Source organism: Scardinius erythrophthalmus (assembly GCF_964197995.2).
Source record: "Scardinius erythrophthalmus genome assembly, chromosome: 13".
NCBI classification, from domain to species: domain Eukaryota; kingdom Metazoa; phylum Chordata; class Actinopteri; order Cypriniformes; family Leuciscidae; genus Scardinius; species Scardinius erythrophthalmus.
The window spans coordinates 24246291-24318379 of NC_138233.1; the positions used below are offsets into that span (position 1 = coordinate 24246291).

General features: G+C 39.5%; 1 protein-coding gene and 1 long non-coding RNA gene across 2 annotated transcripts; both read right to left on the reverse strand.

Moving 5' to 3' along the window:
- Positions 1-28182: 28182 nt before the first annotated feature.
- Positions 28183-39230, reverse strand: LOC308700647. Its single transcript, XR_014031330.1, has 3 exons — positions 39147-39230; positions 38558-38623; positions 28183-28406 (listed from the first exon to the last, which is right to left on the reverse strand). It is a non-coding gene; the product is annotated as an uncharacterized lncRNA (long non-coding RNA).
- On the reverse strand, positions 29840-30984 carry LOC308701260 (uncharacterized protein; the record flags this gene model as incomplete). Its single annotated transcript, XM_081383458.1, has 3 exons — positions 29840-30142; positions 30639-30731; positions 30880-30984. The coding sequence occupies 3 exons, from the start codon at positions 30982-30984 to the stop codon at positions 29840-29842; spliced, it is 501 nt and encodes a 166-aa protein (XP_081239584.1).
- Positions 39231-72089: the final 32859 nt, after the last annotated feature.

Sequence of the window (72089 nt, forward strand, 5' to 3'; positions counted from 1 at the left end):
TATATATATATATATATATATATTCAGACTGTATTTTTGTCTTATTTTCTAGTAAAAATATCTCATCTCAAAATGTACTCAACAAGGTACTGTAAGTTTATTTGATAAGCAAAATTTCTTGTTTTCGAGAATATCACATTTATTTTCCCCCGCAAACACTACTAAATTTTATATGCAAAATTTTGTTCAAATTACACTTTCAAAAATAAAAAGACTTTTTAGCGGGATAATTCAGAATCATGCATAATGAATAAAGACATTCTTTGAAAATAAGTCTTATTAATATTAGCTGATGCTTATAGGCCTTTATATCATTATAAATAGCTATCATTTCTAAAAGTATCAAATAAAAAGTTTTCTTATTTCTTATTTTCCTTCAGTATCTTTTTTAATGACTATCTTTCCATCAATATTTTCCATTTGACCTCGAAAAAGACTGAAGCCTGAAACTGTGAACACCCTTTCAGTAATCAGTAACTATGACGGACACTAATTTACAGAATTTCACTTAAGGCTAATTGTATGGATGCTTCTGTCCTTCCAAAGTGTTGCATTTCACTAAGGAACTAACTCCTCATTAGATCAGGAGAGGGAGGCAGTGGCTTAAAAAAGCCACGACACTTAATAGACAAATGAAAGAGAGAAATACAATTTGATTTATTTAAAGCCGAGATGTGTCCCTCCCCACACTCCCTCTGAACACAAGCACACTAGGAACACATTTAAATGCAATGTAAATCCTGTACATTAGGCCAGAACGCTCTCATAACCCATTATGGAGCCATAAGCAAACCTAGATCAAAGCATGGATTTCACTCTCTGCATAATATCAGTGCTCAAAAATGCTGATTACGATCAGAATCTGAAGCATACGTCATTACAACTAAAGTTTACTTTAATGTCAATTATATGAAAAAAAGATATGGATATTCGCAGGACATTGATATTCAGAATTAGTAAATATGTGCATGCATCTCTGACTTTTTTAGACTAACTCAATATACTCAGCACAAAGACAATCCCAGAGGGAGATTATTATAAGTATCACAATCTTTCATAGCACTTTCATAGCAGACTTAATGGAGGTCTCAGTTATGGTCAAAGTATTAGGTTTCTCCCTAGGACAAGCAAGAGAGTTGAAAACGTTGACTTAAGGACAATGACCGTCGCTGTTCATGCATTTTAAGTTTTACCCAACATTATAATGTCTGAAAGGCAACAGCAACAACATCAAGCTGACAGAATAAAACACGAAACAGTAAGAGATTCGTTTTGTATGCTGTAAAGCACAGATCCTTTTGACTGCTTTAACATTGCGGGACCAGTGGTCACTTGTTCTCAGTTCCTGAGCCAAAACAGATGTACAGTAATTGGGCAGGAATTGTTTAAATGTCCAGTAATTAAATGTGAAGTGTGTAACCAGCTGGGACATTTGCTGACCTCTGTCGCTTTGACTCTGGCTAGTGTTCACCATCCTGAATGTGCTTTGAATTTAGGATTTGCACCTGCTCGGGTAGTAATGGAGCAGATAGAAATCCTTTTGTTGAACCCATGGTCAAGTTATACCAGAAAGTATCATTATGTAAATGAAAGGCCTTGTGAGTGCATAACTCGTCTCAATACATCTCAAATGCAAAGCATTTTTTGTTTTGTTTTATCCATGACATGTCAGCTTTATACAGAGGAAACACATAATGTGAAGTTAAATGCAGGTAGAAAACACCCAGCAGTGAGTAGTGGGATTCATTTGAGACAACCTATCTTTTCCCTTACCTGTCTAATCTGAAGTGAATATCCTGGACGGCAAGGAACCAGCATTTTTCCCCTGGGTTGCTGTCATAATCTTACACTATCCAGTGGCCAATGGTCATACAAGCACAAAATTACATCTCCAAGACTGCATAAAAAGGCTAGAGTCCCTTTTTTGATAGCAATGGCTTGCTGTAGGGGAAAATAACTCGATTACAAAGTGGAAGTCTTTGCTGTGAATCTCCACAGTGCATTCAACACTCTTTCTGATGAGATTATTGTGGTAATCTTGATGGGTGGAAGCCAGAAACTACTTGAGAGAATCTAAACATGGAGCGGTGTGAAGTATGTGCTCAACTGCTGAGAAGTGTGGGATGTTTCTTCTCTCCTGACTGTCTAATAACCCTAAAGCACATTTGTCAAATTCCACTCCTGGAGGGCCACTGTCCTGCAAAGAGAAGGCTGAATCCGAAATTGCCCCCTATACCCTCAAAAAGGGCGCTATTTGTGGTGACAGCCATTTGTAGTGGTGTCTGAACCCATACTGAACTTTATTGAGTGCGCTCATTCAATCCCACATTGCACTGCAATAACGAATGTACAGTCACTGTACGCTCAACGGCTGTCCGAATTTGCTGACTCGTTTTCATTCACTCCTTCAAGTGAACAGTATTAGTGGACTAAGGGAATAGTGAATGAGGGTTTAGGGGGGCGATTGCGGATTCAGCTAGTATCTCATACCAGCTCCAAAACACCAGCCTGGAAGTTTCTAGTAATCCTGAAGACCTTGATTAGCTGGTTAAGGTGTATTTAATTAGGGCTGGAGCTAAACTCTGCAGGACAGTGGTCCTCTAGGAATTGAGTTTGACACCCCTGCCCTAAAGAAAGAGACCTCTGCGATGTCTCCTGAACAAAAACTTGAGGAATGTCCCATCAGACTGAGATGCCATTGTACCTTTTGTCCTTGATGTAGGCCTACATCAATTGTAGACATCTCTACGGTTGCCAAGAGAGCTCAAAGTGCTGCAACTGAAGAAAACACATGCAAATAGAAAGAAAATTTAAAAAAAAACACACACACCAGCAAATTTCACACACATCAGTTTGACAACACAATGCTGCAAATACTCACAATGCAACCAAAAACAGAAATGCGTTTTTAGCACGTTTAGTCATGTAACACTGGACAGATAGTTATCTATGTTCAGACCGGTATGTGCCGGTATGTGCTATTCACTTTTACAGTGTTGCTAAAGATAAATGTTACTTTGTACAGTCTTCATATTACATCCCTGCAAAGATGACAGAATATTTGTTTTACGCACGCACAGTATGATGATTTTAGTATTTTCCGTCATTTCAGTGTGGACGAGTACTAGTGTATTGAAACTAAATTAATGTTGGATTGATGTTGATGCAGCCTTAGTTTTCTTTTTAATTGTAGGTGCCTATTTTTTATTTTAGTATTTATTTATGTTTAGTAGCTTTAGTACTTAATTTATCATTTTAAATTTAAGTTGGAAGTTTTTTCATAATATTTATATCTTATTTTATAACATTATGCTATATACTGTATATTACCAATTTTTTTTTTTTAATAGTTAGTTTAACAGTAACAACACTGTTAAATCTATCAGAGGTATCTTCATAACCAAACACTGTCTCTAGGTCATTGAATATCTAGACAGCGAGGCAGCTGTCTTTGGTATCGAACACAGTGCTGACAGGTGCACTGCTCTCGGTCAGTTTGAATTTATTTTTCATGTCATGGTTTAACACACAGACCTGTTATTCAGTTGATACACAGACACTCAGCGATCATTGTCTTCCACACACACACACACACACAAAACAATGTCACTATAATATGGTAAATGGCACAACCACAGAATCCTGGATCAACTCTATAGAGTTTTTGACTTGTTTATGAAATGTATTACAAGGCCATTGCCGCCAATGGCGTGCAACTATGTGTCAGAGTTAATGCATGACATTGTGATTGTTTTGGCATTGACTCACTAGGGAACATCCTGCAGCTCACCCTAGAGCCCACCTCATCACCGTCAGCCTTTTTAGTTGCCGTAACCACAGGGGAAGAACAATGCCTTATTATTTACAGTCACATCTAATCCACACTCCCTGCCACAGTAAATTTTGCCTGATTTTGCCCATGGGTGGTGGATTTTACTAAATTTTTTTGATTCAATCAGTTTTGACACTACATTTTGAATCCCTTTAAGCAGGCTTAATTTTTATCTATAATGGATGTGTGCATGCATGCATAATGTATGCCTGTTGAAAGGACAGCGTATGTCCCCTGCTCATTTCAATATATCTCACAGTTTGCTCTACATTATCTGCACAGCATCTGATGCTAGGTATAATGTCATGAATTTTACATCAATGCCATGTATACGTGATTGCCCCGATACTGTAGATCAAACAACGTGCTTGTTTTTCTGTTACTCTGTCAGTAAATTTGCAATGAAATTTCTGAATATTTGATAAAGTCTGCAGACAATTCAGTTCATCAGACATAGTCACAAATTATTCACAGTTCCCTTTGCGAGGGAACTCACGCTGCGTCAAAAACGACACTATAAGGAATGCCTCTAGGTGATAGTGTCTGAAGCACGTGGGAAACTAAACCAATCCTGATTACTATGTCGTGACGTAGCGTGTGACGGCATACACGGGAGCTTACAAAGGGACGCCGGAAGACAACAGCGGAGCTGATCTTCAGCAAGTGCTCTGGGTGTGAACTTTCTGTCTTATTTATTGTTGTCTGTCCTGGTACTTTATATTAAAGACAATGGCAAATGAAAGGCAATTCCAGCAGTGTTTGCCTCCCAGCCCAAGATACATCATGGGTGGGGACACACACAAGCTTTGTGTGGATTGCCTGGGCAATGATCATGTATGATCATGCATGGACAACTCTCGAGGGGGCTCCTTGTGGTTCAGGTCCTGCGTCTCAGACCGTGGGGGTTGCAGATGGAGCTGTCAGAGGAGCTGCTTTGGGTCTTTCTTGTCTCTCGCTTGCAGGCTCCAGCGCTTCCATTCAGGATATGGAAGCCCGCTCTGTGGCTTCTTCCACCCCGAGTGAGAGTCCGATGTTGTGATCGTCTTTCGTCTATTCCGAGGTTGATGTTCTCAGCATCGAAGCGGGGGATTTTGAGAATTCGCCAGATTCAAGATGTTAACAATCCCGCTCATCATGAGTCAGATGAAGTCCGAGGACTGGTTTGTCATGATAGATCTTAAGGACGCTTACTTCCATATTTCCATGCTTCAACACAAGAAGTTCCTGCGGTTTGTTTTTGGGGGCAAAGCGTTCCAATGTTGGGTTCTTCCATTGGGCCTAGCACTATCCCCGCAGTGGTGGCTCAGGACCAAGGGGTTCCCCCGAGGGGAAACCCATTACGAATGGTCAAGGTTACATCCAGATGCCTTCATACCCTTGTCATATGGAAGAAACCATGGTTCCTGTCTCAAGGCCTAGTGTCAGGGGCACCCTGTCACCGGAAGATAGTGACAACAGATGCGTCCATCACGGGCTGGGGAGCAATAATGGAGGGCTGCTTCACAAGGGGTCTGTGGAGAAAGCATCATCTCTCATGGCACATAAATTGCCTGGAGATGATGGCTGTATTTCTAGCACTGAGGTACTTCCTCCCAGACCATGTTCTAATACGAACATACAATATATTGGTGGTCTCTTATATCATCAGGGGGGCCTGAGATCACGCCCTCAGACTTGCATATCAGGTCCTCCTGTGGTCCCAGGGCAAATTGCTGTTGCTCATGGAAATTAATATCAGACGTGCTGTTGAAGCAGGAGCTGAGGCCCTGGCAATGGAGGCTTCACCCAGAGTGATGGAGTTAATCTGGAGGAAGTTTGGCCACACGGAAGTGGATCTGTTTGCGTCTCGAGAAACAACTCACTGTCCGCTATGGTTCTCCCTCATGGGATGCATGAAGAGGCTGGATGCTATGGTACAGGCTTGGCTGAGGCGGCACCTGTATGCATTTCCCCCAATCGCTCTGCTCCCGTGAGTTCTAGACAGGGTCAGATAGGACAGGATACAACTACGAATACATACGACTATACTTCAACAAAGAATTGTATAAACAGAATAACGAAAAGTAAAGAAAGAAAGAGAGAGCAGATCACAGAATGGCAAATATCACAAACAATTAACCTTTGAAAGCCAGCAAAGAAAAATCACCTTAAGGCAGGGGCAAACAATCGTAAACGCATCTAAATATCGATATAAATAATACTTGCACGGATCTTTGGTGCTAAGGAAGAATGCGTGTGTGTGTGTAGATCCTCGCTTAATCCGTGAGTTTGAAGCGTTCTTTCGGTTCTTCCGGAGAGCGCGTCGTTCGTGGGAAGTTTAAAAGGTTTACTTGAAAGCAAAGTTGCTAGAAAATCAGGGTAAAGACCATTGCACACTGAGTCCGAAATTCGCGTCCGAAATTTTCGCACGTAAAAAAAAAAATTCGACCTCACGTTAGGTCAATCACGGTTGCACACTGTCTACGAAACTTTCGTCCGTAATAAAAAAAATTCGGATCGGGTTCGATTTTCTGCGTTTTTCGCATCCACAGCCAGTATTTTGAGAGGTTTTTTTTTGACAATTCAGAGCCACCGTACAAGCGAACGACAAAATCCAGCTGTTCGGTTCTGTCTGCCCAGCACTTCCGCCGGCCGCGCGCGCGCGCCTTGGCTTAGACATACTGCCAGTCTCTGTTCAGGATGGATTGGTTCACGGAAATTGGTGGTCTTCTTTTTAATACGTGGCTCCAGTATCGCTAGCAAAGCATCAAACTGTTCCACTGACATTCTGAGGTAAATTTTTAATCACTCGGGATAATTTCGCAACTCCTAGATAAGCAGGTGAAACTCTCCTTCCTCTCAGCGCAATCTCAGGTTTGGATGGATCCAATTTCTTTTTTCTCTTTTTAAGAAGAAAGAGGGCAACAAAATCATCCTCACTGCTTGACGAATCCATTTAGTATTTTTTGCGTTTTTTTCCGCAAAGGTTTAAAAAACACGCATCGGACTCAGTGTGCAAGGTATCTGTGCGTGACGAATTTTAAGGCTGACTAACATGAAAAAACGCATACGAAAATTTCGGACTCAGTGTGCAATGGCCTTAAGTCCGTTTCACCCGGAGATAGAAATGAATGAGCACAAGACTAAAACAAGGCAAGAAGCCGGAGATAAGACAAGACACAAAGCGATGAGCCATCATCATCATCCTTTAAGGAAAACTTAGTCCACACCTATTTTGGGTGAACTGACCAATAGCGCTGAGAAAACTTTTAGCGGGAGAGAGTTTCTTTGTCTCTTACTGACAGCCTATGATGGTGTCAGAATTGGTAATTTTTACTCCAAAGGATGGCAAACATAGTATAATACATTTTATCGTAACCTATTATATACGTTTAGCTAAGGCAAGAAATATATGGCTGGAAGATACAAAAATAGAGAGATACAATCTTACACTTCAATATAAGCACTTAAGAGTTCAAATAACACAACTAGAAAGTAAATAGACTAATATGAGGGGGGAAGCATTCATACTCACAGGAATATATCATATACATTTTGGAATGACTTGTATTATGAGTTAAATGGAAAGAATGTTTGTGTGTGTAGATTGGTGCTTCTCTCAGATGTCCATCCATGCCACCTGGTCTTCGTTCCTACCGTGGGAGGGGAGTTGAGTTGATTAAGATCTTTTTGAAGCTCACTGAGGAGTTTGGAGGTGTTTCTGTTTAACCTCTGCCATGCCACTAAAGTGACATTGGGGAAATTTGATCCAGACTCATCCGCGCTAGGCCTGTGATTTACATGAACGAGTCCAATAGGTTAAAAGCTTTCTGAAGCTTAGAATGAATAAGTCATTGTGATTTCGTCCAGGTGCTACATTAGCTTCATACCAGGGCAGGCATTAGTCAGTGTGGCGCAGTGGGATTTCTTCCCCATAGTGTCATCTTCGACACCAAGTGAGTTCCCTCAAAAGGGAACGTTGTTCCCTGAGAAGGGAATGAGATGCTGCGTCACTTTGCCACACCTCCTGTGAGCGGCTTGCTTCAGACTACCAGAAGCTAACAGAAGCTATCAGTTGTGTTCCGGCATGATTTTGTAAGCTTCTGTGTACACCATCACACACTATGTCACGACGTAGCACCAATCAGGATTGGTATAATTTCACAAATGCTTCAGACGTTATCGCACAGATGCGTTCCCCATAGTGTCGTCTTCGATGCAGCATATCTAGTTCCCTTCTCAGGGAACAAAGGTTAGAGTCGTAACCAGGGACATTTTTGTTCGATGTTTGAAACATCAGGTTGTTGCTTCCTTGTTTGGTTCTTTATTTAACTAAGTTGACATTAGGTTTGCATTATTAGTTGCATTGTTTCTTAATTCCTTAATTTAATACACAGGAAAAGTGCCTTTGAAAAGTGAAGTTGTATTAATAAAACTATACTTATTGGGTTTCAGGCAGTCAAATATAATTATGTCATGAGAGATCATTAAAAATTTAATTTAGGAGACATTGGGAAAATTCTTATTATTTTATGACTTTCTTCTGTCTATTAGCTTATCACATGCAGAAATATCAGAGACAGTTCCATTTTTACCCCAAAGCATCACAAGAGAGCTCTAATCATGCTGTGACTGACTCTTGACATAAATGTATTATGAAGACTCTCAAATTGAGCTAGATTTGGCACAAACACGCTTTGGGCAACTGTCACTTAAAACATTTGCAAAGCATAATTTTTGTCCTTTTTGGATGTCTTTAAAATACCCCTATTATGCTGTTTTAAAGGTTCTTGATTTTGGTTTGGATGTGTCCTACCAGGGCCGGATCTAGACATTTGGAGGCCCTAGGCAAAATTCATGTTGGAGGCCCCCCACCCCCAATAAAACACACTTGAAACAAATATGATTCCTAACCTTTTTATTTATACAACATTTAATTTTAAATTTAGTATATTTTTACTTACACAGTACATAAGTTTGGACAAATTACTATTTGTAATGTTTTTGAAAGAAGTCTCTTATGCTCATCAAGCCTGGATTTATTTGATCAAAAATACAGAAAAATAATATAGTGAAATATTATTACAATTTAAAATAATGGTTTTCTATTTTACTAGGCTATACTTTAAAATATATTTCTGTGATGCAAAGCTGAATTTAGTGTCACGTGATCCTTCAGAAAACTTTATAATATTCTGATTTATTATCAAATGTTAGAAATGGTGCTTAATATTTATTTTATAACATGTGATACTTTTTTTCATGATTCTTTGATTATTAAAAAGTTGTTTTAAAAAAGTCTTCAATATCACTTTTATAAATTTAACACATCCTTGCTGAATATTCCTGTTTTTTTTCTGTATTTTTGATCAAATAAATGCAGGCTTGTAGCATAATAATAAACTTCTTTCAAAAACATTAAAAATAGTAATGGGTCCAGACTTTTTACTGGTAGCCTATCAAACTTTATCTAAGCTAATCTCTTTTTTTGTTTAATGAAGATGTTATTGTTATTGTTGTTATTTTGCTGTTTTATTCAGTTTATTCACAGTTCCAGAATACCTCTTCAGTAGATGAACATCATGAACGTGCTTTTATCATTTTTCTGCGTTATGGGCAGGATTTTTCCCTCCCATTTAATCAATATTGACTGCAGATATTGTCATATTATTAATATCAGTAATATGTTATTATGTATTGCATTGCTACCTTAAATATGCTATACACAAATCAAGTGGAAGAGAAAGACACGATCGCTACTGAGCAGGAAAAAAAATCTAAACTAATATTCCTATAGGCTATGATGTCAGGGTATTATCTAATCATCAGCATCAGAATATAGAAGATAGACCCATAGATATGAGATCCTTTATTTGAAACATTTAAAAATGTTGCAGTGTGTTGGTTTTTTAACTTTGAATACAAACGTCTTGTCTTTTACTTTTGTAGCTTTTTTACTAGTCAGCTCTGGACGCGATGTTATTCATTGATTGTACGCGCAAATTCAAAGCGTCGCGTCTGGGCACGTTAATGACGCTCGCGCGCTCTTTTAAACTCATAAAGCGGTGAATGGTTTTTCCAGAAATGACGCTGATCTACAGTAGCCCACAAGTTTATATTTAAAATACATTGCAATCACACCAAAATCGATGACCTGCATTACGAGCTGTGCTTCTTTGCGTGCCTATTTCTGCTTTTGCTTCGCACTCAGCACCTGATGGATGCGTTCGTTGACCGCCTCTGATCGCCTCTGACGTCCCCTCGGACTAAACGAGTAAACTGGCTGGCGCCTCTACAGTCATGGGCTGGCGTTAATGTGACGTAATGTAACAGTCTATGGTTAAGATAAACATCGTCACTATTTTTAGTTGATTAATAGGCTACATTTTGAAATAAATTGTAGATAGGACATTTAATTTTTTTTTTTTTTTTTTTTTTTTTGTCCCTCTGTCTGGGCCCCATCCCGCCAATCGGGCCCTAGGCACGTGCCTAGTTTGCCTTTGCGTTAATCCGGCTCTGATTAAGATACTCTATTTGCTGCACACTACATCTCTTCCACCTGCTTCAGACGGGCAGTCTTTATATAAACTGACAGCCATCCAAAAAGAACAGAATCAGGGCTTTAGCAAAGCAGGCTACATTATTAGCTTAGCACTTTGTTTGTTGGCTGAACTAAGCACAGTTAGGATACACTGATGATGTGAAACACCTCAGTCCAGCCTTGGCCGTAAGTAGAAAAATGCTGAACGCATGCATAATAGCACTGGCCTACAGGTTTTCTGGGTGACGCAATAGATAGGATAACATTACTGAATAACACAAGCTAAATGAGCCTAGAGGTGATTTGTTGAATGTTCACCTCTAAGGGTCTATGGCAATATAGATCTCAGTTTTATATTACGGGGCTTGATTTGCATTTTAATGGTCTGTGTCAGGGTTGCAGTTGGCCTCCAGCTATTCTGTTATGGCCTAAGAATCTAATAAAATATGCAAAATGGTACACATCATAAAGCACAGCGCACATCACAGCCGGACCGAACGTCATTGGATAGTACATCATTATTTGCATTGAATATTTACAATAGCAGAGAAAAAGGATTCATTTTATTCAGAGTTTAAGCTCAAGATTTCTGTGTGTTTTGTGAGGTGAGTCCTGTGAAAATAGTATTCAGTTATGCATCAGTACAGTGTCTCAATGCCTTTGTTAAGATAATTATTCAGTCATTGCTAATCTGGGAAAACCATGTGAGACTTGACTGAAGCTAAAGTCTGACACCTGAGGCTTGGGGAAAATCAAATCTTTTCCTCTCTGTATTAGATAACACTTCTCCCTGTGAACTAAACTCCAAACGTATGCGCCGTGCAGTATAATACATACATTATGTACACAGTACTTATGTGCACAGGCACACAGGACACCCCCGCAGCCAATAAGCAAGGGCCCCCTCACAGCCCTATGAGCCAATTATGATATGGTTAAATGAGCCTATCTACATAGTGGAATGATTTTACTCTGCAGAAGCAGTATCAAAATGAAAAATACCACGTGTTTTAATGCTGCACAGAGGTGCATTATAAAGACAGAAATTCTAGAAAGATGAAGAGAAAATATTTTAGTACATAATTAGAAAAATACAGACAGAGAAGTCCAAAATAACAACCGTTACACCACATGTTTGAAAGTTTGTTCATAATGGTTTTGAAAAATGTTTATACTGTTTTCAAGAAAAGTTTAAATTTCATGACAAAAGAAATTACAAATTTAATTTTACATTTTAGTTTTTAGGTAGTCACACATTACATTTTAAACATCAAATCTTATATTTAAAGTATATTTTAGAGACTTACTTTTTTATTTTTTTTTATGTTGGTTGCACCACATGACTTTGATTCGGTGGCCAAGTAAAGCGATTTTATTAATATTTTTTTACAAGAAAATGATTCTATACACATCATTCCTTTCAATTATGCTTTTTTTTTCTTGATTATAATATGGACAATTTTATGGCCCTGACATTTTTGACTTTATGCCTACCCAAATAAATATCAAAATGAGTTTTTATTGAGAAATAAAACATCTTTATCATAGAAGAGGTGTATTTATGTTATTGTATGTTTTGATGCATTTTTATTTTGTAATCAGATCATTTAATAGATCCGGTCATGTGACTGACCCTAGTCTAATTCATAATAAAGAGTAACACTTTAATTTAGGGTCCAATTCTCACTGTTAGAGGGATAGTTCACCCAAAAATGAAAATTCATTGTTCACCCAAAAATGAAAAATGACATTGTTACAGTGTAATTTTATATATTTAAGTACTGAGTAATATTAATTAACTACATGTACTTACTATAGGGTTAGGGTAGGATTATGATTTGGTTAAGGGTTAGTTGCATGTAATTATGCATAATTTACTGTTATTACTATGGAAAATACATGTAACATGTAACAAGGACACTGTAAAATAAAGTGTTGCCGAAAATTCTGTTATTAATAATTACTCACCCTGACAGTAGTTCCAAACCCGTAAGACTTTCATTCATATTGTTCGCTGATCAATGTTTAGGCTATATGTGAATAAAAGCCTAAATTCAACTAAACAGCTCAATTTCATTTGGATTAGTTTTACGATCCCTTTATGAAGTGGTAGTTGTGTAACTGTCAATGAAATCTGTCAGATTTCATCAAAAAATATCTTTATTTGTGTTCTAAAGATTAACAAAAGTCTTATGGGTTTGGAACAACACAAGGCTGAGTATATGATGATTTTTGGGTGAACCAACCATTTAACTAGTTGCTTATTAGCATGCATATTATAGGATATTGGCTGTTTATTAGTACTTATACAGCACATATCAATGCCTTATTCTGCATGACCGTATTCTACATCCCTAAACTTAACAACTACCTTACTAACTATTAATAAGAAGTAATTAGAAGTTTACTGAGTCAAAAGTCATAGTTAATAGTGGGAATTGGACACTAATCTAAAGTATGACCAAAAATGGCTTTTGGTCATTTATAGTTCAGTGTATTTATCATCACGGTTCATTAACACCTCTTTACATGACTGTTATTAGACTGAGCCCACGCTCAAAGTGAAGGATGGGATTTACGAAAAGGTCATATTGTTTACAAATCATTTTTCATAGGCACTGGTAAAGAGTGCAATTACCGTCATGAAGCACCGAAGAACTCGTGACTGTGGATCCACCATAATCTTTCTCTGAGTTTAATAATTCTGCACGGCGGAGGCCATTGCGTTGTCCTCAGCTTGGAGGTTGCTTTTTATTATCTTGGCGGGGTGGAGCGGCAGTGCGGCACAGAGGTGTTCAGCATTCAGCTCAGAGTTTCAGCCCGCAGAGGCTTCTGGAGAAATGTGAACCACTGTCACACTTGGCTGCGGTCCCGATATTCTTTTCTTTCCCTCTCTCTATCTCGCCATCTCTGGGCGGAATACAGAGGAATATCTGAAAAGTGGCCTCCATTTTCTGTCCATGTGCTCTGGAGTCAGATAGCATATGTAAGGAATTATTTAATATGTGTCTTCAGGAAAAACCTTCAAATGAGTATAAAATAATGGCACTAATATCAAATCTAACTTGTTTAATGTTGCCCAGTGTCCTATTACAAGCCAAATGTATAAATGTTTGCAGAGACACTTGCCAAGTGTAGGGACATTCTTACTTTTGTACTTAAGATGTTTTTTTTGTTCTTAATGAATTGTCAAACATCAGTTTCACCATTCTAGATTTGAATGTAAGTGGCCAATGCACAGATCAAGCTTATATAGTCAGAAAGAGGAGGCAGCTCTATAGGAAAGAAAACCAGTGAGAGCTCAGAACATACTTGGTTCTCTCTGGTTTTTGATGGATTGTAGCTCTTTGTGTTCGGAAATTACATTGTTTTGTTGAAAATAAGCTGCTGACTGAAAAAAAAAGAGCCTAAAATAGAACCCAAAAGTGGGATGAAAGACTCTCAACGTCATTTTGATAACAGAACGTGATATTTTGGTAATCTTTTAAGAAACAAGTGTTGAATAAATGAGGTCTGACTGTGATTTGCATTGATCTTAATCACCAGGCTGGAGATCACCAGTCTTAGTCTCTTAAGGCTAATTCACGTCGCAACCTTCCAATGCTGATAATCAGCAGATTGCAGTACATCATTTCTCAGACATTTTACGACCCGTCAAATGCTGATTGAGCATGTTCAGGCGGTAAAAACAAGCACAGGGGTAACAAACTGATCCGATAAACAGTCTGTTGACATTGGTATGCGTCTTTTTTTTTTTTACTCATTAAAAATGTTTTACATGTAAAGAAATAAAAACTTTTGATACATTTTCCAAGGAATGTACACTCATATGAGATAAAGAATCCAGTCATGTTAGTCGACTAATAAAAGCTGCTTTCTTTGACATGCTTGGTTCATGGGGCACGCCATGTTATGATCACATAGCAAACTGAATACTTCTCATTTTATCTCAAAAATAATAATTTTGATTCATAGAATAAGTTAATTATGACTTAATTATGACTACTAGAGTAAAAAAAGAACGTATCTATGTAATTTTACAGTAAAATAATGTTAAATTTGCATTAATCTTATAATGTACAGTTAAAACCGGTAATAAATCCCTGTGTGACCCTGCACAATAACTTTTGTATCAGTATCATATGGTTTTTATGTTAAATTTTATATTGTTAAATTAATATTTATTTGTTGAATTATTTTATCGTGTGTGTCACCATGATTGTGTTTTGTGTCTGTTTGCATGTCACTATATGTGAGTTTTGGTTCTACAGTTTTAACACCTTGTTTTTTTGTGGTTGTCTTGTGTGATACAAAGGCCATGGGATATTAACATTATATCAGCTTATAAAATATGAATTTTTACTGTAAGAATAAATTCAGTCTGTAAAACTTAAAATGTTGTAAATGAAATACTAAAATGAATAAAACTACTAAATGTAATTAAAAATAATAATAAAATAAAATAAAATTGAAAAAAAATATATTAACATTTAAAAAGAAAAACTGACAGGCATGTTACAAAACATTAAAATGGAAAATAGTGAAAATATAAAAATAAAAGCTAGTTAAAAAAATCAATAAAGACTAGATTTATAATATTTATAAGAATTAATAAGACTTGTATATAATGATACAAAAACAACACGCGTGTATTATAACGTAACATTGTTTTTGCAAGCAACATATCGCAAATGTTCATTATGTTAGTGGAAGTGAACAATTTTTCAAACTCTTTAAGTGTTAATAGGTGGTTTGCAGTCACGTGATTGTGATGACGCGCAACATTCAAATGGAGGGCAGGAAGTGAAGAGCGGAATGGACGAGATGGAGAAGTCTGTACTGTACTACTTTCGACGCTATTACAAGAGAAAGATATAGACAAAAAATCTAAACATATGTTGGATGTGATCCTTGCGTTATGAAGAGGAGTGATTTTTCAACTGAATTGAAAGATTTGCCTGTCATCGAGGCTGTCATTCTTTTTTGTCCTGTGGATTAATCCGTAACGATAACCCTAACAACCATTCAACGCTGCGGCGCTTCTCGACGTTACTTTTACGGCTGTTTACTTTACGTTATTAGGTTAACCACTCTCAAAGGTCCGCCGAAACACCACTAAACCACTGAAGGCTGCACCCTCAAAACACTTTGTAGGTAGCTTTGCTAACGTTACGCGTTTGTCTTCAGTTACAGGGGTAACGTTAACTTACAAACTCAAAGAAAAGAAGAAACAATTACTTTGACTTTACAAAGTTCGGAAACTGGTACGTTACACAAACATAGCCACATAAGTTGTATTAACTCACCTTTGATGAAGTGATCACTGCACACACGGGCATTTTCCAATTCAGCTCCTCCCGACCGCAGACGTAGGTTTGCAAGCCATTTTTCTGCGTTTTTCTGTCAATTTCTTGCATTTTTCCCCCTTATGAACAACAACTTTTGGTACACGATAAAAACTCCTCATGGTTTCTCGGTTTGATCGATTTGAGCAACCATAAACGACGCAAAACATAGGCATTTTGAGTTTGTTATAGTGCTTCCTAAATGTAGCAAATCACTTCCTGCCCTCCATCTGCATTTCGCGCCATGGCAACGCAGTAACGTGACGTCATATGCAAACAACCTATTGGACTTATATTTTCCGTTTGCTGCCTTTCGCAGCTTCAGATTGTCGGGTTGTGACATGAAATACCACATTTGTACATCATTTCTTGTGCATCATTTTAAATAGGCTATTTCAAATTAGCGCCATATAGTCTTTCAGCCATGCAGATGTACTGAATGACTGTACGCTCATTCATGAGGAAGGGAAGATGGAATACCTCAACTTGACCTTCAGTACCCTTGTACACAATCCTCTCTGTGGCACAGTCTCAACAGCAGACGTGCAGTTTTCTGAAGGCATCCAATGGCTTTGCTCGCTCCACATGGTGCTTTTAAATCCATGAATCCTGACCTGCCTCTGCCCATTCGGAGAGAGTGATGTGATACAGGTGCATTTGCAGTCTGTATCAGCGCCTCAGCTCCTGCGTAGAGAGCAGATTGCAGTCTCTTTGACACCATAGTATTGCTGCTGGCGGCATATGGCTGAAAAACAGCCCTAAACCAACCACCGGAACATAAGCTGTGTGCTGTGTTATAGCTGTGCATGCCTGTAATGTTTTGACATTGTGATCACCAGTGATTTGAGTCGTGCAGCTTGATGTACAGCGTGTTGAACACAGTGAATCGTGTAGCTGGGGAAGAGGGCATGATGAGAGCCATTGAAGCATATAGACAGAGGAAGAGTTTTTGTCAAAACAGTTTATTTGAATGTTTTTTTTCTTTTTCTAGATGGATTGACTATACACACATATAAATAGTTGTGATGAAGTCCACCATACTGTAAGTAGCAGAGTCTGTAAGATTTTTGAATGTTTTTTTAAAGAAGTCACTTATGCTCAGCAAGTATAATGATAAATTATTGCAATTTAAAATAATTATAGTTTAATGTATTTTAAAATGAATTTTCAGCATCATTGATCCAGTCTTTAGTCACATATTTCAGAAATCATTCTAACATGCTGATTTGCTGCTCAATAAATAATTCTTATCATTATCAATTTTGAAAAATAGTTGTGCTGCTTAATATTTTTGTGAATATCTTTTAATAAATAGAAAACTTTTGTTACATTATGTTACGTACATGATGTCTTTACTGTCGTGCGTCTTTGCTGAATAAAAGTATCAATTTCATAACATACGTATTAGCTTGAACTATGAATGCAGAAGTAGTGAAATGTATTGTAAAGATAAAAATGGAGAGAAAATCATTTTCATTCTTCCTTTTAATGAATAGATGATGAGTTAGTAATTAGCATTCTGTCAAAAATGATAAGTTATAAAACCACATATGCACCCCTAGACCTAATTAAAACTGAACAAACACATAAAACGAAATAAAAGACAAAAACTAGTAAACTTTTCAATACTGTAATAACCCTAATATGATTTACCAGTTAATCAGCTCATATACAGTAGAGAGAAAGTCTCGCTGTCCGAGAGACTAATGAGACCCCTGCTCTGTCTCACTGTATTCACTGATAACACTTCACTCAAGTGTGAATCTCTCGCACTGTTTCACGCTGAATGCACACTACCTATGGAACGTGTCCAAGAAGCGGCGGAGTGGAAATTGAAAGAGAAAAAGGTAAATGTCAATTACAGAGGCTTATAACTTAAAGGAGTTATGAAAGAGATTCATAATATTTCATATCAGAAAGGACACCATTTCTTTATACCACAGTCTTTAGACTTGTTCAATGTGTATTGAAAGAACATGCAATTATCTTATAATATTTTATTTTAGTCCTACAGTACATCTCCATCTTTAGATATAATAACTACACTCTTATCAATACAACCTACACTCTTAAAATGATTTTTGTTTCTTTTCTTTTTTTTAAATCTCACAGCGATGCCAAAGAAGAATCACTTTGGGTTCCCCAAATAACTTTTAGCCGCTTTTCCGCCGTCGACGGAACGGTTCCAAGAACGGTATGGAATGGTTCCAGATAAATTTCCACTTGATTACAAACCGTTCTCGGCCTGGAATTCTCAGCACGTTTGCTGAACTGTGCTGGTATTATGCATGTAGTGACATCACAACATATAAACGGTCACTTGTCTAATGCCTAGCTATCATTTTCTCTGTAGCTGCAGGGCACTTTTGAGTGATGTAAATACAAATTAATAATACAATTAAAACCCACAGTTGTATAAGTGAAACCTATCTGTATCTGTACCGGCTGGGCCGGATCGGCATGGAATGGAACTGTGAGCAAAGAGGCCCGACAGTGGAAAAGCAGCTTTTAACAGTTCTTAAAAAGGTTGTTTAAAAAAAAAAATAATAATAATACATTTAGTGTGAAGAACATTTTAATAATCTAACAACATCTTTCCTCTATAAAGAACATTTTGTGGAATGGAAAGGTTCCTAGTTTTTTCAAATTCTAAGACGGCTAAATGTACCCTGTAAAAGTCAAGATGATGGATATAGTGAGATAAATTTAAACTTTTGGTTTGCTTTGTACTATTATGCTTATCAAGGTTTAATTCAAACAGCGCCAACAGATGCTGATCAATGCCGACAATCACCACCAATCACATGCCGACAAGTCACTTTTCAGACATTCCATTCACAGATTCAACCTGTTCAGTCGGTAAAAACAAACACAAACAAATGGAAACAGATGCAGACAGGGGTGACATACTGATTCGACAATGGCCAAAAAACATGTCTGTTGGCTTTGGTAAGTGTCTTTCGATGCAGTGTGAATTAGCCTTCAGTGTATTACACTGTTAACTTAATGCCAAACTCCTTTATCTCATGGGCGTCTCCTCCGAGGAGGCAAGGGAGGCAGTGCTTCCTCCGAAAAATTGGATGAGAAAATAATCCATATTACAAAAATAAAACAACACAAATATTACAAAATTTGACATTAAAAAGTGTATGAATAATTTTTCTAGTAACACTGTTCAAAAGCGACACCAGTAAAGTTGCAGTGAAAGTCCACGTCTCTCTTGCCTCCCCTCAGCTCATTGAGTTTTAACAGACATCCTAAAGTCTGCAGTGGGTTTAGTGGGGCGTAATTGAGAATAAATGGGGGAAAGTCATGTGAGAGAAGCAAATGCTTCCATTGGATATGATTGGTTTGTGCGATAAATCCCGCCCCTGGTTTTCATACGAGTTTGCACATCGGTCTGAATGAACAACATTATGGCGTTAATGGGAATTCCGCTTTGTCACATCAAAATCAAACTTGAAATGGCCTGCAAACATGATGACTGTGGGGGAGGGGGAGGGGGAGGGGGTGGGGGAGGGGGTGGGGGAGGGGGTGGTGGTGTTGGTGTTGGGTAGTGAGCAATCAGCTTGGTGAAATTAAAGTTGAACTAAGTAACTTTTTTATCTTAACCGAACAGCTTCGGAGTCATTGGAATGGTTATATGACTGTTTTCGGGTTAAATGGTGGTCTTCTCGCACCCCTGGAGCGCCTGTGAGACGAAAAACCACCCTTGCAACTTTGGGCCGGCGGGCCGCCGGCGGCAGTATCAGGAAGTATCGCGTGATATCAGGTCTTGCGATGTAACAAACTGCTTTACGGCACTGCACACATATACTATCTAAACATTTATATGCTAGCCTTGTATTATACATACCTCAGTGGACATGGCTCCGTGCGTTCGCCGGGATCTTTGAAAACAAATGCACATGACCAGCGGGAGAAGATGGGATGAGCCAACGAGTTTTGACGACAGTGTTGTCAAATATCTATTCCGAAGCTGTAGGGGAGCTCTATAGAGAAACCCGCGAGCAAAAAGCGAGAAATCAGCGAAGAAATCGGCCAAGCTGCATAATGCAGCTTTAAAGGTATATGTGTGTGTGACTTAATTGTGTTTACCAAGCTTGATGACTGATGATACAAAAATAATTGTATTATTAAAAAGAACAGCTTATAAACTGTGAGGACTTTTCCTCCTCATTTCAGAACACCACTGCATGCCACTGCTATATCTCTGCAGTTTGTAGTAGATATTAAAGTGCTTTCACGTTGTGCTGGAATTACCATCATTCTGACTGCTGTAATGTCATGCGGAAACACTCAAAATGGAAGCGGCTTCAGCTCTAAATTGTTTTAAGTGATTGCCTCATAATATATCTGTTTAATAATTAATTTATTTAACTATTGTTTATGTCTTAATAATGCAAGATTATTCTGATAATAAACAGGAGTCACACAATACAATACCGTTTAAGGTAGCTAGCACAGAGTTGAATAAATAATGTATCGCTAAATAAACTATACATTAATAATGCATTTCTATAATGACTGTTAGCTACTTGTTGTATGTTGATTTTGTCTATTGATTATTCAAAGTACACATATTTTATAGTGTTGCCATAGAAAAGCATAATTCCGTATGGGGATGTAAACAGCTCCAATTAGAACATCCAGGTTGACGTCTAGTAATAATGGTAATTAGCTACAACATTAGGCTACTACCAGAGAATGTCTAATAAGGGGAGAACTTCCACTCTCAGTAAACTTCCGGCTTCTGAACTGGTTGCAGTTCCACTCTGGTTCCATATGAGGCCGCTCACAGGACGAGTGCATAATGAATGGAGGTCTATGGCGCTATACCCCTCAAAATCCACTTTTCTCAGGATATAATTGTTTGTCTAGTAATTTGAATGTTGTATTCGAAAGGAGATGCAAAGAAATTACACATTGCTGGGTGTTAGACTTTTTAGAGTCACTTGCTTTAAAAAGTCTTATAAAATGTCAATGACGTCATACACATCGTACGACCAAAGATACTGCTTTACGGCAATCCTTCAGTCACTTTGGTGCTTTCGCGCTCTGCACTTTCTTTTCTCTCGAGGCATCGACAACACAGCTGACACAGGTAAATACACGTGCTAGATGAGTTTTTGTTTTGTTTGTTTCTGGTCCCGCTTCGGATGCCACGATGCCATCAAGCGGGATCTCTGGTCGTAATCAGTCCTTCACTAACCAATCAGCGTTCATTAGCAGAATGCTATCGTGTTATGGGCAACAACAACTCAACCTGTAAGAAATCGAAAGGACATAAGTACTCGTTCATTCAACTTTCGACCTAAAACCCATGTTGAACTTGCAAAATCTACAATCAGATCTGAGATTTCTCAATGGCAATCGGGTGAAAGAGACAAATTTAGCAGTCTAGCGCCATAGACTCCCATTCATTTTGCACTCATGGGCGATCACCCCCAGTGGAACTCTGGTGGAACTACAACCAAAATTCGGTACAATAGGACTTAATAGGGAGTGGCCAGGCTCTCCGTAGACGGGCTCTGCTACTACTCAACTGCTGTATCAGGTGGTCAATCATGTGACCCAGCATCACTTCACATTTGCATAAAGTTGCACTCTGTTCAAACGCTGCTGCTCATGTTGCCAGAAAGCATTAAATGTCATTGAAACTGAATGACTTTTGCTCACTTTTTAGTGTGAACACCCAGCTGCTAGACAGCAAGGCAGCTCACAAGGTTTTGGCACAGAGCCAATATGAGTCTCTTCTATCAGTTCAAGTATCCACAAGATAAACAACACAATGCAACCATTTATAAATGCAGTCATTTACAGGTGGATCATATGCAATAAGATGCTGTCTGATAAGACATATATGCCAATGTAGTGCTCTCTTCTTCATTTTTCTTGTCTGCAGTACCACAAGGTTAAATTATTTATATCTGTTTTGTTTTTCTCCCACCATCTCACTCCCACATAACGTATATGCTTTCAAAGTGGGAGCTGTTTGAAAAGGATGAGTCGAGGTCTCAGTACAACTCCATCCATTCTTTAAAGCAGAGTATTTTTCATTCATGTGACAGGCCAATGCACAGCACAGTCTCACTCCATCCCCTGCTGTTTGCCCTGGTGAACTCTCACCACATCACTGATCACTACGCCGCGCATGATATCTTTTCATGACGCTGTCAATCTGACCGTTCCACTCCTTCCAAAAACTTATGAAGTTTCACTACAGTTTCTTTTGAATTATGTATGTAGAGCAACACAGGAAAATGGACTGGAAGGTGTATATATATATGTGTTAAGGACTAAAATAATTCACACTGGAGAACGATGTGATTACAGTAGGATTTTAGAAACTAATTTGGAAGATCTGCTTTAAAACAGATTTGGGTTAAACTAAACATTACATTATTCATCTTTAATTCCAAAGTACATCTCTATGCACTCTCCATCCATGAAAACCATAAGGTGTGAGAGGAGATGACCATGAACCATCTGTGAGGTTCTGGCTTTGAGCCACTAATGATCAAGCAGAGCAAAGTTCTCCAACCACTAAACGCTTGATCTGAACATGAATGTTGAAATAATAATGAATGTGAAATAATGCTAGAGCCAGATTTTGCATTTACATTCATGAAGTTATCCAAAGCGACTTTCATTCGAGGTATATTGAGGTAACGTTTTATCTTCCTTGGATGAATACATGTGGTTTTTACTCCTTAAAGCAAACTCACCTTTTTCTTCTTCTTCCCAGTAGAAGAAATCTTTCTCCCAAATTTTATTTATAATTTGCCATTTGAAGGGGAAAAAATTCAAGCCACACTGTTTAGGATTTATATTTAGGCCACATTTGAATTATATTTTGGCCAAAAAAAAAAAAAAAAAAAAACACTGGCCATATGGGACTTTTACTATATTTACTATAATATAATGAGATATTTGTCATTTAAATGTTTCTTGCAAATTTTATTTTGTCAGAACGCATGCATATTTTGAATGGCTGTCAATAGAGAGCCAGTCGCTTCAAATATTTTTGTTTGAGTCCAAGTTTATATGTGACTTGAGTTTGTTTAAAGGGGTGCTATAATGCCCTTTCCACAAGATGTAAAATAAATCACTGATGTCCCCAGAGTGTGTATGTGAAGTTTTAGCTCAAAATACCCCACAGATATTTTTATATAGCATGTTGAAATTGTCAAAAACGCACTGTTTTGTGTTTAAAATTTAATGCAAATGAGCTGCTGCTCCCAGCACAGAGGGCGGAGCTTCAACAGCTTGCACTCACACAGACATGTACTGAAAATTTCAAAAATGTTTAGCTTTTTATGTTCAAACCGGATTCAGAAAATTATGGAGAGACTCAAGAAGAGGTGACAACATGTAATGCAACAGGACATTTCTGAATGGTTAGTTGATGAATTTATGTAGCTTATGTGTAGTTATCTTCTAGTCATTGATTAGCATATTCTGTCTTGATAATCTATAAATCGTGTTCAGGGGGCGGGGTTTATGTAAATGTTAGGGTTAGTGATGTCACTAAGCCAGGAGGAATGTCTTGTAGTCTCTACCAGCCGTTTGTTGTAGTCCTTAAAAAACGATTTCTTTAAAAGCAAATATCTCCCTTTGCTTTGTAACTTTGCAGATGTTGTTTATGCACAAACAGCAACATTACACACTAACTAAAGTCAGAAAAGTAAAATCATAATCAGCCACCCCTTTAGTAAGAAAATTAAAACAAAATAGCCTGTTCCCATTTATCCAGACAGACTCCTTCTCTTTTCAAACACTCCCAATTACAGATAAATATCGACCGCCGTCCACCAATCTACACACACAGAGAAACACAGGCATGCTCCGAACACAATTTCTTTGATAGCATTCATTGGAAGTCCTCTAGGGACACTTTCCTCTATGGCCATGCCTAAATTAAAATCCTTCCATCCTTCCATCCTTCCGTCCTTCCATTCCCATACTGCCCATTCTCATTCATTTCAAGAGCAACTGATAAGTCAAGGGTAAACATGTTTATGCAGAGGGAGAATTAATTTAAAAGTGAGTTGACTGTAGTTACAGCTCAGTGAATTTAATGAGTGTTTATACCATCTAATGGAATGGAGAATGTGAATTGAATACTGAGCATTTTAGTAAATAAACAAAAACATCTGTGTCTAACCCTGGACAATAAGACTTTGAGTTCAGCTCCAGCGCTGAATGCTGTATAGCTTCAGATTTTCAATATACTGAATTTTGTGTGGGTCTTATCTATGATCGTCTCCATTTCTATTATCATTAATATGCCATTAGCTTATATTAGGCAAATGCATTATCTGTGGGGTACAGTTAAATGAACTATGAGTTTTACCTCCAGGACTTGCTCGTTTTAACTGGAAATGCTTCAATAACCCTTCATTTGCCTTATCATTTTAGGCCTCTCTTTTATTATTATTACACAAATATAGAAGATTACTCAGAGGTTACTCAGAGGAGGCTTTTTAATTTCACACACTACTTTTGATTGGAACAAGAATGAATCCCAGTAACTGGGTTTAACATGTTTCATAAATATTACCAAGCGTTTGAGACTGTTTGGCTGCTTACCAATAACACACACAACAATGGAGGAGCACAGACTGCATTTTAACCCTTTAAGGTACGCACCATGAAAAAAGCAAAGGAAAAATTATTTCTTTGCATTTTTTATTCAATTATGATAACAATAACAACAATCAATATTTTTTTTTAAATTAGATCCTACAGTATTTTAGATACAGTGCTCTACCAAACGGTTGAGATGTCTGTTCATAGTAAAAGAACAACATTCAGAACAAGTCATATTAAGTGCAATGTCTTGACCAATAAAAAATCTGATGGTTGCTATTGATGGCTCCAAACACATCAAGAGTGTGTGTGTGTGTGTGAGTGTGAGTGTGAGTGTGAGTGTGAGTGTGTGTGTGTGTGTGTGTGTGTGTGTGTGTGTGTGTGTGTGTGTGTGTGTGTGTGTGTGCTGGTGCAAAATTTCAACCAAGATTTGATTAGTACGGAGCCCCCCCAAGTCCCACTTTGTCAAAAAATTTTTATTATAACTATCTTGTGGCCTCAGGATAGTAACTCGTGGCCTCAAGATTTTGTTACTATCTTGAGACCACAAGTTACTATCTTGAGGCCACGAGTTGCTATCTTGTGGCCACAAGATAGTATCTTGAGGCCACAAGTTACTATCTTGAGGCCATGAGTTACTATCTTGAGGCCACGCCCACGAAATACTATCTTGAGGCCACGAGTTAGTATCTTGAGGCCGCGAGTTAGTATCTTGAGGCCACGAGATAGTATCTTGTGGCCACGAGTTAGTATCTTGTGGCCACGAGTTAGTATCTTGTGGCCACGAGTTAGTATCTTGAGGCCACGAGTTAGTATCTTGAAGCCACGAGTTAGTATCTTGAGGCCACGAGTTAGTATCTTGAGGCCACGAGTTACTATCTTGAGGCCACGAGTTACTATCTTGAGGCCACAAGACAGTATCTTGAGGCCACGAGTTACTACCTTGAGCCCACGAGTTAGTATCTAGAGGCCACAAGTTAGTATCTTGAGGCCACGAGTTAGTATCTTGAGGCCACGAGTTAGTATCTTGAGGCCACGAGTTAGTATCTTGAGGCCACCAGTTACTATCTTGAGGCCACGAGTTACTATCTTGAGGCCACAAGATAGTATCTTGAGGCCACGAGTTACTACCTTGAGCCCACGAGTTAGTATCTAGAGGCCACGAGTTAGTATCTTGAGGCCACGAGTTAGTATCTTGAAGCCACGAGTTACTATCTTGAGGCCACAAGATAGTATCTTGAGGCCACGAGTTACTACCTTGAGCCCACGAGTTAGTATCTTGAGGCCACGAGTTAGTATCTTGAGGCCACGAGTTAGTATCTTGAAGCCACGAGTTAGTATCTTGAGGCCACGAGTTAGTATCTTGAGGCCACGAGTTACTATCTTGAGGCCACGAGTTACTATCTTGAGGCCACAAGACATTATCTTGAGGCCACGAGTTACTACCTTGAGCCCACGAGTTAGTATCTAGAGGCCACAAGTTAGTATCTTGAGGCCACGAGTTAGTATCTTGAGGCCACGAGTTAGTATCTTGAGGCCACGAGTTAGTATCTTGAGGCCACGAGATAGTATCTTGTGGCCACGAGTTAGTATATTGTGGCCACGAGTTAGTATCTTGAGGCCACGAGTTAGTATCTTGAAGCCACGAGTTAGTATCTTGAGGCCACGAGTTAGTATCTTGAGGCCACGAGTTACTACCTTGAGCCCACGAGTTACTACCTTGAGCCCACGAGTTACTACCTTGAGGCCACGAGTTACTATCTTGAGGCCACGAGTTACTATCTTGAGCCCACGAGTTACTATCTTGAGCCCACGAGATACTATCTTGAGGCCACGAGTTGCTATCTTGAGGCCACGAGATACTATCTTGAGGCCACGAGATACTATCTTGAGGCCACTAGTTACTATCTTGAGGCCACGAGTTACTATCTTGAGGCCACAAGACAGTATCTTGAGGCCACGAGTTACTACCTTGAGCCCACGAGTTAGTATCTAGAGGCCACAAGTTAGTATCTTGAGCCCACGAGTTACTATCTTGAGGCCACGAGTTACTATCTTGAGCCCACGAGTTACTATCTTGAGCCCACGAGATACTATCTTGAGGCCACGAGTTACTACCTTGAGCCCACAAGTTACTATCTTGAGGCCACGAGTTACTTTCTTGAGCCCACGAGATAGTATCTTGAGCCCATGAGATACTATATTGATACTATATACTATATTGATCAAATATTTCTCATCAAATATGTAATTTAATAATATCAAATGTATCATTTTACCAACACTAACCCTTTTGTTCATTGTAAATAGCTAATTTTACCAACATTAGCTAATTTTACCAACATTGGCTAATTTTACCAACATTAGCTAACTTCTCTACCCTAAAAGGACTACTCAACCGTTTGGTAGAGCATTTTTTGAAAAAATTATTTGACCCTTATAAGACTTATTTTTGTTTAATTAAGTTACATAATTCTGTTTAACATCTCCTCTGAAACGATAATATGTCAACAAAATAGTTTTACCTTTAAAAGTCCCGCCGATATGCGTCATCAAAGGATGAGTAAATTTTTGCTGTGTCACATGCTGTTTGAAGGAACAATAAAAAGGCATGCTGCTCACAGACACAGCGCCATCTAGTGGATTTTTTTAGCATTGCACAACTACACCAAACAATAGAGATGACTCATTCAGGTTGAGTTAAGCTTGATGCATTTTTCAATTAAATATAGTGACTTAAAGTGGGGTCTACCAAACGGTTGAGTAGTACCTTAAAGGGTTAACAAGCTGTCTATAGCACTGGGCTGACTTCTCTTTCATTTTGAGGTCAGATTTTGTGACTTGTGAGTAAGGTGCCATTTTTATGCACTGCCTTCCTCTCTCTGTCTCCTCTGCTCTCTCTCTCTCTCTCTCTCTCTCTCTCTCTCTCTCTCTCTCTCTCTCTCTCTCTCTCTCTCTCTCTCTCTCTCTCTCTCTCCCACTCTTTCCTGGCTCTATCATTTACACAGTAATATCAGTGTGCAGTCATTAATCATAATTGTAAGTCCTCCCACACATAAAGAGATGAATGTCGTTATACAGAATACTAATAAAAATTTAATGTCGTTAGAATTGAAATGGCTCCAGAAACTTTTCATACTGTTATAAATGTATGCTGGTTATTTTTTTATTTGATGTGGTGTGTAGTCAAATATTTTTGTAAATTGACCTCTAAACTGCATTTGTATACAAAAACTTTGTTTGGAAAAATAACAAAATGGTCATTGACAGATACAAAGAGCTGGATAAGAGAGAACCCAGTAGAACAAAACAGAGACAATTTGCTTCAGCTACTTTGACGTATGTGGGAGTGGCATAGGTTAGGTGTCACAACAAGCACGAAAGGTTGACATTGTAGTACGCTAAATCTCGAATCTCCGGGAATCACCTGTTTAAAAATAAAATAAAAAACACACCGAACAGAGGAGCTTTTGCTTGCAAAAAGCTGGTAATAAAATTAATCGAATCAAATTGATACAATCACACTGTAAAAAGAATACTGTGAAATTTACAGCAACTTGCTGGCAGCAATTAGCAAGTAAGTTGCTGTAGTTCATTTCACAGTATGCTTACTGTAAACTTAATTACAGTAACTTTAAAAATACTGTAAATACTTTTTTACAGTAATAATCACAGTACTGTTTCATCACCTCACAAATTTTACTACTGTAATAGGGATTACTGCATTAATTTTGTGTACTGTAAAATGAAGACACTGTTTTTATCACAAAAATGCCATTTATTGACAACTTTTCACACTTTAAATTTCAAAATTCATAAAATAAATAGCAAAAAAAAAAACATTTTTTTTTCAATAGGTAAACATTTTTCTGTTAACATTTCATTTAGTTTTGTATGCAACAACACTTTTCGGAACATGCAAATCAATCCTGTTCAAATGTATTAAAATGTTTGGTTAAAATTAGAATGAATAAAAGACAAATTAAATTATTTTAAAACAGCAGGATTTCAAACAGTAGAATTTAGTCCCTGAATGTTGTTTTTCTCCCAGAACTGTATTTTCCTTCAAAACGGGGGGGCCTAAACTAGTCAACGTCCTGGGCTGGAGTCTTCTACCCTGCAGTGGAAGAAATTAATTATTAATGGAAAAGTTTATAAGCAAGACAGATGGGTTGATGACAATATATATAAAAGTTTGATTGGATCGTTTGATTTAGCCAATCAACATGTAATACAATGTCCACTTCTCTATAAACCACACTCTAAAAAATATTGTGTAGTTCAAACAAAAAAAATCAACGCAACAGTTTGCATCAATATATTTGCGTTATGACAACTTCTAATAACATTAAGTTCAGCCAACAAACTATATTGAATTAGACAAATGACCTTTTACTCTTTAGACAGAGGAATTTTTTAAGTAGCATAAACTCTATTTTTTTAAGTTGAGTACTTGAAAAAATTAAGTTTTTCCAACTATTTTTTTACATAAATTTTAAAATAAATTCAGTGTTATGTACTTAATTACCATAATTATAAATGCAAGTTTTCAAGTTCACAACCTATACAAAATTAAGTTACTTTAATTACTTTTTTTTCTTCATGTTTTTGTTCATTCATTTAGTTGCTTGTATGAAATTAATTCATTCAACAACAATTTTGTTAGTTAACTTTTTTTTATTATTTTGAACTGCAGTTTCAAAAATTGAGTTTTGAAAATGTTGCACTTTGCACAATTTACAAAATAAAAATGTGTGCTCCCCACAAATTATAAACAAACTGGCCCTACAGATTTACCTTTAAAACATTTGTATGCATACTCAGCTATGCCATCACAATGAATAAATTCCAACACAGCAAAGTTATTGGCATTTACATATTTTTCCACAGTGTCAAACAATCTGTAAAACTTTACATTTTAAAACTATTTCTTCACAGTAAACCCCATTTTTCAAACAGCTAAGATTGCTACTGTCACAAACAAGCATATATAAATGCTACTGACATTCATATATTAACCTCAGTTTTTCAAGCAGCATGAAATATAGGCTACACAAAGATCAGCCTACAGTAGACTTCAAATTACAAAAAAAAAAAAACAATTTCCTCTGGAACAAGTATAGATTTCAGAAAATACTGTTCATATATTAACCTCAGTTTTTCATGCAGTATGAAATTACCACAAAGATCAGCCTACAGTAGACTTCAAATAACAAAAATAAATAAATAAATAAAAGTTAACAAAATTTCCTCTGGAACAAGTATAGATTTCAGAAAATACTCTTCATATATTAACCTCAGTTTCTCAAGTAGTATGAAATATAACACAAAGATCAGCCTACAGTAGACTTCAAATAAAAAATTAAAAAAAAAAAAGTGACCAAAATTTCCTCTGGAACAAGTAGAGATTTCAGAAAATACTGTTCATATATAAACCTCAGTTTCTCAAGCAGTATGAAATATAACACAAAGATCAGCCTACAGTAGACTTCAAATTACAAAAAAAAAAAAAAAAAGTGATCAAATTTTCTTCTGGAACAAGTAGAGATTTCAGAAAATACTGTTCTTCAGACGCATTACTTTTGCACTGGGTTTCAGTCCATCAAGTTCAAGAAACAGCTTCTGAAACACTTCACAGGTATATTTCAGTTCCTTGGGGTAAATAAGATTCAGAGCATATATTATGCCCATCAGCAGAGCACAGCACCTTGAGATATCCATTCCATTCAGGATTTTGATGCCCTCAACCACAATGGTTGCCGTCTTGTGGTCAAATCCTGAAGTAGGTTGATCACCGATGATGGCAATTGTCATCACTTGCCTTTCAATGTCTTCCTCAAACTCTTGTGTGTTCTTGTAAAGCAAAATAAAATATAGATAGCATGTTAGAGCTAATGAATTGGATAATTATTGCTGATTTTTTAAGTTAATCTTACTTAATTCAGTTAATCACTGGAAACTTTGTTCTATTTTAACTTTAACTCTATTTTAACCTTTTTTTTAAATGACCATGCACCTAGTTAATCAAATGGCCAAAATAGGTTGCATCAATAAGTAACGATCAAAAATATTTTATTATAAAAATAATAGTAAGTTTCATGAAATAATTCAAATGGTTAAGTGAAAAGCAACAGCCATACACATTTTTACAATTCTTTTTCCATACATCTCTTTATTAAACTAAATAGCCCATTGTTATGCTATCACTGACCTAGACCCAGTGTGTTGCCAGTGTAATATACCTAAAATTTAAACTGAAAGAGAGCAGTGCAGGAGCACGTTGTTGTCCTGTGTGTTTACACTGCCAAGTGAAGATTTCATTGTATTTTCAAGATGTTGTAATACTCACAGCAAACTCCTTGAAAAGGTCCTCTTCTTTCTCTCCAAGGTAGACAACAAGGCAGCGGATAGCTACTTCTCTCCGTACTTCAATTGTATTGTGCTATTTAATAAAAATGAAAAAAGAATAAAGAGAAACTGCCAACAGTAAATAAATATACTTTAATCTGAACAGGTGAATGACAACAACTTGACATTTTAAACACAAATCTAAATTATTCTAGTGTGATGGTCTAAATAATTTACAATACCTCGAGAAGCATGTCCCTGATCTTTCTGATTCTTTCTGCTTTAGCTCCTCCCTTTGATGAGGCCAGGTCCATCAGTTTTGGGGTACACTTGTCAAGTTTGGCCATAAAGGTGGCTTCAAGACTTACAGTGGTTATTCTCTTGAATTCTTCATTTATCTGTATAAACCAGGAATGTTAGAACATTTCATATGTAACATCAAATTACATGTAATATGTTCTTATACATTAAATAATACTGTGTTCAGCCCTGTTCTCAGTACTTTTTCAATGCAACATCAATTAATACTATGTTTGCAATCTCTGTGTTGTTTATTTACAAATTTAAAATTAAATAGTGAACTTAATGTCAACGGTGATGAATTTTCTGCAGCCTGTTTAATTAATTTCAAGGTGATTTTCTGGTAAAGTTCTGAAACAATAGCTTTCTGAAGATGGGGAAAACAATCAAAACTCTAGTCAAAACTCTTTTCGCTTCCAAAGAGAGAACAAAACTTACATGTGCAGCATCTGATAACGCAGGCCAGCGCTCCATGACATCCCTGATTTCAGGGGTGTTGTAAATTATTTCTTGTCTGCGAAGAGAGAATGTCTTGCCCATTTTCTCAGCAACAACTTGGAAATTGTTCTTTTTTGTCACTTCATGCAAAAGGTTCACTCTCTCTTGCTCCAAACTCAGACTGCTTTCACCTTGAGGATGAGGTGGCAAGTAATTAACTTCAGCCTTTTTAGGCTTTTTAACATTTTTAGCAGGAGTCTGGTCATCTGCTGGTTTTCGCTTGAGTGAGTTCACCACAGTTTCTGGACAGCCAATTCCTCTAAGTTTTGATCTAAAATTGTTCATCTTGTATTTCAGTCGTTGAATCCAGCCGTAGTAACCATTGAATGACCCTGGTTCTATGAGGCAGGGATGTTTTTGGATCAGGGCCTCCGCTACCTGACTTAAGTGAGCACTTGATGGGTATGCAGTGTATTCAAAAATGACTTCAGCTAATTTTCCTAGAATGTCTGGAAGCATTGAAACAAGATCCTTTGTATCAAGACGAGTCCCAGAACACCTGTATTTTTCATTGCCTGACTGAAGCAGTATCTCTGTACTGGAAGAGAAACGGGGAATTGGAAATTCTGAGGGCCAACCCTTTGACCGATAGGTTAGGTTTTCTGAAGTCGATTCTGAAGAAACAGGCAATGTGTCATTGGAGGTCACAGATGAGGACGCATCATTGAAAGGCTGAGAGGGACAATCATTACTTGTGAAGGAGCCGTCTATATCTGTTAAAGTCAAAGTTACAGTCGGGGGTTCCAGGACATACACAACCTTGATTGTGTCTTTGTCTTTGATATCGGAAGTTGAAAGCAGGGTAAAAAAATCATTGCCAAAATCAACATCCTTGTAATGCAAACAGAAATTCACAGAAATCCCATAAGTATCTCGAACAACTGACTCAAGTTCTTCAACTGTTCTGGGGACTCCAGAAGGTAATGTCAGTTTTTGAACATCATGGTCTGAAAGAATCACTCGGAGATGAGCTGGTTGCGACATTATCTGTAATACACAAAATAACAACAAATGTCAGTAAGAATACAATGCAATGTTCCCCCAGAGTTGTAGAGGCTCTGCTCAATGCAAGGTCATTACACCACACTATTTTTTTCGTTAGTTTGTTCTTTTAAATGAAAATACAAAGTCTGCACAAGCAATAACTGGGGGACCATCCATATAACAGACTTTGCTGTTGGACTGTATTTGTTTCTTGCATGTTAATCGTATTGAAAAGTAAGTGGCTATGCTAACAGGCTTAATCCTTGTGAAAAAGTGATAAAGTGGCTTTTTGTTCCAACTATGACTTCTGAATTTGACAAGTCAAGGTTTTGTTGGCAATCTAAGTAACATAAATGTAGCGTTTCAGGGTTACAATGCTCTTTCCACTAAATACATAAGGTGATAAAGGGAACATATCAGACAGCTCTGCAGGCTCTAGCACTTTCACAGTGTCTGTTTTCTCAAGAACATAGCTCCTGAGATGCTCAACTGACCATGCAATCAAGGATTTCAGAATGAATACAAGAGTGCCCTTAACAACAACTATTTGGATCAACTCTCCAAAATCGGTCAGACCACCTGTCGAGCCATTAGCCAAAACCATTCCAATTACATACTTTGTGCCACTGTAACACACTGTATTGGCTATCTGAATATGTCTTTCATCAGGGAATTTAGCATGCAGTGCTTTCTGGATGTTTTCTCTTAGCACAGTAACATCTACAGTAGCCAGATTTGTGGAGTGTAAGATGGGTTTTACAACACTAGAATCATGATGGTTATATGCCATCATCAGCTGATGCTTCATGGAGAGTGAAAGCAGAATATTTCGAAAGGTTTGTGTGTGCCTGACAACACGCTTAAAAAAGCTGTGTTTGGCTTCAAACCGCATAGTCCACAGTAACACTAGTGGACCATAGGCTCTGATCAACTCTGGATAATGTTCCAGAAAATGGTGTTTGGGTATTAGTTTTTCCTCTGGGAAAACCTGGAGCAATCTGTGTTTGTGTTCAGAGATTTTACTGTCCAGGTAGCAAATCGTCTCTTCTGTGTGAACGTGGCTTACAACTAGCTCAACTATGTCTTTGAGCACTAGAAGTACTTCCCATGTTGGATCACCCTCAGGAATTTTTGATCCAATGAGGAGGGGCAGGAATCTCAACAAAGACCAATTCTCATGTGCATTCCCTCCAACACTTTTCTTTGTTGCAAAATTCAGAGGGACTTGCTGTGGAGCATCAGTCTTGTCTGACCATTTGTACGGAAACTTTTGAATGGCTTTGTTGAGCTCATCAAGAGTAAAGTATTTATTTTTGATAAATACTTGAAGACAGAGAGCCAGTTCTCGGGGGACTATACCCTCAAACAAATCATGCATCACATCAGGAGGGTATCCTGATAAAACGTTGAAATGCTTTAGATTCTTCGTAAGTGGACAGTGCCTCTTGACTCCATAGACATGAGTCAAGTCTGTATTCTCCTCCACAGCCTGGATATGCATTTCATGCTGTTCTTTAGTTCTGAGAGGAAATGCCCCTGTTCTGACTTCTTCTACCTGAAACTTTGACTTATCACCCTGACAAAATCTGCAAATGTAAGAACCGGAGAAATTTTCAACAAATCCCCCCAAGGAATGTGCCCCAAGATTATCTGCCACGACACAAAACACTGTTCCTTTGACTATTTTGCCTAATGCTGGAACATACAGGCCCTCCTCCTCCAAGCTCACAAGATCCTTGAGCAGTGGCTGAAGTACAGTACTATAACCAAATCTCTTAACATCATCAGCCTTGCAGAGAATTGCTAAGAAGATGGAGGTCAGTGAAGATCTGAGCAGTGCAGGAACATCAGCTAACACCCAGTACACAGCTGTCACTTTGTGTTTCTTTCTTGATGTTCCCAGAGGATTGCATATCTCAAAGTCATCAACATAGAGAATAATAGCAATCGTAGGATCTTCTGCAGAAAACAACTCATTTGTTTTGTAGTAAATGCCATCAGAAAACGCCCTGTACTTAGTTTCACTGTTACTTTGAGCTTCTCTGTTTATTAAGATTAAATCCCGGATCTCTTTCTGACTCAAAACCTGAAGCAATGACTTCAGAATGGGGACATACTGGAAGCTTCTATTTTCTTCCCTATCTAGTACATACTCCACTGGTTCCACCACATCAAACTGCTCTATATAATAAGACCTTCTCTTGTAGGCAGAAGAAAGGGGACCACTGCTACTCAGGGCAGAGGTAAAAGGATTTGCATCACACAGCTCTGTCACCATGTCTGACACAACAGATTCATCAATCTCACAATTATGTTTCCTCAAGCAGGACTGTAAAATGCGTTTGATGATGGGTCCTGATGCTGAATGAGATATGAAATTTAACTCTTCAACAACCTCGTCAATACACCTGTTAGATACATTAAAAGTGCTCTCAAGTTTTAGAAACAACAAAGCCAACATTTTTTCAATGTGGTTTGGCAGAACTCTCACATCATTATCATCATCTTGACCATCATCAGGCAGCTCCCTATCTTGAATTTCCACATCACTGTGTTGATCTGTGTTGGCTGAACTTACAAACCTTTTTATTATGTCTTCCTTGAAGTCCGTCAAAGAGTGAGGAGTATGTTTTCGGCTTCTGTGGGAAGCAAATGTACCATAAATATTAGTGCTGAAATTGCAGTTCTGAAATACACAGATGACAGTCTCATGTTTTTTCAAATGCCGACCCAGGTGTTCAAATAATTCTCTTTCTGTGGAGATTGTCTTGGCATTGCAACAAGGACAGGTAAAAGAGATACTTTCTGCAGATCTGAATCTTTCCTGAGTTCCCTTTGAGTGATGTCTTGATAAATGTGATCTAAGGCTACCCCATGTTCTGAAAGAACAAAAACAGTCTTGATAAAGGCATGGCAGTGGTTGCCCACCATGACCATGGTATAGCCTGTAATGTTTTAGCAACGCTATTTGTGTTTTGGTTTCAAATTTACAAATTTTACACCCCAAACCCATTTTTAGATAAGGGCCAACTTAAAAAAAAATACTGATCAGCCTAGAATGTCATAGTACATTTGCATTAACTGTTCATGCTATTCTCAGCAACCAGTAGATATTCGTAATTGATGCCAGAAGATTCACTAAATGATAATTTAACTGTAATTTACTGTATGCCTTTAAGTGTAGGAAAATAAAATACAAATTTTAGGTTACATAACAACAGTGACCAAAATCCAGAATATCTCTTTCTGCAGGTTGTACTAACACAAAAACACACTGTATTAAAAAAAGCAAAGAAAAAAAAAAAAAAAAAAAAAAAAAAAACACTGCCTCTACTATCTTTTTTACAGAGATGTGTGAATGACGACAGATTTTTAAAAATGTGGCTGTGCATTAAATTATTTTCCTACTTACAGCACAAATGAAATTCCCTCTCTGGCTGAGCATATTTTTCAATGAAACCGTTTTTTACATTCTTATCCACTGCCATCCTGGTCAAATTATACTGCTAACATCAACTATATTACCAGGTGTAGCTAAACCTCTAGTTAAATGGAGAGAATTTATTTGTAAATGAAATAAAACTCAGATTACTCACCTTGAAACGTTCTTTGTGTCATTCTGGTCAGCCTAAAACATGTCTGAACTTGCTCCTTGCTCGTTAAGTGGGGGAGGGGCTTTGAAATCCTGAACTCAAATGGTGTGGAAAAATTAAGTTATCAAGCCAATTTCATTGGGTTGCTACAAAGTAAATATTGTTTTAAACTAATTAACACATATATTTATTTTTAAATTACAAACATTTTTAAGTTGATGTAATTATCAACATTATTCTGTCATGACAACTCATTAAAATAATGCTGGCAACTTAAAAGGTTTAATCAAATTAACAATTTAGACTTTTTAATTTACAACAATGTATTAAATTATGTAGTGGTAACAGATCCCTTGAATTATTTTTTACAGTGCAAAATGCTTACTTAAAACACACATTTTATATATTAGGGCTTGGAGAGAAAAATCGATTAACCTAGCTATCGTGTAGATTCTAAAATCTTTTTTTTAATTTTTTTTATTCCAGAATCGATACCAATTCAAATTCAATTGCTTTATTTTTGTCCTTGCTTGTAGATGAGGTTGAAAGAAGTTAGCCACTTTCTTAAGAGACATGAGACTGAACGCACTGAAAAGCCTTTGCACTGCTCATATGCTGAGAGAGAGATTAGACAATAGAGCGGCACGATTCATCTTCAAAGAATGTGATCTCGGTCATCAAGACCTTTCAATTCGTCTGTCTATTAAACTAAATCATAAAACAACATTCAAATCTGTGTTGGCGCTACCGTTGACCCAGAGAGAGAAACGTTAGTCATGAAACAGCTTCACAAACAGTCTTTTAAATAAATATTTAAAATTGAATATATTTTTAAATAATTGTTAGACATAAAACTTTTATTTTAACTCACCATGCAAATGGTACAAAAGTTAATAATAAAAAATAAAAGTTTGATGTTTAACAATTACACAACAGTCCATATAAACCCAAATAAACACTTTGAGAATTATTTTACTAGTCGGGTAGGTAGTTAAAGAATGACTACTCAAATATTTGTTCCTATTCCTAGTCAAAAATATATCAATAACAAATAAGTGCTTACCTCTGGATAAATTCTAATGTATGATATTTATTTAAAAGACTGTTTGTGAAGCTGTTTCATGACTAACATTTCTCTCTCTGGGTCAACGGTAGCGCCAACACAGATTTGAATGTTGTGATATGATTTTGTCAAAGTTTAATAGACAGACGAATGGAAAGGTCTTGATGACCGAGATCACAGTCTTTGAAGATGAATCGTGCAGCTCTATTGTCTAATCTCTCTCTTAGCATATGAGCAGTGCAAAAGCTTTTCAGTGTGTTCAGTCTCATGTCTCTTATACCCATTCTGGATATTACGCCACTTTAACACTTTGGAATCTAAGTGCAAGATGACGTAAAACTTTGTTCACACACAGTGAATCGATAAAAAAAATATACTTAACACTTAATATACTTATACACTTAAAATTGGGATCTATTGTGTATAGGGATGTCAATTTTCACAAATTCCCATGATCGATCGTCGTTTAAATTAACGATCAATTAATCGATTAATCGTTAGCCTTAACACTGCGATATGCATCAACTGCAGTGGCATGTGGCCAACAGCATGACAGGGTCTGCAAATGCTAATGTTCCTCACCAAATCAATTAGAATGGCTTTAAATATAAATAAAGGGCTAGTAGGATTGTAAAATGTTTCGATGTGATTGATAATTAAATTAATTATTTAATAATCAAATATAACTACTAATACAACGCGTCACCAACGCCGCCTCATATGCGCTAGAATGTGTGACTGTTGTGGACGCGCTCTTCCTGGAACAACTGCACGCGCTGAATGAATCTGCAACCGTTAAACTGGAGCACTTTGCTAGCACGTTATTTATCTAAAAGAAACGCATCCTATATGAGATTAATCAGATATATTTAAAATAAACATAATATTACAAATTATATCTGCACAAAATGACGCAAATTCATGCACAAGTGAACTTGAACTAAGTTACGTGCCATTCATTCAGAACTACTCATGTTGTGGACGCGCTCTTCCTGGAGCAACGCGACACGGCAACTAAACCCAAATAATTCACAATGTTTTATTACAGTATTGTTCTCTTTATAATGTTATGTAATATTACAGTCCCAATAGTCATTATTAGTCGTGCACTGCCGTTTGAGCTGCGCGCGCTGAAGCTGACGCTTTACTACAGTGTTCTTAACCAAATGCATCCAATATGAGATAAATCAGATATAGATAGGCATACACAAAATAAACAGTATTACAACTTACATTTGAACAAAACAAAAGGCTGCGAATGCACACGCAAACTTACATGATGATGAAGGTGTAAAATGGTCCCAAACATAACTCCGGCGCGCTCGCTTTACATGTTTCGCGGTTGAGCAGCGCGCCGCGCACGAAGACCTGATTAATCGATGATCGATAAGTTCTATCGATTAAATGTATTATCGACAATTAATCGATCGTCGATTAATCGTTGACATCCCTAATTGTGTATGTTTAGTGCCGTGATCTTACCGAGCATGATGAGCCTTGGAGTGCTTGGCAGGGAAATCTGGTAACATCTGCTTGGGTGGAAGTTTCCTGTAACACAAAATAAACAGGAAAAAAAAAAAAACACTTTTAAAAATCACAAGTACAATAAATGGTAAATAAATGAACTAGTAAGATCTCGAAAAATCTTAATACAATGCGAGTATATTATTATGCTTCCACGAGTCATGAATAAAACTTTCGAATCGGCCCGCTTAAATGTCTGATTCTTCAGGCGGCAACGTTAGCATTAGCAAGCATGAAAAAAAAAAAAAAAACGAGTGAGATTATTCAAACGGCTACCGCGCCAACACATACATCAAATACACAATTACAAGTTAATTTTATTCAACAAGGCTACACGTTACTCTTTAATCAAATTGAAGACGTTATAAATCAAATGTAATGTTGCCAGATAAGACAAATCTTTACAGTATACGCCTATGCTCCCACATGTGAAGGACATTTGAAGGAATGGCACTTCAAATTAGGCTATCAACAATCTCGTTTCTGCAGTTTGACCTTCGATGAAGTTCAGAAAAATCATGATCCTATGAAAAATGTGTTATCTTACCTCTAGCTGCGTTTTCTGTCGAGTCAGCGACTCGGCTGGCTTCACTGCTCTGGACGCGGTGTCGTCGGCGCGGCGGTGACAGTTCAGTTGACGTTAGCAGGCAAGAGAAATATCCAAGCGTATGGGGATCAAATTTCAGTCTAGCGCGCCAACAAATACATCACATACACATACACAATTCCAATTTAATTTTTATTCATTATGACGTTATCGAATGTTGCCAGATTAGAAAATCTATCGAAATTATGTGCAAATATATATACATATAAAATGCACACAAACACGAGTTTAGGAAGTGTGACGCTCGTTTACTTGGTGCACTCTTAAAGTTGAACAAATAGGTAACTTTACAAGAGTAAACTGGAAATAAATCAGCAAAGTTACCTTTCTGAAGTTAAAATTCCAATAAAAGTGTGGAATCTCGTAGCTTTTCAGCTGCATGGCAAAGAAATTGCTGTATTGTGATTCACAGAAATAATATTTTTACTGTAGAATTTACCCGCCATTGAAAATTGACCATGATGCTTTGCAGATCTACAGTAACATGCTGTATACAGGTTTTACAGTAAGCATTTGCTCATTTTACAGTAATAATGCTGTGAAAACTACAGAAATTTGTTACAGTGCAAGATTGGCTTGGCTTTTCGGAGATGGCGAGAACTGTGGGATTTGAAGTGTTGTAAAAGCAACGCTTACAAGATGGCATTTTTATTACAAAACAGATGAGTAAGGTATTTTATTGAACAGATAAATTGCATATGTAGCTCTTTAATAGAGTTCATTGTAAAGCATCTATTGTGAAGGGTCATTTTGGTTGTAGCGCTGTGCTGGAATCTATTTTCAAGGATGTACCATGTCTTTTAATCAGTAAAGCTACAGTAACGTCTTCAGCTAGTCAGATTGAGATCATTTCCATCTAAACTGGTTATATCTCTCTTAAGCATAGTAGTGTGTTTTCTTGTTATCATGGACTGTTTTTCATTGAAGAAGCTATAAGATAAGTCATATAAGTAAAATAATAAAATAATTTCAACTCAAATCAGTATTTCATATCCATGTAATCTATTAATTTATTTGGTTAGAAGTCATGTACTGAGGACATAAGCAGGATAAAGTAGAACCAGTCAATCATTATTGCAAAATAAACCCATCACGTCCTAGTGTTCCCTGTTGCATGTCTAAGCTTCATATGTCATGTTACTTGTGTTTCCATAGTTTGTGTTTCTTATTACTGATAAGACTCATGATCTGTTATGCTTCTCTTGAGCTTCTCTTCACTTTTAAAGTGAAACAGCATGGCACAAGGAAATATTCCACAATATTAATTGCCCACCAGAAGACATTGCTAAGTAAGTCACAGGAAGCCTGAGTGTAAACACTGTTAAGTAAATTTCATTTGCATTGCCTTTCGTGACCTACAAGATATCAGATGATGTTAGGCTCTGCTTGAATCATTTGTCTCACACACCAAGGCTGGAGGGAGCTAAACCTTGCCGGATTAATGCATTGCACCCATATGCAATGATAGAGTTTTGACACGTACATGAAGGAATTTGACAACTCTTATTTCCTGCTTGTGGTGACAGCATATGGATTGCATGAAAGCCGGCTCCGCTTGGGTAAAATCTCATCCGGTCTTTTATTAACGCCATCTTAAGGATAACTCATCGGTTATTTGGAGGAGGAGAGCAGGCTTGTTGATATTTGAATAATCTAAAGTGAAGCAGAGTTCAGTCACATGGGGTAGTGGGCATAATCAGGACATTAGTGAGCTGTAAGTTAGGATCTCCAGTGCTTGGAGTCATCAATCACGAGGCTGTGAAGTGGTGACAGTGATATATGCTTCTATTATTCTGTTCCTCTTTCTTGGCCTTTAAGTCAGAAAAGTTGGGCTAAGCTCACAACTCACAACTTGGTGTTTCCTATTAACAGATCTACAGCTGTACTGTGTTATCTATGCATGATTCTGCCGCAGATAAAAGCAGTCTGGACCATTCAAAACATCTACGACAGTCTTCCAACAAATTGCAATTTTACAGGAATTTAATGGTGATTAAATTGTCTTGTTAAAAAAAAAAACACATTTTTGTTGAGTCACTATGATATGCCAACAATAATGAACTATAATGATTTCTATTCAGAACTATCAGAGTTCAATTTGACAAGAAACGTATCGGTTATGTATGTAACCCTCATTCCCTGAGTAGGGAACGGAGACGTTACATCGTGACGACGAATGGGGTTTCGCTTAAAAAGCCTCTCACCTTTGAGTATTATAAAACGAGCCAATGGCAAAGAAATGCCATGGGTCTGCAGAATTTGCATAGCGTAACTCCGCCCCACCTCGTGGGTATATAAGGAAGTACGCTGGCAACATGCAGTTATGTGTTCTCGCTGAGGAGCCGAGACTGAACTCAGGCATTCCAGCGGTACAGCGGAAGTGGCAGGGAGATGTAACGTCTCCGTTCCCTAGTCAGGGAACGAGGGTTACTTCCATAACCAAGACGTTCCCTTTTGTGGTCACTACAAGTTACGTTGTGATGACGAATGGGGTTCCCAGTCTAATCACGCCACCTCGGCTGTCTTCTAGTGCCCTGCGTAAGTGTGAGCTCCCTGTCACGAGCTCACACAGCTCACACTGTGTGAAGTCCTCTAGTCCTCTAGTCCTCTAGGGACACTTTCTCGGAAGTCTCGGCTTAGCCTGTGTGAGCTCCCTGTCATGAGACTAGCACGGATGAAGGACTCCTACTTAACACAGGAATACCAAGATACACTGGGAAGCATATCTCAGTGGAAATATGCAACACAATGCCTGCCCAAAGGGGGAACTTACAGAATACACATATGACCCGCGAGTGGACTGCATATGGAAGAACACTGGGGTATCCAGCCCGCAGGGTGGAATGTTTCAATCCCAGGGGTGGCAAGGTGGCTGTGGAACTCAGGGCTTCTCGGGGAAGCTCACCTGAGGAAAATATTGCACGTATCCAGTTCGAGGAGTGGAATGGCAAGCAAGCGAAGGCACCTGAGCAGATCCAGTTACCAGCCAGTTGGAGCGAGGACACAAGAGGATACCGGCTCCACTCGGAGATTGTAGAATCTCGCGAATGTGTTAGGTGTCGCCCAGCCTGCAGCTCTGCAGATGTCTGTTAGCGAGGCGCCATGCGTTAGAGCCCAAGAGGAAGCCACACTCCGGGTGGAGTGTGCCTTCACACCAAGGGAGCACAGTCGACCTTGCTGCTGGTATGCCAAAGCAATGGCGTTCCCCTATCCAGTGAAACAACCTTTGCTTGGAGAGAGCCTTTCCCTTCAGCTTCCCACCATGACAGACAAAGAGCTGGTCTAAGGTCCTGAAACACTGCGTTCTGTCTACGTAAGCACGGAGGGCGCGTACTGGACAGAGCAGTGCCAAGGCTGGGTCTGCCTCCTCCAAGGGCAGCGCTTGCAGGTTCACCACCTGATCTCGAAAGGGAGTGGTGGGAACCTTGGGCACGTATCCAGACAGGGGTCTCAGGATGGCCAGTCTGAATTCCAGGCACGCTTTGTCAACCGAAAATGCCTGCAGGTCCCCTACCCTCTTGATGGAGGCCAATGCAAACAGGAGCGCTGTCTTCATTGACAGGAACTTAAGCTCCACTTATTGCAAAGGCTCGAAGGGAGCACTCTGCAGGGCAGACAGAACCTCTGCGATGTCCCAAGAGAGTACGAGAGGAGGGTGAGGAGGATTCAGTCTCCTCCCTCCCCACAGACTTACCTTGAACTGCGTTGTGATGTGCGGCAATAGCGGCAACATACACTCTGAGGGTGGAGGGAGACAGCCTTCACTCCAACACTTCTTGCAGGAAGGAAAGGACAACACTTATCTGGCATTTTCTGGGGTCTTCTCGGTGAGAAAAGCACCAGGTGACGAAGAGGTTCCACTTCAATGCATAGGCATGTGTCGTGGACAATGCAAGTGGAAGTGATGGTAGCCACCACCGGAGGGCCAGAGGGTGACCCATCTCTAAGAAAGGAGGTCCTTCCTCAGAGGGATTATCCAGGGAGGTAGTACTAGTTCGGAGAACCAGGTCCAGCTAGGCCAATGAGGCGAAACCAATATGACCTGTCCCTTGTCCTCCCTGATCTTGCACAGGGTCTGTGCAAGAAGGCTCACTGGGGGAAACGCATATTTGCAGAGGCCCCTTGGCCAGCTGTGCGCCAGTGCATCCATGCCAAGCATGGCCTCGGTCAGGGAGCAAAACCGAGATCAAGATCTACTTGTGCGTCGCCAAACTGTTCCCAAATCAGCTGAATCATCTAGGGATGGAGTCTCCATTCTCCAGGAAGAGGCTGATACCGTGAGAGCTCGTCGGCTGCACGATTCAGGTCTCCTGGGATATAAATGGCTCAAAGTGACCCCAGATGCTTCTGACTCCATAGGAGGAGGTGGCAGGAGAGTTGTGACACACGGCAGGAGCGTAGACCACCTTGTCGGTTGATGTACGCTACTGTCGCAGTATTGTCTGAGCAGACTAGTACGTGTTGGTTCTTGAGCAACGCATGGAAGCGGTGCAGAGCCAAGCCTACTGCCAGCAACTCGAGGCAACTGACATGCCAAAGGTGCTGGGGTCCTGTCCAGGAGCTCGCGGCAGCATGTCCATTGCACATGGCACCACAGCCCGTGGTGGACGCATCTGTTGAGACAGCAACATGCCTGGAAACTCGTTCTAAGGGCACACCGGCCTATAGAAAGCTGAGGTTCGTCCACGGGGTGAAGGTCTGACGCCAGGTCTGAGTAACTAGTTGCCATGCCCACCTCGGGACTCGATCACGATGCCAGAGCTGAAGCGGTCTCATATGAAGCAACCCGAGCTGCGTAGCTGCGTAGCTGCGGCTGCGGATGCCATATGCCCCAGGAGCCTCTGAAATAACTTCAGTAGAACCACACTCTTGCCCTCGAACTGTCTCTGTCAGCAGTGACTGCGCTCGTTTGCTCGTAATCTGTGTGCACATGACGACCGAGTGGATTTCCATACCGAGAAAATAGATCCTCTGCATGGGGGAGAGTTTGCTCTTTTCCCAGTTGACCTGAAGGCCCAGACGGGCTAGGTGCCGGATCACTAGATCCCTGTGTTCGCAAACCTGGTCTCGAGAGTGAGCCCGGAAGCAGGGAGGAGACAGTGCGAACTGAATCGCATAGCCGAGCCTGATGGCTGTCGCGACCCAGCGGGACAGGTTGGGAAGCTCTAGCCAAGCTCCCAAGAACTGAACCAGTGGGGTCATGTGAACCACAGACGTACCCTCGATGAGGCAGCGAGGCGGAATGACTGGCCCGGACGTGGGAGGCGTAGCGTCCCGGTGTGGGGGCACGGTCATTTGCCGCATCCTGACAGAGGAAGCCAGGGAAGGACCAGCATTCCACGGGGGCCTGCTCTGCCAGGGATGGCTCAGAGATGGGTGTGTCAGTTCATTCTTTAACCAGATTGGGGTGCTGCCCGCCCTGGGGCGAGCAGCGGGGAAAGGAGAACAAAATATTCTCCCCCGGCCCTCCACCGGGGGAAGGAGTGGCCCTGCTACCATCTCCTGTGAAGAACTGATCGCCATCTCTGTGCAGCCCATCTCAGGGGAGCCGCTTAGCCTGGCGTTTAGCGGGGTGCAGGGCCAGAACTGGCTGAGGGGCCTTCCTGCGACCACCACCATGGCGTGGCCTGGGTGAAGGCTGCTGCTGGGGCCGAGCGGGAGGGGATTTTTTTCTTGAAGCCTTCCAGGACCTCGTGACCTCCTCATGCACTTCCGGGAAGAATGGCACTCTCCATCCGAGAGTCAGTGTGTGCAGCACCCAAAAACCAATCGTCCAGCCACGAGAGCTCAGGACAGGGTGGAGGGTTCCACTCAAGACTCCTGCCTACATTGTTGTTTCCTCGTCTGGAGCACTGCTGAATGAAACACGGGGGACACCCACGGGTTGTGGGACGCAAGAGAAGGGTGTGGGCCAAGGAAGTATCATTGGCACTTTGTTCCACACCATCACCTTCAGGTCACCCTGTCCTCCAGCCAAAGTACCACCTCTCGAAGAGGGGGTAGATCGGGGTGTGGATGAGGGGACTCTCGCTCTAGTGAGTGTCGCAATGGTCATGTTTCCGCAATGAGAACATGAGTCATCCACAAAGGCTGCCTTAGCGTGATCTAAGCCCAAACACGCAAGGCAACAATTGTGCCCATCAAACTGAGAAACAGTCCGACCACAACCAAATGTGCACGGGCGAGGCATCTTTAAAAAGACGTGCCACGTGCAAGCTCTTTTGTGAGAAGGGAAAACGTCTCGGTTATGTATTTAACCCTAGTTCCCTGAAGAGGGAACAAGACGCTGCGTCAAAGCGCTGCGGGAACGCCTCTGCGGTATTGCGTCATGAAGCATGTATGAAACCAGTCCAATGGCATGACGGAACATCAAGTGACATCATCGACCAGGAAACTATAAAGCACACCTGAACCAAACAGCGTCAGCTTCTGATAGGCTGAAGCAAGTCGATCACGGGCATGCCGGGAGTATGACAGGGCGACGCAGCGTCTCGTTCTCTCTTCAAGGAACTAGGGTTACATACGTAACCGAGACGTTCCCTTTCAAGGGAACTCGAGCTGCGTCAAAGTGCTGCGGGAATGCTAATACCCACGTCGCCATAAGAGCAAATGCCCGTCCATGTGAAGTCAGAGTGCACATTCGGACGAAGCACCTGCACTGCTGGAGTGGAGCTGAGGTCAGGATCATAGAATCTGACGAATGTGTGCGGTAAGGACCAGCCTGCTGCATCACAAACATCATGTAGTGAAACTCCTGACAATAAAGCTATAAAAGCAGCCAAACTCCTAGTCGAGTGAGCTCGTACAGCCAAAGGTGAAGGCTGACCAGCCGACTCATAAGCAAGTGAGATAGCCTCAACCACCCACTTGCTCAACCTCTGCTTAGATGCAGGACACCCTTTCCTGGGTGATCCAAAGCAAACAAACAACTGTTCAGACTTCCTCCACAGCTCTGTGGACATAAGCATCTAATGCCCTAACTGGGCAGAGCAGATAAGTTTCTCTTGGTCTGACGTCAGAAAAGGAGGAGGACAGAAAGCTTGCAGTATTATTGGCCTAAGAATATTGGTTGGGACCTTAGGAACATAGCCCCGGTCTAGGATGGAGAAAAACCTTTACCATGCCGGGCAAGGATTCCAGGCATGAGGGAGAAACCGAGAGTGCTTGAATGTCTCCAATTCTTTTGAGAGACGAAATAGCAAGAAAGAAAGATAGTCTTGAGAGTAATACATTTCTCAGAAACCTCTTCAATGGGCTCAAACTGAGCTAGGGAGAGGCCTTCTAAAATACGGCCAAGTCCCATGTCGGCACCCTCGTGCGAACTGCTGGCCTCAGCCTCAAAGTGCCACGAAGAAAGCGTGTTATTAAGTGGGTGTCTCCCCGAAGAGACTCCACTCAAAGGGACGTAGTAAGCCGCTAGTGCCACCACGTAAACCTTCAGTGTGGAGGGGGATAACCCTGCAGAGAAGCGCTCCTGCAGGAACTCCTGCACTGCACCCACTGGGCAGTTAACCAGGTCAAACTGGTGCTCTCCGCACCAAGAAGTGAAAAATCTCCACTTCAAGGCATTTAACTTCCTTGTGGACGGAGTTCTGGAGTGGAGGATGGTCTCAACAACCTCAGTTGAGAGACCAGAACTTATGAGCTGGGCCCCCTCAGAGGCCAAGCCGACAGTTTCCACAGTTCTGGGTGGGGGTGAAGGATCAACCCACTCGCCTGAGAGAGTAGGTCCCTCCTGATCGGAATCTCCAGAGGACAGCCGTCGAGGAGAGACACTAGGTCCGCAAAGCATACTCTGGCCGGCCAGAACGGGGCTACCAGCAATAGACTGACCCCGTCCCGGCGAACCCTTTCCAGAACTCCTGGGAGCAGAGCAATCGGGGGAAATGCGTACAGACATGACCTCGGCCACGCCTGTACCATAGCGTCCAACCCCAGAGGGGCTGGATGGCCTAGAGAGAACCACAGTGGACACTGGGATGTCTCTTTGGAAGCAAACATGTCTACCTCGGCACACCCGAAATTCTTCCACAGGAGCTCCACCACTCCGATTGAGCTAGAATCAACCAATCGTCGATATAGTTCAAAATGTGGATGCCAGAGCTGCATCCATACATTTCATGAATGTGCGGGGAGACCGGACTAGGCTGAACGGAAGAACACAATACAGGTACGCTTCGCCCCTGAAAGCGAACCTCAGGAACTTCCTGTGTTGTGGAAAGATGGAAACATGGAAGTAAGCGTCCTTTAGATCTATCGTGACAAACCAGTCCTCGGATCTGATTTGTGACACGATCTGCTTGAGAGGTGCAGATCTAAAATTGAAAGGGAACTCCGCAGAGTGTTGAAGCGTCCAGGGAGAACACACGACTGGCAGATCACTGCACAGATCAGCAGGCAATGTGAACTCGCTGGACATCGCTGTCACACCAACACCTGGAGAGTAGCTCGTCTTGAAGACTGAAGAGAGAAGATCTCAGAACTTGTAGAGTAAAAAATGTTCTTGGCTCCGAAGCGAAAACATAACTGCATGTTGCCAGTGTACTTCCTTTCTAAGAGAAACCCCATTCGTCGTCACAACGTAACTCGTAGTAATCAGGGTCGTCTTGGTGTATCCACACCACTTGGTGTCAGTCTAGTCCCAGACAACTACCATATTAGCCATCATGAGTGCAGCTCTAAAACTGAAGTGTGTAATTTTTTGAATGTTAAAAATGCTTTCTTCTATCCCAACTTAATATGCAGATAACTCTAAAATTAACTTAAAGTATAACTGCAATCCAGTTTTAGGTTGATTTCCCAAAAAGTGTAACACATTGTGTGGTCACATACAAATGTGGTAATTTACCTTTAAATGTCAAAATTCTGTGTGCGAAATATTTCATCTCAATAAGAATCCACACTGGAATTTTGGGGTTTTGCAGTGCACATTTTGTTTGGAAAGAAGAAAACAACTATGTTTTCATCAGTTATTTTATCTATGGGTCGCCACATTTCTTACAGATTTCTGCTCATTCGAAATCGAATAAAGACAGCACTGTAAGATTACATTTGTTTGAATGCAATGCATTAGTGAGAGAGCGATTGCGTGTGTGAATAAGTGTTGCTTGATTAAAATGTGCTTTCACCCGATCCAGCCCGATCTCATGAAAGAGCGTATCTATAGAACAAATTTTATTTCTCGTACCATTTATCTGGCAAAAGTTTTGCGTGCATATGATACGCACTCTATGGCGTGTAATATACATGCACTACACACCCCTAATCCTACCCAAGGGGTTTAGTGTGTATCATTTGCATGCTAAAACAATTTTTGCCGTACAAATGGCACGAGAAATAAAATTAATGCTATAGATACACATTTTCATGAGATCATGTTGCCCGATCATATTCAGTAAACTTGAGAACAATAACCTCCCACAGCCACCCATGTCCATCGGCGTCATCATAAACTTGACATTTCTTTCTGATTTGAGTGATCCATCTGTATCATGCTAGCTAAATGTGTTTAACGTGTGAATCCTTACTAAAAATGCAGTTCTATAATGGGCCATTGGCATGAATTGTACTTGTGATGGAGCGGTAGTGGAAAACTCAAGGAGTGAGTGAAAACCACAACGCTCCGACTTTAAAAAAATCTGATCCGCACTTCAACATCCTGTCAAATCACACCACTCCACTCCTCGCTCCATTCCCACTCCGCTCACATTCTCTGGTGTGAATGGCTTGTCCTATTTATTGTACGTTTGTCCCGTAGTTCTCTAAGATATATATTATGGCGAGCAAACAACAACTTAAATTGTGTGTTCCTCCCTGCCCACGCTACATCACACACAGCAGCGGTTTCCAGCAAATCAATGTTTCAGTGTCCGTCTGGAGATGTTGTGGCACTGGGAGACTTGCCCCCTCTGAGGACGTTCTTAGAGAAGTATGCTTGGTTGTTCCCTGCCAGGTACTGTATATGTTTCAGGGCACCAGACAGACTGCTCAAAATACACCAGAGACCAGTCTCAAGAGGCTGGTATCCTTATTAGACTATCTGGCAGCGTGGAAGCTTATGTCAAATTTGTGTCAATGGGTCCTGCAAACCATATGGAGAGGTTGTAGAATTCAATTCGGTTCTCATCCACCTTGTTTCTGCGGGATTCTACCCACAGTGGTTGGTCCGGAGCAGGCTCAGGTGATGGAACAAGAAGTAAAGTCTTCTAGAAGCCATAGAACGTGTTCCTCCTCCTGAGAGAGACTCCGAGTTTAATAGCTGGTATTTTATTCTTCCAAAGTAGGATGGGGGTTGCATCCAATATTAGATATAGGGCAGTTATATTGTTCTCTGAGGAGGTACTGAGGACGTTAACTCTGAAGTTAATCGTGACTCAAATCAGATCCAAGGACTGGTTTGTCACAAAATATCTCAACCTCAGGTTCGCTTTCGGGGACAAAGCTTACCAGTATCGGGTTCTTTCTTTCGGCCTAGCTTGTCACCCCGGACCCTCACAAAGTAGGTGGATGGAGTTCTGTTTCCATTGCAACTCCAGGACATTTGCGTGCTCAATTACATTGACGATTGGTTGATTCTAGCTTGATATCAAGACGTCGTCCTCGCTCTTATGAGGTGCTTGGGGTTAAGACTGAACTCCAAGAAGAGTGTGCTTTCTCCACTACAAAGGATGACGTTTCTAGGGGTAGTATAGGACTCAACTACCATGCAGGCACATCTAGGATCAAACTGGGCCAAGCCGTCAGTGAAACAGTGCCAAAGACTGTTGGGACTCATGGCAGCTGCGTCCAATGTGATCCCTTTTGGCCTTCTGTACATGAGACCATTACTGTGGTGGCTTAAAACCAAGGGGTTTACCCCGAGGGGCATCCCATTTTGCATGATCAGGGTTACGCACAAGTTTCTTTGTACCCTGGTAATGTGGAAGAAGCCTTGGTTCTTGTCCCAGGGTCCTGTTTTGGGGGTCATTGCAAAACGCTTAAAACAGACATTTCCCTCAAGAGCTGAGGAGCAATCCTATATGGTCGCTCGACTCAAGGTCTGTGGAGGGGTCATCATCTTCATGGCACATAAACTGCCTGGAGATGATGACTCTGACTCTGAAATATTTCCTGCCAGAATGTGCTTGTGAGATCAGATAACATTTTGGTGGTCTCTTACATAAATGTACAGATTGGCACACCAGATCCTTTTGGAGGCTCAGGGCAAGCTGCTCTGCTCCTGGTTCTAGAGAGAGTTTGCCAGGTTGGCATCAGTCTAGACTTAGTAGCCCTATTCAGGCCAGGCTGTGTATGGCTCTCTCCTTCTTCTGTCACAGGCCGGGTGCACGATCTTCCATCCCTGCCCTGAGGGGGATCAAGTCCTCAACTCTGTCTGGTCTCTCAACTGAGGTTGTTGAAACAATCCTTAATTCTAGAGCTCCCTCCATGAGGAAACTGTGTGCCTTGAAGTGGAGAGTTTTCACTTCATGGTGCGGGAATCGCCAGTTGGACCCAGTTAACTGCCGGTTGGTTCAACACAAGTGTTCTTCCACGATAGATTTTCTGCAGGGCTGTCCCCCTCCACCTTGAATGTCTAGGTGACAGCCACAGCTGCATACCACACACCTTTGGGTGGTGAGTCATTGGGGAGAAAGCTGTTGGTGTCTTGTTTCTTACGTGGTGCTTTGAGGTTGAGGCCTGCAAGCCATGCAAGGGTTTCAGCTTGGGATTTGGCTAACGTGTTGGAAGGCCTGGCTATGGCGCCCTATGAACCTACTGAGTTTTTTGCAGGAAAGTTTTTGTGACTCTTTCCAGTTGGCTATTAAGTCTCTTAAGAGAGTAGAAGATCTTCAGGCTCTTTTGGTTTCCCCTTCATGTTTAGAGTTTTCTCCTGGTATAGTGAGGGCTTTTCTTCAACCTAGACCAGGTTACGTGCATAAAGTTCCCACGAATGTGGCACAACCTATAATATTGCAGGTCTTTTGCCCTCCCTAATTTTGCAGTGTCCACTCAGAGAACCAATTAGGTTTGTTGTCAATTAGGAATCAGGAAGTTTCAAAAGCCTTATTGTCAGGTGTTTCCTTGCAAGAAGTATGTGATGTGGCTGGATGGTCTTCTCCACACATTTGTAAGGTTTTATAATCTGGACTTGGACTCCACATCGGGGTCTCAGGTGATTATGTCCTAGATTTGTGCTCGCCGTGATTCACACTAGGACAGGCCCTACTCAATATGGTGTAGTGGGTATATTTTTCTCATAGTGTCAACATTTGAAGCAGCGTTGAGTTCTCTTGAAAGGGAACGTCTCTGTTACGACTGTAACCCTAGTTCCCTGAAAATACTGCGTCTCCCTGACATACTTCCTACATGCCTGTGATCAATTTGCTTCGGCCAATCAAAAGCTGACATTGTTTGGTCAAGGTGTGCTTCACAGCTTCCTGGTCATGACGTCACATGCTATGGTATGACGTCCCGCCATGCCATTGGACTGATTTCACACGTGCTTCAAGACGCAATCACGGATGGCTTCAACAAAAGCTATAACATTGATTAACAAGTTTTTACTTCCAGAACCCAACTGTTGCACTCTATGGCAGATGGCAGAAATATCCAAGACCTGTTTAAAGGTTGAAGATTTTATGCGAGTGGCACAGAAATGACACACTTCAGCTTTAATCAGGTCAAATGCATGCAAGCGTAGCAACATTAAATCATTGTTCTTAAGCTCCATGCATCTCTTTCTAGTGGGATGGAGGTAATACGATTCATAACAACAGCAGTGGGGTAAGTGAGAGCTGCCATGAATCGCAGCACTGACAGGATGTAAAGTGATGTCTTTGTGAATGTGGGGCCAAGACTTCCCTGAAAGTGAGGCAAATCAAATCTGGGAAATAGCTTCCAGGAGCTGTTTAAATGTGACAGTGGAGGCACTTTCCTCTTCTCACCAGCACCCTGGAGCACTGGCTTTTTTTCTTCTTCTTTTATTTCCCCTGCTGGTGCTCCAGGACTCACACAATGATTAATTTATTTTCTCAAAAGCACAATCTTCCGACGTCTACTTGAAGATTCCTCTGCTTATGTTAGTCCATCCTTAAGGCCAACTATTCCAAACACTCTCTTCTGACTTTGTGACATGTAATATTTAGATTTTCATGCAAATTAGCGATGCAAATAATTGCGCTCAGAAGCTTTTTTGATATTTCAACACCATTGCTGTGACGTAAAGATGAGCGATTAGTGACAAGATTGCTTATTCGTCATTATGTAATATTGTGTTGGGGCCATCAGTCATCTTTCTATAATCTGTTACCTTGAGGGAGAAATGGCATGTGGCAGACCAAATGAAAAGCAATGACCTTCTTAAGTAATTACTGTAGTTCTCACATAAAGCTTTGATCAAAGGACATGACAAATTACAGTCACTTTTTTCCCATTAACATCTCCTATGCTCAGTGAAATAACTCATTTTATATATCATTTAGCTGTGGAATCATTGCAAAGGATTTATTAAAATGTATTATTCATGATTTATTTACACATAAGCACATTAGTGAAATAAAAAAAAATAATTATAAACTTATTATAAAACTTATAATTATATTAACAAGTAATTCAAATAATATACACTTTGGAATACTACCATAATATATAACAAGTGGGGGTGTAATGGTACATGTATTTGTCACGAACCGTCATGGTACAAATGTCACGGCTCAGTGCATACAGTCAAAAACAGCCAGTCACAGGCAATCCACACTCCAATCCAGAGGGGGGCACACGCAGTAATGCAACGCTGTTTGCTAACCAACACAACAGGAAAATTAGCAAAAGAAGAAGAGACAATCTAAGCACCAACCAAGGCAACCAAGAGCTAGTTGTCTATACACTGAATGTCAATTAATTTTTGTGACGTGACCCACTAACTTAACTTACACAAATAAAAATACTTTTTTTCGAACGATGTCTTACTCTTATCTGTATGACCATAATTTATGATGGGCCCCACAGATTGAAAACCCTGAAAAAAGTATTTTAAGTTGTTTCCACTATTAAGAAGAGACAAAATGATTTGGCATTGTGCCGATTTGTGTCGTATAAGTCTCACTTCTACAGTTCAGTGATGCATGTCCTGGAAATGGGAATCCTCGGGTGCCGCTTTACTCGCCGTCTCCTCGTGAAAAGGTGAGTCGGCACAGATGTAGATGGCCCTTTTCTCCTTCTCACTCATCTTTCTGTGATCTCTTGAAAAAGCATATTGAACTTTGTGCATCCGCCATTGTCACCTCATGTTAATGAACTCTCATGCACAAAGAAAACCAATTTCTGCACAAGTTTTATTTTTTATTTTTTTGTATTTTTATAACACAAGAGATGCTTTTCAGTTTTGTTGCTGATTGTGAGCAAATACCAAATACTCTTTTTCAAGAACTCTGTTTACTGCTTAGTGCTTAATACACTAAAGGAGGCTGTACTGCACCAATACCTCAGGGGGGACTAAATGCCGCTATTTGGAACAAACTGTAATTTGCACTACTGTCTGTTCAAAGTAAACGAAAAGAAACCTAGCATTGTGGATTTGTTGCTATTTCCTGTTGTACCGAACTTATATCGAACCGTGACCCCAAAACAGAGTATGTACCAAACCCTGACTTCTGTGTACCGTTACACCCCTAATAACTAAGTATTGTTTGTTCATGTTAACTATTATAGTTAACTGATGTTAACAAATGAAACCAACCTTACTGTAAAGTGTTGCCATTTTTCCCCCTCATTGCATATCCGTTTGAAGAACATCAAATTATGAGCTTTTGGGACAGTCTGGGGTCTTGTTCAAAGGTAAAGCTTTTGCATGTTAAGGTAATTTGTCATTCACCTCATGTTTCTGGAGGAGATGCAGTAAAACCCACTGAAAGAGCGATGCTGCACAATAAGACCTTAGATAGTAATAAAAACTAATATTGATCTGAGGTCCATCCTTCATAAAGACATATCTAGAAACCTTTACAAGACACATGAGGTATGTGACCTTCAAATTATTGAAAATGTTATCCTTGTTTTGTTGCCATTACTTGAAAACAAATTGCAGCAATGCACTCTTATAAACATGGATGTTTTTGGATGTCAAGAGATAATGGCACGACACTTCAAGTACCGAATGTTTCTCCTTAATTCTCTGTTATGAAAATTTTACTGCAAGTGTTTGGAGAGCTGCGTCTCATAATGAAAAAGCATAGTCGAGCTTCTCCGATTCAATTTACTGTCAACGCTAACAGGTTCAGTCTCACAGTTGTGCCGTTTGAAACTTCCATTCAGCTGTGGGTGAAAATGAGGCGCACGGAACATTAAGCTACTCCTCACTCAGCCGAATCCTGTTCCCAGAACATGCTGAGGAGTCGCACAACTGCCTAATCATCTCCTCCCAAACTGTGGCCTTGCCGGATGGCTTTGCAGCTGCGAGAGTCATTACATCCTGTCCTTATCACAAGTACAGCACTTTACATTTGATTGCGCTTTACATGAAAACGCATTACATCCATCTTTCTAACGCTATGGATTCTTTTCTGTTTGATGCCTTTTACAGGTCCTGTGATTTGAAGATGAGTGTTATGACTTGGTGTAATATGACAAAGTTGCTGCACCAGCATTTTTTAAAACTGTGGAGGGGGAAGTCAGCCACCATCCCTGCCTCAGTGAGGTTTGTTTAAAGGGGAAAATGTGTGCAAGGAGACATGGGCATTGCTCACAAGCAATTACGGTGCTTTCTGCGGGCGTCCTCCACTAGCTACCTCAATATCTTTTCTTTCCCCAGATGGTGCTCAGGGCATGTGAACAGATTACAGTGCGGGGAGAGGATTTTTTGTCGGGGAGCACAGATAAGCTATTATATCGGCCATGCTCTCAAATCAAGCTTCTCAGAGTGTGGCCTGTTATATTATATTAGATGAGCTTAATCAAAGCAGATCATTAAACAGCGTAGAAAACAACAACTCGCTCCCCTGACCAGTCCTGCATCCGTAACACAATTTTTCCCTGGCTGCAATAATAGTCTGTAGTGCACTGTTTATCAACGCTATGTAATTTCAGGCCTAATGGTACACTCACAGATTTGACTTATATAATATATATTATTATTTGTTTGTGTGGTCATATGCAGCTCTGAGTATTAAATAGTCTGGAGGAAATACTAAGCAGTTGCGCCACTATAGAGTGGTGCAGGGATGACATATTTTTGTAGGCCAAAACCCAGAAACAAGTTGCCATTTTAGCACTTATCAGTTCCACTTCCATTGAAGTCAATGTTTTTTTTTTTATGTTTTTTTAGTTAAATGCTTAAAATAAGGTCAAAACATTTTCACATTTTATTCTCTAATATAAAACACATCTGCAAAAGGTGATTGCTAACAAGTTGCTAAATGGGACTACAGAGGTTGTCGAGGACATCGCGTGAAGACACATGAACAGGTAAACTCATCTACACACTGCCCACTTTCACAGCCTGGTTGTGTTTACAATTATGCTCTTGCAAACTATTATAACTCAAACTTTCAGGGAAAATGTTTTTAAACAAAGACTAAAAGAGTGGTAACACTTTACTTGAAGGGGTGTTCATAAGACATGACACCTTCATAATCATGACATGACACATGTCATGAATATGAAGGAGGTTTTATGCATGTTAATGACAACTGTCATTAAGTGTCATTCGCTCAATTATGACATCTTTTAATGCAAATATGACATTGTTTGAGATGTCTTTGTTATGACAACTTGACATAAACCAATGATAACCTGTCAGTGTCTTTGTCATGACAACTTGACATTACCAAGACAACATAACCTGTCATAAATATGTCATAAACATAGCAGATTAATCATTAAACTTAAGAAACTACTTAGCTTTATGGGTTAACATTACATTATATTACTGACCACTTTTTTTTCCAGTGGTACAAATTTAATTTGTCATTAAAATGTCATTAAGTGTTAATACTCTGTCAAATAATTTTATAACAGTGTCAAATTATTTTATAACTAATACTGGAATACTGGAAAAAAAGTGGTCAGAAATATATTCATGACACAGTTATAATGGCCTCATGACAGCCAATGTCAAAACCAACCACATGACAATTTGATGTAATGTTAACCCATAAAGCTAAGTAGTTTCTTAAGTTTGATAATTAATCTGCTATGTCATGTTTATGACACATTTATGACAGGTTATGACGTATTGGTTTATGTCAAGTTGTCATAACAAAGACATCTCAAACAATATGTGCATAAAAAATGTCAGAATTGAGCAAATGACACTTAATGACAGTTGTCATAAACATGCATAATGATTATGAAGGTGTCATGTCAGTCTTATGCACACCCCTTCAAGTAAAGTGCTACCAAAAGAGTTGCTGGAAGCTTAGTGATGGTGATGTTGAAGTCATGTGACCGTGGTGTAGTTCGATTATAGCCTATTATGTTTAGCTTTTGACTTCTGCTGATTGTATTTACGCCATGAAAACATCGCAAAACCTCTTGTCTTAAAGGGATAGTTCACCCAAAATTTAAAATTCTTTCAGAATTTATCGCCGTTCAAAACCCGAATTTCTTTATCTTCGAAACACAAATGAAGATATTTTAATGAAACGTTTCTGTCCCTCCAAACATTACATGATTAAAAAAGTTCAAAAGACATCTTAAAAGTATGAATCAAGCAGTTTAATTTGAGTCTTCTAAATGATGAACAGATTTAATTAAGGCTCAAACATGCTTACCTGACGCGCTAAATGAGAATGAATACATACATTTTGATTGTTATTTTGTCAGCACATTTTCTATGCAAATGAGGCTTGTTTTAGAATGCACCGATTTCACAAAACTGTGCTATTTGCCTTTTGCAATAGAGATGTATTAACAGGTTTTACTATTGCATGCATGAGTCATTGAACAGAAAAGTAATCAATTATTTATAAGTCGAGCTAACTTCCCCTAAATCCTTGTTAAACCCTTAAATCAATAAAAGTAGATCATCAATATTTAATTTGAGTCTATGCAGTTATAAACACATACACGTAGGAGTCTATAGTTTCTGTTTACTGTGAGTAAATCAAATAATCTCATTTGAGACATGACTGGCACATTCAAGATGAAATCAGTGAGGTCATAAAGTATCCTTGCACTCAATTTTTTGTGAGAACCTTCTCAGTGACCTCTGAACATGAACCTATCAAACTGTTATTTATGTTGCCTCTGCCTCCACCGGGGGAAACAGCAGAGCCAAAACGACTGTGGATATTTTACTGTTAGGGTGATCTTCTATAACTGGCATTTGGGATTATTGTCCTTGTCATTTAGCATCCCTCTGGAATTTCCTTTAATCCTTTTAATGTCATTGTGTATCTATTGAACATCCAGATGGGATGGGAAATTCTGTCGTCTACTGCTCTTCATTGATTGGGTGATTTTTTGTTTCACTGTACAGTCAGACAGCCTCCAGTCTTGCACATGGATGAATGAGCATTTGCTTACAGGAAGGGCATTATGTATTTTATACCACTAATTTTATAGTGAATTGCATATTCCTAAGGGATTGGTACATTAGTGCAACAGACAGAGACTTATTGCATAGTGGTGATGGTGTTAGATATGTTGCTCGTATTATTTCTCATCTCTTATGATCAGAGATAGACTGTTCAGTGGACTGATGCTAATGTATGTGGGTGGAGTAATTTATCTGTGATGGGACTCCCAGGACTGAGTCTGCAGTTTATGCTTTAATATGCCTCCTCAGGGCTTCATCTATGGGCAGAAATGAGGAATATGCTTAATGATGGTCCACTGGGAACTTTTAGAAGGAAAAAATATTTTGATTAAATTGCAGCATAATGAAGTTTTGAGCTATTTATTATTATTATTATTATTATTATTTTTCCTATAGCAAAGGACAACAATGTTTGTTGAGAAAAAGTCATTTAGAAGCATGTTTAGACAGATTAAAAAGTAAAACTCCATTTGCAACCCAGTTTAAATCTGTAATGTGTTGTATTTCAAAGTTAAACGGGATATTTGATGAGGTACTGTAGGTAAAAAAAAAAGATGCACATTATTTACATAAGACCAGAAACATTCAGTTAGAAAGTAAAAAGAGTTGATTTTCACTTTAATCAAATGGAACTGAAGTTAAAGGTTTAATTCACCCAAAAATTTAAATTATTTACGCACCCTCAAGTCATACCAAATAAGACTTTCGTCTGAGAGATTTCTGTCCCTCCCTTGAAAGTCTATTCATCCAAAACTCTGACGCTTCAAAACGTTCATAGAGAGATCTTAAATAAATCCATAATATTGAACATTTAATCCAAGTATTTAAATGATGAAAAGATTTAATTTAGGCTTTAATTCACATATAAACATTGATCAGTGAATATAAACAGAAACTCAACACTACTTGCTTGACGCATGAGAGCAAACCTCACTTGTTCTTGCGGAAGCTCAAACGTGGTGGCGTGACAGAACCTCATTCGTTTGTCAAGCTGTCACAGTTTGTTACGAGTACTGGGATAAAAAGGGACCCAAGAGCAGATTAGAAGATCACTCAATTTATTGTACAAAAAGCAAAAATAAAATAAAAAAATATATATATAAATGGCAGCCGGGCCACCAAGCAAAGGGTGGAACAAAGGCGAAATCCAAACGGCAGGCAGGGGTCAAAACCAGAGGCAGATCCACCGCCTGGGGGTAGAGCCAAGGCAATAGTCCAAAACAAGAGCAGAAGATCGAAACCGGGTTAGCAAGCCAAAACAGGATTGAGTACAGGGACTAGGCAAATCAGAGGGAAAAAAACAAGATTAAATAAACAGACAAGGCATGTAAGCTAGGCACGACTAGAACAAGACTGTTTTTTCAGGACAGTTGTGAAACGGACGGTAACCAAGACACACTGACAGAGAAGCAAAGAAAGAGAGAAGCATAAGTAGTGGAGAAAATCAATGCAAAAAGGGAGACAGGAGTGTGTAAGGAGAGCGCAAGCATTGATTAGAATGAGGTGCAGCTGTGATGGCAGAGTGAGAGACACTGACAACCAAGACACAAAACAAACACAACAGAAAGGCTGATGATCAAACCAGAGTCCTGACACAGTTTCACTCAGGCTTTACTCTACACCATTTTCAACTAAAAAGGTGAAACTTTTGGCCGTCCGTTTACACGACAACGGCGTTTTGGGTGCCTGAAAACGCAAAATTTTTAAAATGGGTTTCAAAAAATGGTCTATAGCCTGGGACACACCAAGCCGACGTTCGGCCGTCGGCAACGTCGGGCCGTTTTTGAGCATCGGCCGAAGTAGTTTTACCAGTGTGTTCCGCACCGTTGGCTTTAGTTGGATGCTGTCGGCCTTTTTTGGGCCGATTCAAGCGTGCCGCACAAGCCCTGAAAAGTGAAGCCAAAAACATCTCGATCGCCCCCTGTTGACTGGTTCTAGTATAGGTCATAAACCCCACCTCCCCGTGTTATTCAACGGGACGTGAGACCAACTAAATAATTAAATTACACTTCAAATTAGTGCTGGGCGGTTTGACCAAAAATCAACATCACGGTATTTTCTAAATTATACCGGTTTCACGGTTTTTACCGTTTTTTTTTTTTTTTCAAGCATGATGGGTGTTAACCACATTTTCTACTGAGTGAGAGAGGAAATACTGCAGTAGATTTACTTATAATGCCCTATTTTATTGTCATGAGTGAATATTATAGAAAAAATCCACACTAATATTAATAATACAGGTTTGCAAGGCTGTTTACAAAGAGGTGCCAGCAGGACGCGCTTTAGGAGCGGCAGAAACAGTGGTTTCCCCAGTAACGGCTGTACACAAAGCAGCAACGCTCATAAACACTGCTTTATCAGGAAAGATAAAGAAAGATTCAGTCGTAATAACAAAGAAACTTTTCTAAAGACCGTCAGTTCACTTCAGATACGTTAATACAGTATAAAAACACGCGCGCCGCGAGAAAAAAGACACTCTCACCCCCACACGTCTCGTGCCCATTCTAGTCAATGCTTGTGTTTCAGATCGAAGCTTCCCAGAAGCGGCTCTCCGCGCCGCTTCGCTAAATATAGGCGCCTAGTCTATTTTGACGCACCGCGTGGAGGACGGAATAAAACCTTGTCGCAGCTGTAATGCGCCGCAGACGTGTGTTGTAAATGAGGGGTGAGACTGTGTCGCGCAGCGCCGCGTTCCGATTAAAGCGACGTACCGGTATTGCGGTATATTAAATATTCATATCGTAACAAGAATAAACACCGGTATTCGGTATGAACCGGTAAACCGCCCAGCACTACTTCAAATATCTTTTTCCCAAAGTTGGTTTCTTTCATTTGCTGTCGTTTTTATCACGCTGATGTAAGTTCAAGTGTCTGTTTCAAAAATAAGTTGGTTTTTAGCTAGTTACGTGATGCTATAAAAACGGTGGTGTGACGTCATGATTGACAGCTGTGATTGACAGGTTCTCTGAGCGAAGTACCAACGGACATTTTTTTCGGAATCTTCGGAGGACTGAGGAGATTGTATTTACTTTATTTTAACAAGCCTCTTGTTGTACTGCAATAATTTTTTTTAAAAGTACACTCAGGGAGAGTGCATTCTGTGAGAGTGAGGGCTGAGCTTTAATTTCACGGCTTTACTTCCTGCTCATGTAACCCCTCTCACCCGGGTCCTTCACACCCCGCTCCGTGCGGGTCTCGAACCCGGGTCTCCGGCATGAGAGTCAGGCGCTCTAACAAGGAGGCTAAAGACTGCAGCCTCAAGCGTCTGTTGCGAGAGTGCCTATTGAGATCAGAGGAGTGAGGTTTACTCGCACAGCAACTACTAGCTGGCCTCCGTTACACTCACCCCCCTAAACCTCACTCCCATCCGGGTCACGGCACCAATGTAACCCCTCTCAGCCGGGTCCTTCACACCCCGCTCCGTGCGGGTCTCGAACCTGGGTCTCCGGCATGAGAGTCAGGCGCTCTAACAAGGAGGCTAAAGACTGCAGCCTCTAGCGTCTGTCGCTAGAGCGCCTATTGAGATCAGAGGAGTGAGGTTTACTCGCACAGCAACTACTAGCTGGCCTCCGTTACACTCACTACTGCGCAGGTCTGGTCCCGAGATCGCTACTGCGCAGACTCAAGTTCCAAGATGTCAGCGCCATATCGGGACACTGGCGGCTTCAGTTCCATAGACAGTATATAAACTGGACACAGCGACCCCATTGGATTCAACGGAGACAAGTGAAGTCAATTAGAAGCTCTCACTTCATGGGGGTCGAGTGTACTGCGCAGACTCAAACTGAGCTTGACGACGTAGATGTGACGTGAGCAACCCGTCTGTCTTCTAGTAGCTGTGCCAAGAGAAATCTGAATCATTCCCTTCCGAAACTTGCAGAGACGGAGAGCGTGAGTAGGAGGTGTCCATGAGCTAGCAGCAGGAGAAACTTTTGCTAGGTGTTCTGATTAATTATTTTGTCATTTTGCCTCTACGTCCCCCTGATTGCCCTTGAGCTTCTCCTCCTGTCCATACGGTAATGTCTCTACTGTGCGACAGAGAGTCGCGTGGTTATGACGCAATCGTTAGCCTATTTTTACAAAAATTGCTTCTATGGGGCCATAACGTAAGATACAAGGTAATGGAGCCTTTTATACATTTTCGTGTTTCTTTGGAAATAAATAATGGACAAATGGAGTCTTTAAACGCTTCAGATGTAAAGTTATTCGCTGTCAAAGTGACGCCAAAATGAATGGGAGTCAATGGAATGCTAACAGCAGGTGATGGTCTGCTAATCAATGGCGGCGCCCGGGGAAGCTTCAAAATAATATGAAACCCTGCCCCCCTGTTCAGTTCTCACCAATGGAAGAGAGCGAAGGGGCGTCGTCCATCTTTTTTTACAGTCTATGGGCCGATTCAACATGTTGAATCGCCGTTGGGCCGTCGATGAAAGAGAGAACTCTGATTGGCTGTTCAGCTTAGTGAATGAGTCAGTGCACGAGAATAATAGCAAAACAGCGAGCAAACAAGTCAAAACGGTACAGATAGAAGGCTGATCTAATGTTACATCATCTTACCTGAGTGTTCCTTGAGCGAAGTGTAATGAAAGTGTTTAGCAGGATTGATTCAAAACAGTAAGCACGCACTGCTTTGTTTATGGCTTGTGTATTTGCAGCCTGCAGCGTCAGTTTCCCTTTTTGAATGACAAATATATCTGCAGAAATAGACCGTTGGATCATTCACACGCAGGCGCAGAACGCACATGTTAGCTGACAGTCAGCTGTAGTTCTCTCGGTGTGTTCAAGTGCAGCTTTTTTTCCCCCCGACGCAGGCTCTGTTAACATCTGCATCTTCGTGTGTGTTTGCACAACCTGATCGTGACACAAGCAAGATGAGCGAAAGTCTTATGGATTTGGAAGAACATGAGGGTGATTAAATGATGACAGAAATTTCATTTTAGGGTTAACTATACCTTTAATAATGTTTTGTAACAGATTATTGTTAAAGGAAATTGCTGTTAGTCAGAAAAGAAAAGATGAACAACAAGGAGTGTGCATGTAAACGTCTACTTGACATCATCATCTCTTGTAATAACGTCTCTTCAGTTATTAAATCCCTTGTCAGATTGTTCCTGTTTCCTTCGTGTGTCTTGTTTAGGCTACTGCAATCACTTTGTGTATTTTGGTAGTGTTTTGCAATTTGCCCTTAGGAGCAGTCAACCCAGTGAGTGCTATCCAAAAGACAACATGACTTTTCCTATTCTAAAAATGTTTTTTTGCCACATCCATTACTATGGCTAATTGCTAGCTAGCTTATATTGATGGGTAAGTTGCTTCCATCGCAGGTATCAATTGTTGTATATATCCCTTGACTTTTCTCATTTCAACAGTAATATGCAAACTTTGCAGGAAGAACTCCTAATACAGCTGAGGCAGCATTCAAATATAAAGTAGCGATGCAATCACAGTATCTGTATTATATAGCTGAATAACATAATCGCTATTAATTAAATTATCCAAAGGGAATGGGGTGGTTTTAATTTACAAGGTGGATGCTTTGTGTCATTTTTTTAATTAGAGGGGATGCATCCTCCTCACCTTCAATTCAAGCCCTATCTGAAACCATGCGTTATAGCAAACAGTGCCAAATTTACCAAAGGAAAAAAAGAAATGCAATGATTGTACGCTACCCTTTTTGACTAACATAATGAGAGACATGATTTTGGATCTCATTTGGTAAAAACTGACAAGGCTTTGAATATCAATTTCAATGTATTAATGCATATTAATCATATTTACCTGACACTTTCTCATTTCCTTAGTGTACACAGCAATTTATCTGCAAAATAACTCAACGATAGACCTGACTGTTTGCCTGTGGCGCAAGTCAAATAAGCAAAAAAAAAGTTATACCTAATCCTGATCTAGATAGAATTTGATAGAAATGTGTTGTTGCTCTCTTTAGGAAACACCAAGATGATTATCTCTCTGCATGAAGGAATCACCCCTTGCTGGTGTGAGAGATGATGTTCCTCTCAGGATGAATAATGCAGCAACTCTCACTTTATGAATTCATAGTACAGCACGTATGAGATTAATATCTTAATTGGATTCATTATTCATTCTAATAATGGCAAGTTGTTGACTTTGTTGTTCTCAGGGGGGTCGATTCATCCTTTGCAACCTTTTGCCACTGCTATTCGATAAGAATATTTAGAGAAACCCTGCTTACTTTTTTGTGTTTCAGTATATATCAGCCACCTCTTCACATATTAGGGAATATGCATGACCAGCTGGAGATTTTAACTTAAAATCCTATGCATAATTGACACAAATGTTTCACCTTACCTATTGGTTAATTACCCTTGACTGTTCACTGTAGTGTAATTAAGAGCATCTTGTTTTCAGTCGCAGTCTCAGAATCTTAATGTGAAATGCCACTGTGTAGAACATTTGACTTTCAAAGGTAGGACAAGCTGTTTCATGCAACACCTGGTGCAAATAAGGGCCCTAAGTCTTTTCACCCCAATGATTTATAAACATTTTGAGGTTAAAGTAGAGAGTGTGGTGCTGGAGAATGTGCGTGTTGCCATTATATTTCATACAAAACATGAAAGCATCGGAATCATTTGAGATTTTACTGCATCCCTAACTCGCACAAAACCCAAACTAGATGTTTGAAACCAACATCCAGAAAAACACACATTTGTGTAACTGGACTTTGATTCTTACAGTTATTGAGATACAGAACTGGTGACAGAACTCATTATGATTTATTTATTTAGTGATTTGTGAACGAAGTGGTTGAGTATAATTTTCAGCTCTCTGGCTGTCAGTGGTGGGAATTTTCAGTAGTTACAACAGTAGGTGGCAAGAACCAAGAAGTGTCTGTCAAAATTGGCAAATTTATGTGATATGAATCAGTCATTTTAATCATTCACTCATTTGGTTTAACAATGAAACAAATGAGTGAGTCATTGAATCTTTCACTCAACTGATTCATTTAAAAGAGCAGATTCATTCAGGAACGAAACAAATGAGTTAGTTATCGAATATTTCACTCGACTGGTTCATTCCAGATTCAGCTTTGTTTTGCAAATTTTGTCATTGGCAAAGCAAATAAACAAAACAACTGGCAAAATTGTGTCTAAACGGTAATTACTTAATATTAACTTGTTAATTGAACTGTTGCAAAATGCAAAAACTAACTCCCAATCGTGCTGAAGGTATAACTTAAAGTTCATTTATTTATTCTAAATGCATGTTATTGATCTCATTATGAATTCCATATGTTTTTTTATACTACTTCCATTATATCACAACATGGAATGTTGTTCATGTGATGTTGCTTAAACATGGAGTGGCAATAAACAGTATTTTTGAGAAAAAAAATTTATTATTCTGATTAAGATTATAATATCATTTTAGCTGATTACCTAAATGTTTAGGGTGAATCACTATCCTTACTTTAATATGAATTGCTAAAGGTCTGCACTGTCTTAAAAACCGAATACTGTCTCACAAGCTTGAGAAAACTCAAACGTGTATATAATACTGTCTGCTAAACCCAAGCCTTCGATGGGAAACTCACCACCGTTTTCTCACAGTCTAAACTCTCGATGGATAGAGTGGGATCAAAATATTGGGATCTAAATCTATGACTCTCTCCAGATTTCAACACACACATAGCTCTTTACTGAGCTTCCCCATACAGGTCTGAATTGATGTAATGCAATAACATCTCAGATAAGATGGTGACTTTTCTGGAGTTACCCTCGCCACTGTAAACAGAAGGAGAGGCAACTGTTTTCTAAAGAGGCAGGAAGAAACAAGCACTGCTCTTAACATGGCATGCTGTGCTCTACAGACAGAGCTGTCTAAACTGAGCTCAGCACATGATTAATAGCACAGGAATGACTCATTCAGTGTAACTGCTGGATTCATACATTTCTGAAGAAGTGGAATGAAGCCAGAAGCCAAACTTTATGGCATTTTTCTCAAACTAATATAAAAAGTTTGTGTCAAAAGAAGAATGGAATTGAAATACGGCAAAAAACTGCAACCAACAGTACAATTTCTTAAACTTAAAGTTGGAAGGTTTTATGACTATGTCATTAAATCTGCTATCATTTTTATGGAATATATAAATGATTTCTCCATGCACATCGTTATATATATATATATTTTATGTGCCCTTGTAATCTCTTGCAGTGACACCTCTTCTCTTCCCCGAGGACATGTTTACTGGCGCGTGGACGGGACAACCTGTCACTCACATGGCATCACAGCAATAGCAAACCATCCGATCAATTGCCCATGGACAAAATCAAGTCCCGCCCTACATTATTTCTTGTTCAGAAGCTGTATCGCTACATCACAATGTGGAAGAAAAGATGATCACAACGTCTTTTCATTTTGCAAACGTTTCCCTTTATTTCAATGAATCTTAGTCTGAATATGTATCTAATGTTCTCTATGAGAAATATGTAAAGGAAGACAAGTGTTTGTTGTGTTAAACTATTGGCATCCTATGAAAACTTGTTGTACACACAGACCTGAAAACTGCAGACGACATGGGTAAAAATCAGCAGACTGATCATTTTAATAGAGGAAAGTCATCCTGACATCACAAGATAAGTTACTAAATGTGACAACAAAATGAACAAACTAGTCAAACAATGTATTTGCCCCAGTGCATGCTGGGAGGAGAGTGATTGACGGCGAATCACAAAATACTGCACTATTTTTTTTTTTTTATTATTTATTTGCACAGTGTACACAAAGCAGTGTTACTTTAGAGAGAATCCACTGTGAAAAACAATTGTAAAATATTATAGCGAAATTCATTTCAAAAACTGAAGTAGAGTCAAATGTAGTATAGTTGTAAGTTTAATTTAACCTTATTTGTAATTACATACTCTCTGAAAATGTACTATCATAAGAGATCCAGCATCAGACTGAAATAGAGAGCTTTATAAACACAGATTACAATGTGTCATGCCTGTTGAATGGTGTCAGACAGACACTGCCATTGTGCAGATTTCATCATTATCACAGTACAAACAGAAAGCAATTAAGTGCCTTTTCTCTTGCAGTCTAAGGCAGGTAATTTAGCACAGGTAAAGCTAATTTACAATGAACTTTAGTGTCAGTGGAAATGTCAGCCTGGCATACAATTTCGCCATGTAAATATTGTTTATGAGATTCACTCAAAGTCATAGGGCCCTATCTTGCACCCAGCGCAATTGACTTTGTACACCGACGCATGTATCATTCCTATTTTGCACCCGCGCAAAGCAGACTTTTCCCTCCACAGACGCACGTCGGTAAGTTAGGAAATACACTTGCGCTCCCCGGGGCGGTTCAGCGCAAAGAGGAGGCGTGTTCCGGCGCAAATGTTCCTTCATGCTATTTTGCAGGGCGCATGCTTGGCCATGATCAATGTAGCGTGTGCACAACGCGCACTTTGATTCTCTCATCTACACAGAAGCAGCAGTTTTAATTTTTGCAAATCATACATTATTTCAATAGATAGATAGATAGGCCTAGATAGATAGATAGATAGATAGATAGATAGATAGATAGATAGATACACAGACAGACGATTTATCATAAAAGCATACATCTAGCTTACACATTTACCCAAATTATCATACGCCTGTTTAACCGAAGTTAATTTGGGTGGGTTTCTCCATTTCACTGTAACTTCTCTCTCTTTTACGGCCGTTACGAGAGCTTTGCTCTCCTCGGCTGTGAACCGCTCCTGGCGCGCGCCTGGCAAATCCGCCGTTACAATAGCAATCTGCTATGGAACAAGCACGTCTGCTCTTAAAGGGAATGTGAGATGACGCTCTGATTGGTTTATTTCACGTTACGTCCAAACCACACCTATGAATAATGAAGCTACTTAAGACCAACCCCTTTTAGATTTGCGCCGGGCGCAAGAGTCATTTATCCCGCCGGGAAAATAGCAACAGCGCCCAAGACCCGTCCACAAAGTTACTTGCGCTTTGCGCTTGATACTTGCGTTTCAGATCGTTAAAATAGGGCTTTTTTTTTTTTTTACTTATATTATTGATACTGTTTGTACTTTATGTCTTTATGTTTATAACTGATTAACTGATGCTATAATTACTTTAATACTAATATGAGTGTTTTATTAATCAACCATAATAGCATGATTGATTAATGAAACACTGCCCAGTTTCTTCTACTTTATGGTTGTCGGTTAATAACATGATGGTTAAAATGGCCATATTATTTGAAATGTTTATTTACCAGACCTTAAAGTGCAATGAAATTTCAAATGATAACAGTGTGTTCATTTAAACATTTCTAAAGCATCAAGTTATCATGTCTCATCACCTCCTTCCCTAGCTTTAGCTCAAAAGACTGATTTGAGTGCTGATGTAAGTGATCTTTGCAACGTATCGCTGTTGTCTCAATATCTACAAATCAATCTGTGTTCCGACAGCCTCTGCAATGCAGGCACAAAGCTTGCACTACAAAAGCCCTTCCTTGCAGTCTGCAGCCTCTGATGCAAGAACAGGTCTTCACCAACTGGTCAACAACAGAAGTAAAGGACTTGCATGTGGCTTACTTGCATGTGTCACTGCTTATTAGCAAACTCGTTTATTTCAGCTTTATGGCAATCATAAGCTTGCACTCTCTGTCTCTTGCTAATCATCATATGACAGAATCTTTAGTACTGGCACTAAATCCTTTTATTTGGTATTTTATAGCACATTGTCCTGGTCTGACATTTGCAGCTCTTTTAGATCGCTGTGTTATCTCACAAGTACAAACTAAAGACTTAGAATATACATCCAAGCTTCAGTGTCACATGATCCTTCAGAAATCATTCTTGGGTAAACTATCCCTTTAAACAACAGGAAAATATTGACCTGGGCTCTGAATCACAGCTTAATAAATGTTGACTACACTTGGATCACCACCATATGGAGAGTTATTAAGAGGCAGATGGCATGCTTGCATATAAGCACCAATGAAACATCATTCTTACCTTTGGGAAAATAAAATGTAATAGAGACGGAGGAGGTTAAAGGTTAATTAAAAAAATCCCTCATCCTGATAGCCTATACCCCTCTAAGGATCTTGCTTCTCTTCGCCAATGGTTTTGATCTGTGGGGTTTTAATGCATCCATCTTGATTCCAAGTGTGGACTAAAGTGGGTCTGCAGTTCAATAAATGCATCATGCGAGAAATTTTTACCATTTATGCTGCCAGACACACCAGCATTGACCAATATAAAGCCTCTTGTGTTAAATCAACTGTCTCTAAATGACGAGTTATTAGATAGGATATATCACAACCAATGCCACGACCAGAGAGACTCAGAACACCGATTTAGTATTTTTTTATGAGAGACCATGAGACAGATTTATAAAAACCTTTACATTTCTACATGGGAAATAACAATCACATCAAACTTTATTTCTCATTCGTTCTCATTCAGTTAGACGATTATTTTCCCTATGAATGCTTCATTAAATCAAACACTTAATTGTTTGCAATGAAGATCAAAGAAAAAATACATGTTCGCAGAATCCAAAATTAAAAAGTGTTAAAATCTTTGGAATGCTATAATGACAGAATCCCAAAATCGTCCTGAAATATTGGTGTTTTCCAAGCATCTTGGATGTATTTGAAGTAGGAGTGTTTTAAGCCAAGTCTCCGTGTGTGTGTTCTGGTTAATAAGAATCTAAATAGAGCGGAGCTCTAGTGTCCTACTCACTCTTAGTAATCAATATAAGTCCTTTCTAACGCACAGCCTTGCAATTTATAGCAGATGCTGGACTGAATGTTGATAGGTCAGACTGAATGCTGCCCTTGGAAAAAAGCTTAGTCCAGCATTTCATGCCAAGGGGTAGTAAACTATATTTTTCTCATTAAGTATGCCATATAGCATCAAAGTTAAGAACCCATTGATTCAGATGACCCTCCTCCATCCAACATTTTATCTTTATGACTCGGAGTGAGATTTGATGGTGAAAAGGAAACAGTTTTTTTCCCCATTGAATGGCAATATAAAAGGGTCATAATATGAAACTATGCCTTTTCCAATTTGAGAAGTACATTTTATGTAATATTTTAATGATTCTATCAGACAAATAATGTATTTAAAGTGGTAATTAATAGTTTAGTGCCCATCCCGAGCTAAATTAATCACTTTATACGGTGAAATATAATTGCGTCTTCAGGTTGATGTCAACAGTGTAAGAACTATTTCCAAGCTGAAACTACTGTGTCTTAAAAAGACAAATGGCGATATCAAGTGCTGGGTTTTCTAGAAATGTCCACTTTTTAGCTTATCAGTTCACTATACAAAAATTACGGTAACCGGTAATCCTACTGACAAACATAGATAAAATTTGATTTTTTTTTTCTTTAAATGACTGATGTGTTCTCAAAGAGATGACTTAAAATAATGTAATTTATTATTTATTTAATTGTATTTATTTTGATGATATATCTATAAGAGTGCATTCTGTTTTTACTTACTGTAAGTTGGCTGGATATTTGCTGTAGATTATATTTGTTTTAAGAATAAGCCTACTTAATCGCTTTCCAAAAAGCCGATACAAAAACACTGCACACTGCACTGTTATCGGAAATCAAGATTAATCTCAAATTCAGTGCCATACTTGGAAAGATACAATCATCAGCTTCTGATCACATCGCACCAGGCAATTCGAAGGAAAAAAGATAAATGATTCAGATAACAGCAGCAATCATGAAGCATTGTTTTGTTGCTACATAAGCCTGGAGCTGTCAATAAGGATCGAGACACAAAACCCTGCAGCTAAAAAACAGTTTGAAGAAATAGCATCAATATGTTTGGGGAAAGAGCCTTAAGTATTACCTCAAGTGAATACAGAAAACAACACCATCGTATACGAGATGTTTTTCATTTATTTTCCCCCTGAGATCATCTTAAAATGTTTTTATGCCAAAACAGTTTTTTTTGTATTAATTTATTTGTCTTTTTTTTTTTCTACTGCCCTTTTAAGAAAAGCACCTTTTGCGAGTTTGTTTTCATGTAAAATATAGTTTTTAATTTCCTTATCCAATAACAACCTCTTTGCAAAGTCTGCTTTACATTGTGACAGGATGATGATCTTTGGAGCATCAATACATCTGTTTTTCATGTCACAAATAGCAGGGCTGAACATTTACACCACATTGTGATGCAGAGTCATGCTTGTGAAGTGAGAACAAACCTGCAGCTATTCTCTGGAAGTTTTAACGGCTATAATGCTAAACGCCGTCCAGTCAATACACACTTGACGGTGGAGACGGCGACTGCTGTTTCAGAAACAAGGGGAGAAAAATTAGATGCTGATGTTTGGTACAGTTTGTCTCATTCCTGTCACTTCTTTCTCGTCCTTTCCTCCATTTCTCCAGCTACTTTCCCCCCCATTTCATGCCACTTTTGGCAGCTCCAGCGAACAATCCACTAGTACCGTAATGAAGCTGCTCCCTCATTTTCCAACCCCATTCTGTCACACCCCAGCACGGTGAAATATGCATCAAACCCCACAATAAAGAGTGTGTGCAGCCAGCATGGCCATGCTATTGGCAGAACTATAATGGAGACAGAGATTTATGGCTGAGACCAGGTGTGTGTTTGAGGAATTGTACCTGATATAATAGGGTTTTTTTTTTTTTTTTTTTTTTTGCTCAAGCAAAGAGAGAGGAGGTCTGAAGGTGAGGGGTGTAATGGCATTGACCTGCTAAGACGAGACTCTTTCACTTCATCATCAGGAATCATAAACGTTATAGTCATTTTTGACAAAAACAAACATAGTCTTGCTCCAACTGTGGAAGAGCAGAGAGACTATTTCTTTCAATTGTTTTAGATTAGCATTGACACTGCTGGCGTTCCAACACTGGTTTATTCAATCTTCCTGAGGGAACTCAACCTTCATGCTTCTTTACACACCACTGAGAGGGTCCCACCGCTAGACCCTCACTAACTAGACTTGTATATCTATAGACCTTTGACGGTAAAAGTCAATCCCAAGGGGCCGTAAAGGTAAAAATGACCCCCTATAAGATAGGGTCAACAAAAATTAAAAAGATTAGACAGAACTTATTTTTAGGGCTATCAAAGTTAATGTGTGTACTTAAGATATGCAATGTGTTTAATGTAATGATTTTTTTTTTAGACTGAATAATTAATTGTTAATAATTAATGACAAATATTCTGTTGACAGTGTTGTACCCTTGAAGAAACAACATTATTACAGTCATCTCTTATTTTTCACAAATATTATAAATAAAGTGTAACAGTCATGTCATGTTAGTTTGATTGTATTTGCCTGTGTTCTAGCTAATTATTAGTTGTCATGGTTTCTGATGAATCCTTT